The sequence below is a fragment of the Piliocolobus tephrosceles genome, chromosome 3, assembly GCF_002776525.5.
Source record: "Piliocolobus tephrosceles isolate RC106 chromosome 3, ASM277652v3, whole genome shotgun sequence".
Lineage (NCBI taxonomy): Eukaryota > Metazoa > Chordata > Mammalia > Primates > Cercopithecidae > Piliocolobus > Piliocolobus tephrosceles.
Genome location: NC_045436.1, coordinates 119374199 through 119435146, shown reverse-complemented (window position 1 = coordinate 119435146; position 60948 = coordinate 119374199). Strand labels below are relative to the sequence as shown.

Here is a 60948-nt window from a genome sequence, read left to right as displayed (position 1 = left end):
ATACTCTTTTTTCAAGCTTTATGAGTGATGACTCTACATCCTTCTCTGCATTTCATTAAAAAGGATTGACCCAAAGGTGACCCTGCTGTCATCAAATCTTTCCTTTCTGTCATCATCTTATTGGGTAAAAAGTAGGAGGGAAACAGAATAGTGTGACTCAAGGTACTAATATCCTTTAATTGGTCTGGTCTTCAGTGATTTATCTTGGGTCTTCTCTGCAGCTGACAAGCCAACTCAACCTACTACCAACCAAGACCTGACTGGCACGAGGAAAGGTAATGCTGCTGAAACACCTGAGAAAAGAAAGTGATTCTTTTCACAGTAGTTAGTTGGGACATCACCATAGTTATTTCAGAATCACATTTTCTTCCTTTTAGTTATTGTTAAGCTTGAATATGACCTAGCATCACTTTAAAATTAATTTCTAACCTAAACCTAAGTTCTGGATGGTGTTATGATCAAATTTATTTTTAACTTTAATCTGGGTTCCAGTCGAATTCTGACACCAGCTAAATCATAGTAGACATTGTGAACTCCGAACAAAAAAGGCATTAAACATATTCTTACAGACAAATGTTAAGAGCTAATTCCTCAGGAAGTTGGACTCATGATAATAATCGCAATTGATCCCTTAATAACTTTCAAATTTTGTTTCTATAAAAGTCATAATTTTATCTGTTATGGAATAATTATTTTTTTAAAACATGTCTTTCAAATACTCATGAAAGCTGTATAACTCTACCATTTCATAAACTATTTCTTCTTACCAAGTGATGAGGGCAAATGCAAATGTAGCTGATATGCAAAGTATGGTCTTATCTCTGTAATTTTTGTTTGTGCCAAAAACAAATTACTATCATTTTATAGAATATTTTCTTTTGTTTACATATCATTTTACGGTGTGAATTGATAAGGGGTCTTGATTCATCATGAAAATATTTTCAGTCTATAATCCTAAAAGATCACTAGCAAGTGAAGCATTAATAAGGAGCTTCATCCCACTTAAAGAAATACGAGTTTTCTTAGATTGTTCAAATTGATTCCAAATGAGTTCCATCGAATGGAAATCGGATGACATCGTATGGGCAGTTTTGAAGTCACTTCAGTAGACAGCCTTCCTAATCATTATTGCCTGAGAATCAGACGGTAATGGAGTACAATGTGCTTTCCATCCCCTACCTGAGACTTTAATTCTGTGAATCTTTATTGTAAAGTTCAAGTTTGTAATGATTCAAGTTTATATGAGTATATCAATAACAATAGCTGCAACAAGATGAAGTTAGTAATTACTTCCTAAACATAATATATACTTAATATAAAAAGTTTGGGGTATCATATATTATTATTGTCTAAAAAGATGATTTATTAAAAATCAAATAAGCCCGTATGACACTGTATATACTCTTTTAGAAAAATAAGGTTAATTTATTTCTTTAAATATTTTAGTCAAAGCCACTGTATCATCTCTATATTTCTTATTAAAACAATCGAGTTAATCATATCAGTTATGATTACTGGAGAAGCATGTTATAAAGAAAACAGTTTCATAACCCTCCACTTCCCATTCCATCCTACATATTTCTGTTGGATTGATGGAATTATAGAATTTTAGAAATCTCTAAGTTCAAACCCTAGTTTTACACATAAGAAAATGTAAAGCCCAGGAAAGGAAAATCACTTGATCAAAGTTACAGAGGTAGAGATAAGGCCTGGTCTAGAACTCAGTCCTCCAAGAAATGTATAGTCATACACTTTCTAGTCCGAAAATAATCCATTGTTTTCTGTTGTTTATAAAGCCATGCCTAGCTTTTTCACCCACCATTAACTTAAAGGTGTTTACTTTTTCTGCTCTAAACTTTCCTTCCAATCTTGTATTTCCCTTCTCATACAAGATTCCAATCAAATGTTCATGGTGATTCTCAAGACTTTCTCCTCTACTTGAAATACTTCTCTCCCTATTAAACCCTGCATAGGTAAGCCTCACCTGTATGTCATTTTCCCACACAAAGACTGCTGCTTCTCTTAACTGAAACTTTTATTAGTAGAAAACCACTTTTGTGGCATTTTCTACTTTTTTCCCTCTTACAGTTACTCGTGTATGTTTCAACACTCGTCCTAAAATTGATGCTACTCATTGGCAAGGCCTGCATCATATTTACCTTGATAATCTCAACATTTGACATAGTAATGATAATTTTATAATTCCATTAATGTTGTCAAAAATTAAATTCAGAAACGTTTTACTCCAAGTTTGAGTTTTTACATTCTTTTGTTAAAATAAATTTTTCACATTGGCTAAATCTACCTGTAAATCTGGCTTTTTTTCTTAATCAAAGCAAGCATTGTATTCAAGTCACTCCTAAATTTCTAGTAACAAATTCTTCTAAATTAATTTTTTAAATGTATCATTAGGTGCAATAATGAAGAGTTTTCTTCTAGTCGTGAATGTGCTGGCATTAACCCTGCCTTTTTTGGTAAGTTAATTTCATCTAACCAGTTTGTACTGACTTTAAGAAATTTTCATTTAAGGGCTCTAACTATTCAAATTTCTAAATACAGTTATACTTCATAGACAAAGATATCTACAAACTTGTTATATTTTAAGGTTAATTTTTTAAATATTATTTCTATTATAAAATCAAAGTCATGTTCTTTTGGATATCCATTTAGTTCTGTGAATCAAGAAATCACAGTTAATCATATATAGGAAACTTAAAATTCTCATACTATAGAAAAAATACATTCTGTGGGGAAAACAATACTGAAAACATTTTAAAATTATAAATGCATTAAAGATAATTCAGAAAGAATAACTACAGAAATCATAGTCCGGGAATCAGAAATTATTTTAATTAAGTTCATATCTCACCCAGACTCCAATGTCTTTATGGAAACAAAATCCTTCAAAGGTCAACTTTGGTTAAGCTTTTTCACAAGTTTCAAAGACCTTGATACTTCTGCCTTTAATATTCGAATCATTATCTTTCGTTATATTCTTCTCCATTACGTCAATTGACTGACCCCTTTCCAAGGATCCATGGCCATAAACAGCTTGAAGGTTTGCAGGCATCATCTTGAATTATATGCAATGTTTTAAGGCTACTGGACCTAGAAAAAGTTCTTTTTTTGTCTTTTAATTTTTTGATTTGTTTTTATTGTTGTTTTGGCTATTGCCTCTTTTTATTTTCATGTTTATCTGGGGATTCTAGGCACTCACAAAGGAGGCAAGCATAATAATGGTATATGTCCACCTCCTGGATTGTAAAATTTTGGGGAGCACTAGTTCTTGTTCTGTAAATCTCTGTAATATTTATTTATTATTAAGTTTAGACTTGCTTTTAAGTTAACATCTATTAATTAATTCTATTATCTGCATGTTGTGCCTATGTATAACATGTCTATTAATTCTATTAGGTCAATTCTTGGAGTCAAAATTACCTGTTAAAACTTTGAGTTGTACAACTCAGATACTTTGTGGCCACCTGAACATTTGGAACTTCGGTTTTCTCTTTGAGTAATAGAGCTTAAAGTTTAAATCATACAAGGACCCACAAATCCTTGCTGCATAGCAACCTGTTCCTGAGCTACCTGAGCTGGATTCGTCTTTCAAACATTCCTTCCCATTTTCACAAAGGCTTCAGGCCTCAGGGACATGAACAAATATACAGAAAAAAATAATTTAAGTTTACTGATTTTACCATTCAATCTTATGAGTAGTCAAATTTATACAAATTAAAATATCAATGTGATACCATGTTTTATGTACTATTTTATCCTTTCCTCCAAAATAAAAATAGTTAGATAATATTTTACTAGCAATTATGTACTAAACTGCATAAACACATAGCCTATTGGTGACATTATAATTTGGCACAAATTTTCTGTACCACAATTTGATAATTTCTATCAAAGAATCGCTGAAAACAAATGTCATTTGTGAAAAATCTTTTTAACGTATTAATGAAAATTATTTAAAAGGCCACTGGTATACAGATGTTAATCATCTGTTTATAATTAAAATTTTATCTTAATAGATAACAATAAGAAATAAACATTTCATGACATAATCATTGACAACTTAGTTATCAACTATAAAAATGTAGGTATGAAACCTATGATATAAATTTAAAAAATATGAGACACCACATTTCTTATAAAAATGCCAGATACTTTTTAGACAAGCATATATCAGGAATACATAGCATAGGTTGATATTGCCTTAAGGTATCCAGGTTGTCAGAATTTTTTAAAGTATACTTTCTATAATATTCATATTACTTTTTTTTTTTTTTTTTTTTTTTGAGACAGAGTCTCTCTCTGTCACCCAGGCTGGAGTGCAGTGGTGCAATCTTGGCTTACTGCAACCTCTGCCTCCCAGGAGCAAGCAATTCTCCTGCCTCAGCCTCCCGAATAGCTGGGACTACAAGCTCCCGCCACCATGCCCATTTTATTTTTGTATTTTTAGTAGAGTCAGGGTTTCACCATGTTGGCCAGGCTGGTCTTGAACTCCTGACCTCAGATGATCCACCTACCTCTGCCTCCCAAAGTGCTGGGATTACAGGGTGAGACACCATGCCCAGACTCATATTACTTCTTTACATTTTAAACTAATGATTTAATATATTTAAAGAAAAGCAAGTCTTTGTCTTAAAGCAAGGAAACTTTATTACCTTCTCAAATTTCTGATTTTCTACACTCACACCTTCCAAAAGGTTTCTAGAGTCATTTTATACCCAACGAACACATGTGTAATGTCCTAAACCAGAACTGTTCATTTAAAACGATTTAATATTATACCTCCTTTCAAAAGTTTCTAAAAGCTTTGGAGTTTTCAGTTTTATAAATACATGTCCATAAAATTGTGTTCTCATTCCTGATTCTCTAAATATGTCACAATACAAAACTAAGAAAAGCACTATAAAAACAAATGAAAGATGGTATTAAAAACATTATTATTTATATGTTAAGGTTATGCAAGAGGCAATATTTTAAATCTTCTGAGTAAACCTTATGAATCATCTTAGTATGAGAGCAGAGAAAGGAAAAAAGGCTCAATACTCCTCTAATTTTTAACAATGTATATTTAATAAAAACTGAACAGAAATTATTCATACTTTTCATTTAAGTGTATTGTGTATTTGCTGGCATGGCGGTCAGATGACTAGATTTTTCCCACAGTGACTTTTTCATTTTAGGTGGTTATATGTAAAGACAATATAAACATGAAGTTTATTATTATTAATCAGTTACACTACTGTTGCTTCTTAAGTAGTCCAACAGGTCTCATAGATCAATCATGAAAAATGTTTTAAAAAACAAAAAGAAAGCATATTTTGTCTTTAACACAAAATTTTTTTAACTGATTTAAGTCTTCCTTTTTTTTTTTTTTTTTTTTTATTCTTACTTCTTCTGGAACTCCCCAGGCTGCAGAGGTTGAAAACCAGAAACAACCAGCAGTAAGTCTATTTCAATTATTTCTATTAGAGGCATGAACTGCAAAATATATTCTGTAAAGGTCAGTCATACTACAGATGCCTTCTGTCTAAAACTTAAATATTTCATCTCATTAAATAATCTAATAATATTTCCAAAATTCATTTCAGCAAAAGGTGATATGAATCAACATTGACGTTCTATCTGAAAGTTTTGTTTTCTTATATAACCTGTCATGTATCTTTGGTTTTCATGTATATTTCACAATATAAGAAAACTCTTTCAGCATTTCATATTGGAAAAAAATGAAAACATAAGTAAAGCTTAATATTTCCCCTTTCCACTTTTTAAGACAAGGAAAGGTCCTTCTCTGACCCCTCCTAGAATACTTCTCATACATATTTACTTTCCCTTTTGTTTCCCACACATGTTTGAATACATTTAAGTATATCTCATTTTAGGAGAAATGTTTGCTTTGTAGTATAATTTTGTTGATTTATTTCTATTCGTATGGAAAGTTCTACCAATGAATTTTTATGACAAATTTTTAAACAGAAGCACGTAGATATAGACAATTCTTTTTTTTAAACATACTTTAAGTTCTAGGGTACATGTGCACAGCATGCAGATTTGTTACATATGTATACATATGCCATGTTGGTGTGCTGCACCCATCAACTCGTCATTTACATTAGGTATATCTCCTAATGCTGTCCCTCCTCCCTCCCCCCACCCCACGACAGGCCGCCAGTGTGTGATGTTCCCCTTCCTGTGTCCAAGTGATCTCATTGTTCAATTCCCACCTATGAGTGAGAACATGCGGCGTTTGGTTTTTTGTCCTTGTGATAGTTTGCTGAGAATGATGGTTTCCAGCTTCATCCATGTCCCTACAAAGGATATGAACTCATCCTTTTTATGGCTGCATAGTATTTCATGGTATATATGTGCCACATTTTCTTAATTCAGTCTATCATTGATGGATATTTGGGTTGGTTCCAACTCTTTGCTATTGTGAATAGTGCCGCAATAAACATACGTGTGCATGTGTCTTTATAGCAGCATGATTTATAATCCTTCGGGCATATACCCAGTAGTGGGATGGCTGGGTCATATGGTACATCTAGTTCTAGATCCTTGAGGAATCGCCACACTGTCTTCCACAATGGTTGAACTAGTTTACAGTCCCACCAACAGTGTAAAAGTGTTCTTATTTCTCCACATCCTCTCCAGCACCTGTTGTTTCCTGACTTTTTAATGATTGCCATTCTAACTGGTGTGAGATGGTATCTCATTGTGGTTTTGATTTGCATTTCTCTGATAGCCAGTGATGATGAGCATTTTTTTATGTGTCTGTTGGCTGCATGAATGTCTTCTTTTGAGAAGTTCATATCCTTCGCCCACTTTTTGATGGGGTTGTTTTTTTCTTGTAAATTTGAGTTCTTTGTAGATTCTGGATATTAGCCCTTTGTCAGATGAGTAGATTGCAAAAATTTTCTCCCATTCTGTAGGTTGCCTGTTCACTCTGATGGTAGTTCCTTTTGCTGTGCAGAAGCTCTTTAGTTTAATTAGATCCCATTGGTCAATTTTGGTTTTTGTTGCCATTGCTTTTTGTGTTTTAGACATGAAGTCCTCGCCCACGCCTATGTTCTGAATGGTATTGCCTAGATTTTCTTCTAGGGTTTTCATGGTTTTAGGTCTAACATTTAAGTCTTTAATCCATCTTGAATTAATTTTTGTACAAGGTGTAAGGAAGGGATCCAGTTTCAGCTTTCTACATATCGTTAGCCAATTTTCCCAGCATCATTTATTAAATAGGGAGTCCTTTCCTCATTTCTTGTTTTTGTCAGGTTTGTCAAAAATCAGATAGTTGTAGATGTGTTGTGTTATTTCTGAGGGCTCTGTTCTGTTCCGCTGGTCTATATCTCTGTTTTGGTACCAGTACTGTGCTGTTTTGGTTACTGTAGCCTTGTAGTATAGTTTGAAGTCAGGTAGCATGATGCCTCCAGCTTTGTTCTTTTGACTTAGGATTGTCTTCGCAATGCAGGGTCTTTTTCAAGTCCATATCAACTTTAAAGTAGTGTTTTCCAATTCTGTGAAGAAAGTCATTGGTAGCTTGATGGGGATGGCAGTGAATCTGTAAATTACTTTGGGCAGTATGGCCATTTTCACAATATTGATTCTTCCTATCCATGAGCATGGAATGTTCTTCCATTTGTTTGTGTCCTCTTTTATTTCGTTGAGCAGTGGATTTTAGTTCTCCTTGAAGAGGTCCTTCACATCCCTTGTAAGCTGGATTCCTAGGTATTTTATTCTCTTTGAAGCAATTGTGAATGGGAGTTCATTCATGATTTGGCTCTCTGTTTGTCTGTTATTGGTGTATAAGAATGCTTGCGATTTTTGCACATTGATTGTGTATCCTGAGACTTTGCTGAAGGTGCTTATCAGCTTAAAAAGATTTGGGGCTGTGATAATGGGGTTTTCTAAATATACAATCATGTCATCTGCAAATAGGGACAATTTGACTTCCTCTTCTCCTAACTGAATACCCTTTATTTCTTTCACCTGCCTCATTGCCCTGGCCCGAACTTCCAACACTATTTTGAACAGGAGTGGTGAGAGAGGACATCCCTTTCTTGCGCCAGTTTTCAAAGGGAATGCTTCCAGATTTTGACCATTCAGTGTGATATTGGCTGTGGGTTTGTCATAAATAGCTCTTATTATTGTGAGATACGTCCCATGAATACCTAATTAATATTGAGAGTTTTTAGCATGAAGAGCTGTTGAATTTTGTCAAAGGCCCTTTCTGCATCTATTGAGAAGAGCAGCTCCAAGACACATAATTGTCAGATTCACCAAAGTTTAAATGAAGGAAAAAATGTTAAGGGCAGCCAGAGTGAAATGTCGGGTTACCCACAAAGGGAAGCCCATCAGACTAACAGTGAATCTCTCGGCAGAAACTCTACAAGCCAGAATAGAGTAGGGGCCAATATTCGACATTCTTAAAGAAAAGAATTTTCAATCTAGAATTTCATATCCAGCCAAACTAAGCTTCATAAGTGAAAGAGAAATAAAATCATTTACAGACAAGCAAATGCTGAGAGATTTCGTCACCACCAGGCCTGCCCTACAAGAGCTCCTGAAGGAAGCAGTAAAAATGGAAAGGAACTACCAGTACCAGCCACTGCAAAAACATGCTAAATTGTAAAGACCATCCATGCTAAGATATAGACAATTCTTTATCTAATCTTTTGTGAAGAAAATTAAACAACAACAACAAAAAAAAAATCCAAAATTCAAATCCAGGAATCGCTCCACATCGTATTATATTACTATTCTGCTATAATTAGTTTAGGAAAAATAAATGTGCTCTTGGGCTAATTTTTAAATGAATAAAATTTGAGATCAATTACAAATATGTGGTGAGAATACATATGTGTGTGTGTGCCATTTAGTGTGTGTCTGTCTGCATGTTGTGCTTGCATATAACATGTCAAAGTTCTGACTGAGATTTTTCTCTGTGTTGTACCTATAATAGCTAACATATCAGATCACTTTCTATATATGCCAAACTCTGGGCAATACGGTTTACATTATGAATAAACTCATCTAATTTCTTTGAAGCAAATATTATATTGATATTATCAAAATAATATTTATAATATTAAAAATCATGAAGTGGAAAGGCAATGTACAAATCAACATCTTATTAAATAATATGGTTGCTGGGTTCCCTACTTCTAATATCTTACTCAATGGCACATACTATATTATTTCAAAAAATGCAGATTTAAGGTATTTCCACATTTGGGTCTATAATAATAATATTCTGTATAATTTATTCTTTTTTGTAGTGTCATGAGAACGGTGAAAGACGGTTCTATCAGAAAACAACTCCATATGTCCCAATGTATTATGTGCCAAATAGCTATCCTTATTATGGAACCAATTTGTACCAACACAGACCAGCTATAGCAATTAATAATCCATATGTGCCTCGCACATACTATGCAAACCCAGCTGTAGTTAGGCCACATGCCCAAATTGCTCAGCGGCAATACCTACCAAATAGCCACCTACCCACGGTGGTACGTCGCCCAAACCTACGTCCATCATTTATTGCCATCCCCCCAAAGAAAATTCAGGATAAAATAATCATCCCTACCATCAATACCATCACTACTGTTGAACCTACACCAGCTCCTACCACTGAACCAACGGTGGACAGTGTAGTCACTCCAGAAGTTTTATCAGAGTCCATCATCACGAGCACCCCTGAGACAACCACAGTCTCAGTTACTACACCTACTGCGTGAAAACACCAAGGAAATATCAAAGAAGACAACACAGGTAAATGAACAATGTACAAAATGAATAATTCTGACAAGAAGCATGGATTTATGAATAAAACCATAAATTCTAAAATAGTAGAAATAGATAAACTAAGTGTGTTACAGAAGCAGAAAAAAACAGGGTACTTACAATTTTACCTTGGTAAACCCATAGCATTGATATACCAGATTCTGTTCCAACCGGAAATTTAAAATAATTTTATTTGACAAAGTGAAAATAATTGGCAACTTTATTATCAAACTTTTTTATGACAATTGGGACACTCTTAGAATGTAATAGTTTTATTTTATCCTTATTCACACACAAACTATGACAGTAGAGTAAAACAGCAAGTAACACTTTCATGATTTTTATTTCAAAAATAATTTTAGACAAAGTTATATAGAATATGGGTTTAAGTAAATTTTAATTATGTAACAATTCTCTTGCACTCTCATTGTAGTATGAAGAGTGAAAGGAAATGATATGTTTCCATGCATTTATTTCAGCCATCATTTCCAAAATGATTCATGAAGTTAAGCCTCTCATATTTCTCCTATTCTAAGATAAACCCATGGAAGAATTATAATGCTTAACTTGAAAAGCACATAAATACTAAAAGGATACTTTCAGAACACTGAATGTGATGCAAAATGTTACTATTTATTACTTGGACCAATGGATAATAGTAGACTCTAAAATAATCTGAAACTTATGAGAAGAATTTAAACAAAGAGAATGATTAACAAAGTGAAAAATATCCAAAGAGTGTAAAATACTTTGGGAAGGCTGGGCGCGGTGGCTCATGCCTGTAATTATAGCACTTTGGGAGGCCGAGGCGGGTGGATCACAAGATCAGGAGATCGAGACCATCCTGGCTAACATGGTGAAACCCCTTCTCTACTAAAAATACAAAAAATTAGCCGGGATTGGTGGCGAGCGCCTATAGTTCCAGCTACTCAGGAGGTGGAGGCGGGAGAATGGCATGAACTCAGGAGGCGGAGCTTGCAGTGAGCCGAGATCACTGCACTCAGCGAGACTCCGACTGAAAAAAAATAAAAAACACACTTTGGGGAGAAAATTGCAAAATTTTGAGTTTCTTTGCAACAAATATTTTCAGTCCATCAGATATTTACATGTTTTATGATCTAAAATACCAGACAATGGTCTGTGATATCATGGGACTAGCATTAGCCCAGAAAAGTTTGCTTCTTTCATCTTCTTGCCTAATGACCATAGGCTGGTCATTACTTTCTCTGAATTTTTATTTTCTCATTTCTGGTTGCTATGAGACTCAAGTGAGAATGCACATGTGAAAGGATTTTAAAAACTGATCGATCTGTAAAATGTCATGGATTGGAAAAGATAAAGTAAAATTAATAAATATTAACATTTATTTTTAACCAATATCCTAAGTCTCCACTAAACGATAAAAACTGTACGTAATTATGTCTGTTGATTCCCATAGTAACTATACGAAACAGATACTATTCCTATCTTAAATTTAGGGATAAAAACTAGTAGGACTGAGGACATTAAGTAAATTATCACAGCTAAAACATGCAAATGGGAGGCAAACCAAACCTGTGTAATATCAGATAGTGGGGCTTAATTACTATGTCATTTATTTTTATATGGGCTGTCTAACTTGCCAAAAAACAGAGAAAATACACTGTGATTTCCTTAGACTAGCGTATGGGTAAACTGTGTTGTTTAGTTGCTGTTCAACAGGGTATCGGTTAAGAAAAAGAGAATAAGAGCTGGTTAGACAGCTGGCTTATCCTATTTTTGAGAACCAAATAAGAAAATTTTATTAAAGACAACATGAAAGCAAGTTATTTAATAAGTAGTTACATATTTTACTGATACAAAATGTAAAGAAACATGTAAAAGACAGTTTTTCTGTAAATATTACATAATGTCTATTATGTTCAGTTTACTATATGCCTATTTTAAATATTTAAATTTAAGTATTTAATCTGATTAACTTATGGGATACGACAAAAAAGAAAAATTATGGAAGCTAAATAAATATATATCATGAGAACTATTAACACACTATAAATAAATTTCTAAACTATCTTTATTTTTTATAGGACTTGCTGAAACCAAATGACTACTTCACACTCTCCTTCAGTCATTTGTCCGCCTTCAGTCAACTGAAAATGTGATTTTCACAGATTCAGCTCTTCTCTCCTTACATTTTACATTCATGCAACATTCAATATTTTGATTCTTGCACAATAAAGCCAACTGATTGCAACTGATTCTTTGAGAGGAGTTTGCAAAGGGACCTCAGGGATCTCTGAAACTTTGAAATGCTGACAAATTTAGTGTGAGTTAGAGTACACAAATTTACCTAAAAGCAGAGTTCATAGTTTCATCAGGTTCTCAAAAGTGGTTCATGGTCTGACACTAACAATTTCTCCTCTAGGATGACACTGGGACCAGAGAAGAGCCAAGCCATAGTGTCCCAATCCAGGGGACCACAGAATGACTCTTGAGAGCCATGGGAACTCTAGAGTTAGCATTAAATTTAAGTGCCCAAACGTATTGCTAATGTTAGTCTAGATTATTCCTAAGAGCAAATTCTGGGCACAGGCAAATTACAAATGTCCACAACTACAAACACAGATACATTGCAAAATTATAAATGTTGACAGAGACTCTAGACATGCATGACCAGATTTCCCCACACTGGAAGCCACAGTCTCACATCTGTTCAAACACTCACACACACACATCACACATCAGAAAGCTTTTGGAACTCAGGTATTCCAGTTTGGAAAAACATGTGAATATTCAAGGTCCAAGGATATGACATAGCTGTTTTCTTAAACAAATATTGCAAGGAAAATCAGGTCACCTTTGTGCTTGGTCATATTTAACATGCCAGAAAAAATAAAACTCACTCAGCCCTTATAAAATGTTTGCTGGTCATTTATCTAATCTTCTGCTGTGACTCCCAATAGATGTGCTATTATTAGGATTGATTTACAGTCTTTTACCTGCTCTCTCACTCAAATGGAGAGTCTGGAACAGAGGCATGGAAGGAATATGACATGGCTAGACCTTATTTGCGATGACCATTGATGATATTATTAATTTCTTGAAAAACAAAGTAAATATGTGGAAAAGGCAAAATTTATATCATTAAATATCTTATCACCTATTATATACAAGGTATTTCAAGAACACCAACAATAATAATGGCTGATAACAATAAGCAACGAGCAGTTCTAAAGTACATAATATTTGCCAATCTTCTTTTTTATATGTATTTACTCATGTAATATGTAGTCATGAACTACATATATTTGTTCTTGTTGTTATTATAAGTGAAAGAGAAATGAAGTAAATTTCCCCATGTGAGGCTGAGATTTGAACTCAAAGTCTTGCTTTAAAGTCCATGCTCTTTAAAAACCTACACATGGAACAGCATAAAGAACCCATACGTAAACCTGAACGTATGCAGTCAACTAATTTTCAGCAAGGATACAAAGAAGACACAATAGCAAAATTATAGTCTTTTTAATAAATGGTGCTGGAAAAACTAGATATCACATGCAAAATAATGATATTGGACCCATATCTTACACCGTACACAAAAATCTGCTCAAAATGGATAAAAGGTCAATGTAAGACTCGAAACTTTAAAATTGCTAGAAGAATACATAGGGAGAAAGCTCCTTGACATTGGCCGTGGCAAAAATTGTTTTGGATATCACACTAAAAGCTCTGGCTACAAAATCAAAAATAAGTAAATAAACTACATCAAACTAAAAAGCTTCTGCACAGCAAAGAAAATAATCAACAAAATAAAAAGACAGCCCATATGTTGGGAGAAAACATTTGCAAACTATTTGTCTAATAAGGGGTTAATATCCAAAATATATAAAGAACTCACAAAACTCAATAGCAGTAAAACAAATAATCTGATTTTTTAAATGAGCAAAAGATTGGCCAGGTGTGGTGGCTCACGCCTGTAATCCCAGCACTTTGGGAGGCCAAGGTGGGCAGATCATGAGGTCAGGAGATCGAGAACATCCTGGCTAATATGGTGAAACTTTGCCTCTACTAAAAATACAAAAATTAGCCAGGCGTGGTAACGTGTGCCTGTAGTCCCAGCTACTCGGGAAGCTGAGGCAGAAGAATCGCTTGTACCCAGGAGGTGGAGGTTGCAGTGAGCCACGATCAGGCCATTGCCCTCCAGCCTGGGTGACAGAGCAAGACTCTGTCTAAAAAAATTTAAAAAATTAAAAAATAAATAACAAAAATAAAAATAAATGAGCAAAAGACATAAATAGACATTTCTCCAAAGAAAACAAAAAAAAAAATTGTCAACAAGTATATGAAAGAATGATCAGCATCACTATCAAGAAAATGCAAATCAAAACCACAATAAAATATCACATCACACCTGTTAAGATGACTATTTCAAAAAGTCAAGGGATAACAAGTGTTGACAAGGATGTGGACAAAAGGGAGTCTTTGTGCATTGTTGGTGGGAATGTAGATAGGTGTAGCCACTGTGAAAAGCAGTATGGAGGTGCCTATAGAAGATAAAAATAGAATTAGTGTATGACCCAAAAGACACTTTTCTGGGTTCTACTCAAAGGAAATGAAATCACCCTTCGAAACGATATTTGCACTCTCTTGTTCATTGCAGCATTAGTCATAATAGCCAGAGTGGAAAAACCTAAGTGTACATCAAGAGACATGGATAAAATATGTTGAAACACACACACACACACACACACACACACACACACAAACACACAGGGATATTATTCAGCCTTAAAAAAAAGAAAGAGATTCTGCTATTTGCCACAACATGGATGAACTTTGAAGTTGTAGGACAGAAAGCTAATTTCACTTACATGAGGAATTAAAAAAAAAAAAAATCAGTCAAATACATAAAAACAGAGAACAAAACGGTAGCTACCAGGGATGGGCCACACTGGAAAGATGTAGGTCAAAGAATACAGAGTTGAATGTAGGATGAATAAGTCTAGAGATCTAATGTACAACATGAGAACTACAGTTAATAATATTGTATTTTATTTGAGGTTTTTGTTAACAGATTTTTGGTGTTCTTGACACACATAAAAATGATAACATTGTGAAATGATGAAAGTGTTAATTTGCTTGATTGTAGTAACCATAGCACTATGTATATCAAAAATTATGTTGTATACCTTAAATACATAAAATAAAAAATAAAAAGTCTATGCTCTTAATCATGTAAAAACTACTATAAAATCATTTTTAATGTAGCAAGTGAAATAAAATGTGAAGCAAAATACTTTGAAACAAGAAAAACATTCTTAATATTGGCTCATATTAATATGATTATGTCTCATTAAATAACATTAATAATGAGTTGCCAAAAGTAATATTTAAGTTAAACACTTACTTCCCAGATATGATGTTACTCCATATTTGCATCTATTGGATTAACTAACTGGAATATGTACTTAATCCCTCAGCTACTATTTTTACATGTTCACAAAATACATTGTTGAGCTGCTTATCTTTGACTTGGATAAATTACTTTGGATGCAAGGATTCATCCAGGTAGAAGTGGTTTGTTACACATGAGAAATTGGGTTGTTGGCACAGAAGTGATCTGATCTGGAGATGATCACCCGTAGTCATTTACTTCTGTCGATTACTAGTTGATTGCTCACTGTAAATACAGCATGTTTCCCTCCCACCTCTAAGACGTCATAGTCAAATGAGATGCAGAAAAACATTTTATTTCTCAATCCTGCAAAATAGCTATATTTGAAAGTTCCCAGGTACTCAGAATCCAGTGCTACATTATATAACAAGTGTTTATATGGCACTTTAAAATGTATAAAGCACTTATGCACATGCCGATTTTAATCTTCACCAATAAACTCTTGAACTCTTGAAGTAATTTGTTATTGATCCTCATTTTACATATGTGGAAACAACTCCACATGGACAAACATATGGTAGTGAAAATGTATAGGGTTCATATTTGTATAGAATCTGATCAAAGTTTCAGCTCAGTATTACTTAGCTGTGTAACTTTGGGCAATAAATATAACAGAAAGTACTATTTACTGGTTTATTGATATACTGTCAGACTCTATAACAAGGGTTTTATAGGTATTTATTTTATATTGCATTCTCTTAGGGAAGTACTATTATTATACTTATGTAGATATGAGGAAACTGAGGCTCAGAGGGATTAAGTAATTTGGCTAAGATAAGAAAATACTGACTAGTAGAACTTAGCTTTGAACTCTAGCAATTCAATCCACCAACCCTCATTATCATAACACTAGCACATATAGCCTTTCATCTGATTAGAGTATTCAAGGTATTAGAGTACATTATTATCATTGTCATACCCATTATCATATCACTAGAACATATAACCTTTTATCTGATTAAAGTAATTAAGGTATTAGAGTACTTTATATTAGTTGGTCATTCAATAAATGTTCATTCATTTATCCCTTAACTCCCTAAGTGATATTGCCAAGGATATCTGTTGTTCTTAAGATAAAGTCAATTTTCATAGTCCTGTTGTTTACAGTTCATTTCTCCTCATTAGATCATCATGCCATTCACCCCAGTGACTCAAAGACTTCTGTCACTGCTTTAGCTATACCATTACCATCCTCCAGCACTTTTCTGAAGCTGCTCAGATCACCATGATAATTCATAGCATCTAATCAAAATTTGAATCCCTGACTTATATCCTTGAGGAAATAGTTCCTGAACTTCCAAAATCAAATGATCCACTAATGTGCCACCCAGCATCCTGCCCCTCCCAGCTCCTCTGTCCCTTAATACTCCTTAAACTCGATGATACTGGCCTCTCCACCTCTCCCACTGGGGCTATAAACCCTAGGGACTGTGTTCTGCTCACCACTGTCTCTCCAAGGTGAGGTCTAATACAGCGTAGCAGCAGCTAAATAAATATTTGTTAAGCAAATAAACAAAGAAAGGAAAAATGGATTGTTGGTGACTAAAGTAGGAATACCGACTTAATTGGATTAAATAGCCTGGGCTTTTCTTACCAAAATCCAGAAAGAAAAAGCAGTGTTGACCTTAATAGTTCACTAGTGATTATGAATCAAAGCTGTCAAAGGCAATGATACACTGTTAGGCCAATTTTAAATACAAAAGAAAATAACTCAAATTATATTATCAATCACAGAAATCTGAAAGTATAAAGAGAGAATGTTTTTATAATTTAATCTCAGTTTTCAAGGAAAGAAAATTGAATGTCAATAGAATGATAAACAAATTGCTATATCAATATTATATATTATCTTAACTCTAGTTCGATATTTGGAAGAAGATGGTAGCATCTCTTCTTCCTAATCTTCCTAATGTGATGTGCTATCATAGTTGCCAGATGTCCATGATATTGGGATAAAGATTATAAAGCTAATAGTCAAGGCTAATGAGCAAAATTATACTTAAAAGATCAAGTGTATTATGTCTCTATTTTATTGGCATATACTAAGAAATCCCAGAAACTTTGAAAGGTAAGATTAAACTCTTAAATGTTCTCCATAAAATAAACATTTTGTATTAATACAGTTATTTTCCATATTAAAAAAAATAATTCTTTTGAATCATTCATTACAAAATATCTACAACTATTGTTGGAATGGCTAAGACAAGGACCTTAAATAACAAAATCTTGACATACTTCATGCTATGGAAGCAATAAATTTTAAACTTAACATTTGAAGTAATCATACAAATAATAAAAACGTAGCCAACAAAAAGAATCAGAAATTTATGTCCACACAAAAACCACACAGATGTTTATAGCAACTCTAATTCCTATTGCCAAAACTCAGAAGCCACCAAGCTGTCCTATAGTACGTGAATGAATAAATAAACTGTGGTACATCCAGACAATGGAATATTATTCATCATTAAAAAGAAATGAGTTATCTGTCCATGAAACGAAATAGAAGATCCATAAGTCAATATTACCAAATGAAAGAAGCCATTCTAATACAGCTACATACTGTGTGATTCTACTGTATGACATTCTGATGAAGGCAAAACGATGGAGACAGTAAAAGGATCAGTCATTGCCATGGAGTCAATGAGAGGAAGGAATAAATAGGTGGAACACAGAAGATTTTACAGCAGTGAAAACTATTCTGTAAGGTATTATCATGGATATAGGTCATTATACATTTGCAAAAACCCACAGAATGTAAAACACCACAAATGAACCTTAATATAAGTTATAAACTTTGGGTGATCATGATGTGTCAATTTAAGTTAATCCACTGTAATGAATGTGCCACTCTAGTACAGGGTATTGATAATAAAGGAGGCTGGGATAGGGGTCTGAGATAAGGGGTATATGGGAACTCTATGTACTTCCCACTCAACTTTTCTGTGAACCTAAAACTGCTTTTGAAAAGTAGTTTTTAAGAAAAAGAAAGAAATGAAAATCAAAATGTGAATAACATCAAAATGGCTATTTCCTATTTTTATCAATTAATATTTTTAAATACACTCAATGTAGCTTGATGCCACATGTATTTAGTCTTTACTTATACAAGTATTTTTAATTTAGACAAGTGAGAGCCTTAAAACTCATGATCTATCGAGACAAATGCCATCAAGGTTAAATTCATCTTTCAAAACCAGAAGAACAAAGTCCTCGCATAGCCAGGCTGCACTAAGACAAGCCCACATTCAGACATCAAAGCAATCATCAAGCCAGGCTTCACTTACTGTTACTCAACCAAAATCACCTGTATCAGTTTTACCAAACCAATCTCTAATAACCAATTCTTTTAAATCTTCAACATCCAAGTCTACATCCAAACATTCATTATCCTCTCAAAATCCAGCAAAGGAGTCTAACTCTGCCAAAAAGCAATTTCTAGCTAAAAAGATTGTAAAAAATCAGCCTCAACCAAAACAACTTCAAAAAACAAGAGAAATTAATCCACAGGTTTACATACAAAGTGACCTTACCTGACAAGTCTATACCCAATCAGGCATCTGTCACCAAAACTGCTATAAAAAGACAGCTGCTAAGCCTAAACGGAAACAGTCAAAAGTTACCAAATCTATAACCAAGAGGACATCATCTTCTCACAAAACAAACAAAAGGTCATCAGTTGTCGATGCTACACAGAAATCACTTGTAAAGGGAGCAAAAAGAAAGACTACAGCTGCCAAAGCTGCACTTTGGCAGACATCATTTTTCCAGGGTGCAGTGAGGAGCCATCTAGTTCCTACAACTAAAGTTTCCACAGGTAAAACAAGGAGAGTTTCTTCTAAGAGGCGTCCACCAGGCAATTTCCCAGGCTCCAGATCTACTTAAAAACAGTGGCAAAGTTCACAGCCAAAAAGTCTCAAAGATGCAATTCTGCTGGAAGCCAGTGTCCAGCTTCCAAAAACAAACCAGAGAAGATGGGTCCTTTATGTCCTGGTCTCCAACTTACTTGACTTTACTAAATGTTCCCAAGCACCATGTGCACAAACTTCATCCACCATCCTCATGTTCAATAAAAATGCATCCATCCCAATTTCAAACTCACAAATCTAAACCTCATAAGCCCATACCTTGTCCACATCAACCAAAAAAGGATCCATCTCAGAATTCTGGAGAAGCAGCTACTTCATCACACACAACACCAACTCCTATCCTTGCAGTGATCACCATGGTAGCCGTTGGAGATAATAATGATATCACTACTAGCATGTCTTAAATTACACCTACCTAGTGTTAGTACGTACATCATAATCTAGCATTTTAAAAGAAGAAAATACTCATTATCAAGACTATTCCACAGATTTTAAAATCAATGTACCCATGATAGTCAATTAATATGTATCATGAGTACATATTATATTTTCATAATCTGGATTCATATTATAAGCCTAAACCAAATTAGTAGACAAGGTTTCTCTTCTTTGTATAGCCTTTGAAGATATTTTAACTGCAGATGAGAAATAAGATAACAATCTGTTAAGCACAGGCATAAATTGTCATCTGCTCTCTAGTGTCACACATTAATGTCTAATAATTTTCTGCTAACTGTTCTGCTTTTTCTTATACATTTAAACAATTATACACCTAAAATATTGACCAAGGCTCTTATTTTGTTAAAAAAAAAAAGTAATTTCAGATAAGGGGGTATATTCATTTAATATGTTCACTTAAAAATACATTTTGAACATCTATTAACAGCAAGTTCCTCTGCTAAGTGCTATGAGACGGTACAAAAAGACCCAGACAATTATTCTGGACTAATGAAGTTCACAGTAAAAGAGGAAACATACCATATGTATATAACTAATGATAGTACAATTCAAAATAGAAAAGGAGGTGTCTTACAGACTGAGAGATCATGGCAGTGATCAGGAAAAAGAAGTGTCATGATGGTGTGCACTTGTAGTCCTAGCTACTTGGGATATTTGAGTGGCAGGATTGCTTCAGCCCAGGTATTCAAGGCTGCAGTAAGTTATGATTGTGCCACTGCACTCCAAAGTGAGATTCTGTGTCTTAAAGAAAAAGTGTTACGGAAAAGATGGCACTTGGGTGGATGTGTGCTGCAAGCTGGCTGCTGGACCATAAACTGTTTACCGGTCAGTTATGAGTGAAGGACAGAAATCACTTTTTATCATTATGCACATGTACTATTTATTTCAGTTTCCTTTTAACTATTGATTCATTCATCTACTCTTTCACTCATTCAGTAGCAAGACTTTCTTGCTGACAAAGGCAATGTGTTCTGGTGCAAGCTCCTTATCTCATTTCTGACCAAAAATTTGAGTTTACCTGAACTAGAACTAAGTAGCGGCTACTCCCTGCTCTTATAACTGGGGCATGCTCTCCTCATTTCACCTGTTTCCACCCATTCACTGATGAGTAGCTTCTCATAAATTTAGGCATTTAAACTTGTAATTCTTGCTATAAACAATGAAATAACTTAAGATTTGTGTAAAAGAAGGTAAATTCTTTTAGCTAATGTAAGATGAAAGTGAGAGTTAGTAAAGGCCTAATGGTGAAATTGAGGGGACAATTTTGAGATATATTAGGGAATAAATATCAGTAAAAATTGAGAATTTGTATATTGGATAAGATAGCATTAAAGAAGAAGCTATTTTCTGAATTGGATAACTGGTTACAAGATAATATCTCCACAAGAAAACTATTAGAACTGATAACCAAATTCAGCAAAGTTGCAGGATACAAAATCAACATACAAAAATAAGTAGCATTTCTATATGCCTACAGTGAACAATCTGGAAAAGAAAAAAGGTAATTCCATTTACTATAGCCACACATAAAATTAAACACCTGGGAATTAACTGAAGAAGTGAAATATCTCTATAATGAAAACTATGGAAGACTTATAAAAGAAATTGAAGAGATATCAAAAATGGAAAAATATTTCATATTCATGGGCTGGAAAAATCAGTATTGTTAAAATGTCCATACATCCCAAAGCAATCTACAGATTCAATGCAATCACTATCAAAATACCAATGACATTCTTCACATAAATAGAAAAAAAAAAATCTAAAATTTACACGGAACCACAGAAGACCCATAAGAGCCAAAGCTAGCCTAAGCCAAAAGAACAAAACTAGAGGAACCACACTACCTGACTTCTAATTATACTACAGAGCTATATAACTAAAACAGCATGGTACTAGCATAAAAACAGATATACAAACCAATGGAACAAAATAGATAATCCAGAAACAAATCCACACATCTACAGTGAACTCATTTTTAACAAAGGTGCCAAGGACATACACTGCAGAAAAGACAGTCTCTTCAATAAATGGTGATGGAAAAACTGGATATACATATGCAGAGGAGTGAAACGAGGCTCCTTTCTCTCAGCATATACAAAAAGCAAACCAAAATGTCTTAAAGACTTAAATTGAAGACCCAAAACTATGAAACCACTACAAGAAAACACTGGAAAAGTCTCCAGGACATTGGTCTGGGCAATAATTTCTTGAGCAATACCCAGAAGCACTGTCAGCCAAAGCAAAAATGGACAAATAGGAACATATCAAGTTAAAAAGCTTCTGCACAACAGAGGATAGAATCAACAAACTGAAGAGATACCTAGAATGGGAGAAAATATCTGCAAACTACTGGTCTGACAAGGGATTAATAACTAAAATATATAAGGAGCTCAAATAACTCTACAGAAAAAAATCAATGCTCTGGGTTTTAAAATGGGTAAAATGCAAGGTATGGTATATGCCTGTGGTCCCAGCTACTCAGGATGCTGAAGTGGGAGAATCACCTGGGGGTGGGAGGCAGAGGTTTCAATGAGCCAAGATCGCACCACTGCACTGCAGCCTGGGTGATGAAGCGAGACCCTGTTTCAAAAAAAAAAAAAAAGGCAAAAGATTTGAATAGATATTTCTCAAGAGAAGACACACAAATGGCAGAATGGCAGATGAGTATATGAAAAGATGCTCAAATGCAAATCAAAACTACAATGATGTATCACTTCAGGCCAGTTAAAATGGCTTGTATCCTAAAGGCAATAACAGATGCTGGTGAGGATGTGGAAAAAAGGAACTTGTACACTGTTCATGGGAATGTAAATTAGTACAACCACTATGGAAAACAGTTTGGAGTTTCCTCAAAAAAACTAAAAATTGAGTACCATATAATCCAGCCATCCCACTGATGGGTATACACCCAAAAGATAGGAAATCAGTATATCAAAAAGATAGCTGCACTCCTATGTTTGTTGCAGCACTTTTCACAATACCTAAGATTTGAAAGCAAACTAAGTGTCCATGAACAGATGAATGGATAAAGAAAATGTGGCACATATACACAATGGAGTACTGTTCAGTCATAAAAAGAATGAGATCCAGCCATTTGCTACAACATGGCTGGAAGTGGAGATCATTATGTTAATTGAAATAAGCCAGGCACAGAAAGACACATCACATGTTCTCACTTATGTGTGGAATCTAAAAATCAAAGCAACTGAACTCACGAACATACAGAGTAGAAAGATGGTTACTAGAGACTGGGAAGGGTAGTGGGGGGATGGGAGGGGATGTGGGGATGGTTAAGGGGTACAAAAATGTAGAATAAGACCTACTGTTAGATAATACATTAGGGTGACTATAGTCAATAATAACTAATTATACACTTTAAAATAACTTAAAGAGGGTAATTAGATTGTTTGTAACTCAAAGGAAAAATACTTTAGGGGATGAATGGATACCCCACTCTCTATAATGTGCTTATTTCATTTTGCAGCCTGTATCAAAACATCTCATGGAACCCATAAATATATACACCTTCTATATGCTCACAAAATTTTTTACAAAAGATATTACAAAACAAGGTTTATAAGTCAGTCTGTAGGCAAAACGAAGAATTTACTTTGAGATGGGCTGCATCTATTCCAACCTGTGTTAAAAACTGAGAGCACATCATTATTTTAAACACCCATGGTACATTACAAAACTGGATCACAGATTAGACCAAGAAGATAATGTCCCTAAATGTTAAAAACTCAGAAATTATATTACCAGAGGCCTCTCTTGGTAGACTGCAACAAATCTAAAAACTATGAAATATTAAAAAGCTTACTTTTTCAAAGGAACAAAACTGTTGTAAAATAGGCACTAGTATGATTTTAAAAATAAGACTATGCAAACTCATGGGGCACAAAGTCATAGGAAGAGGTAAAGTGCTGTATTAATTTATAGTATCATGGGGAAATTAGAGTAGATTTATCAAAAAGTTATACTTCTATTTATGCATCTCAGAAATTAATAAAATAGATTCTCAAAATAGTAGGGGAACTATACAAATATATTAATTTAATTACAACAGGTATTTTTCCCTAATAATGTGAAGAAAAGGAGAATACCTATAATTACAGTATATAATTGAGAAAGAAGAATTTTTGCAGTACTCTCAACTTTACCTTTGAAACAACATATTACCGATTCTTAGGAAATCTCGGATTCATACAGGTAAAACATGTAAACAGTTACACTTTTTTTTTTTTTTTTTTGTATTTTTAGTAGAGACGGGGTTTCACCGTTGTAGACCAGGATGGTCTCGATCTCCTGACCTCGTGATCCACCCGTCTCGGCCTCCCAAGTAAACAGTTACACTTAAGGAAAGGGATTAAAGTATCATTACCAAGTAAAAGATACCTTGAAAAAACCTTTGTGGTTATAAAAATATACATAAAAAATAAGATGGACTGTCACAATAATAACATACAAATATATAACATAATAATTATTCATTGATCTCCACTTACTGTCTCTTTTTTGTTTGTTTGTTTGTTTTGTTTTGTTTTTTTGAGACAGAGTCTCGCTCTGTTGCCCAGGCTGGAGTGCAGTGGCGCGATCTCGGCTCACTGCAAGCTCCGTCTCCCGGGTTCACGCCATTCTCCTGCCTCAGCTTCCCGAGTAGCTGGGACTACAGGCCCCGCCACCACGCCTGGCTAATTTTTTGTATTTTTAGTAGAGATGGGGTTTCACCATGTTCGCCAGGATGGTCTAGATCTCCTGACCTCGTGATCTGCCCGCCTCGGCCCACTTATTATCTCTTTTATGCAATAGGATTATTCTGAAAAGTCACATCATGCTTGTATATGAACACTGGGCAATAGTCAGCACGCATTTTGAATACAGATTTTCAAAACCAGAGCACATATATAGAGTCTCTGTAGAGACTAAAGATTTCTCCTTCTAAAAAAAAAAACATACAAAAAAATGTAGAAAGTATCTTTGAAATAAACTTTATTAAAAATCCATTATATAGGCCGGGCGCGGTGGCTCAAGCTTGTAATCCCAGCACTTTGGGAGGCCGAGACGGGCGGATCACGAGGTCAGGAGATCGAGACCATCCTGGTTAACACGGTGAAACCCCGTCTCTACTAAAAATACAAAAACTAGCCGGGCGAGGTGGCGGGCGCCTGTAGTCCCAGCTACTCCGGAGGCTGAGGTAGGAGAATGGCATAAACCCGGGAGGCAGAGCTTGCAGTGAGCTGAGATCCGGCCACTGCACTCCAGTCCGGGCGACAGAGTGAGACTCCGCCTCAAAAAAAAAAAAAAAAAAAATCCATTATATAGACTTAAAATACATCTCAATTATTCATACTAAATCTCAGTTTATTCTAGACAAAAGTTAATGAACTTCTAAGAGAGAGCTAGATGATTGAAACAAGAGAAATGAAATTTCTAACAGAATAAAAGGAATTAATTTTTTAAAGTTAAGATGGCATTATTAAGAGAATCACATATGAAGAACCAATGCTTATCAAAGATCTGTCACTTTATTTTTCCAAGAAGTATTTACAATTAAAACACAAGTAATCACATAATGTTCATTTTTCCCCTCTTTTCTAAGAGAATAAAAGTAGGAAGAATAGAATGTGTTCTTGATTGTCTCATTAAATTAAGATTCAGCTAAAAATTCTCATAGTGGCTCACACCTGTAATCTCAGCAATTGGAAGACCAAGGCTGGCAGATAGCCTGAGCTTGGGAATTCAAGCCCAGCCTGGGTAACATAGTGAAACCCCATCTCTACAAAAAATAAACAAATTAGCCAAGCCTGGTGGCACACCAGGCATCTCAGCTACTTGGGAGGCTGAGGTGGGAGGATCCCTTAAGCCTGGGGGTTTGAGGCTGCAGTGAGTTATGATCACGCCACTGCAATCCACCCTGTTTCTAAATAAATAAATAAATGTAATTATCAGTAAAATCAAGAACCATTGATTCATTCCTAGGAATTTGAAGATTCCAAACACTTGATCTGTGTAGGTAACGCCAGAGTCTTTGGAAATGTCTTCTTTTAGAAGGTTCATGATTTTTTTTCTCTTTCAGGCATGCATTAAAATATCTTGATACGTATTTGATATAAAGTTCAGTCATTTCGGTTGCATAAACTAGGTAAGTGAAGAAAAGTTAAGAAATAATATTCAATTTGGTTCAAGAATAAAATAATCATGATCTCTTAAATTAAGCATTCTCTTTAATTAAGGATATTTTCCCTCATTTGAACAGCACCTTCAATGAAATTGTACTTCTATCAGCAAAATCGTTATAAAAAATAAAACTTGTCTTGATGAAAATTAAGCTTTGATTATCATCAGAATAGTTATTTAAAATTAAGTACTATTTGCTTCTAAAAAAACAAGAATTTAACTGAGGGGTCACTCAGGATCATCTTGATGTTTATTTAGTATTTCTCAACATAAGTTATGTTCTCAACTATGTGTGTATTAGTAAGTTCAGTATTTTTCCCCTTATTGTTTTTATATCAAATCATGATTCTGTAGAAATGCTTTCAGAGTAGAATCAGCAGTGGCTATTGAAATATCTAAATATGTATATGTATACGTATTTTCACACACAGAGAAATACACACATATATATGCAAACATTTATGGACACGCTTGATATATAAAAACAAACAAGTAACTTCATAAAATCTCTTTCACTTGAATTATTATAAAAAGTCAATAGTTTTCATAGAATTTAAGACTGCTGAATGTTTTGTCACTATTTCCTGCAATGCCTGATTCTATGGGCTAAGGTGCTTATATCACTTTTGTTTTGCTTTTGGCTTCTGATACTTCTTGTTCCATTATATGTTTGTTAGATTTATCCTTTTGGGTTCTAGACTTTCCTCTGGAGATATGTGGTATGAATTGTTTTGCAAATAAATATAGCCTAGAGTTGTTCTATGAATTTTTGCTGATTCACAGGAAAAATGTCTTCTAATTCTTTTTGGACCAATTGTGAACATTTGAAATAGAGATGATCTGATAGTATAATATCACTAGCTTATACATAGCCTTGTTTAGCTGTCTTTGAGAAGACAAATGCAGAACAGAAAGAAAGCATTAAACCTTAAATATCTTTTTATCCCACACTTTAAACTTCTCTGTTTGCTATATTTTAAGTATATATATCTTATATAATACATGTGTGTGGGGAAAAGAAAGAGATCAGCCTGTTACTGTGTCTATATAGAAGGAAGTAGACATAAGAGACTCCATTTAGTTCTGTATTTGAGATGCTGTTAATCTGTGACCCTATCCCCAACTTTGTCCTTGCAAGAGACATGTGCGAAGGTGATTTAAGGTTAAAAGGATTTTGGGCTGTGCAGGATGTGTCTTTGTTAAACAAGTACCTGAAAGAAGCTTGATGGTTAAAAATCCTGCCCGTCCCCGGGCAATGGAACATCTCGGCGTAAGACCCATTGTGTGCCTTGTTTACTGAGTAAGGAGAAACCGCCTTTAGGAATAAGGTGGGGCTTGCTGGAGCAATACTGCTAAAAGGTTTATGGAGATGTTTGCATATGCATCTCAAGGCACAGCATTTTCCTTTAAACTTATTCATGTTACAAGGATTTTTGTTCTTATGTCTTACTGCTGATTTCCTCCCTACAATGATCCTATTTTCTAGCTACTCCCTTATTTTTTAGATGGTAAAGATAATTATCAATAAATACTAAGGGAACTCAGAGGCCGGTGCCAGTGTGGGTCCTCTGAAAACACAGCACTGGTCCCCTGGGTCCCGCTTTTCTTTCTCTATACTTTGTCTCTGTGTCTTTATTCCTTTTCTCAAGTCTCTCGTCCCACCTAACGAGAAGCACCCACAGGTTTGGAGGGGCAGGCCACCCCTTCACATGTGCATAATTTATATATAAATTTATTTTTTTAGTTTATTTTTTAATCAGCAGGGATGAATAATAAGAAACATTTAGAGCACGAGTTTATCCAACTTAGTGATCCTTGTCTTCAAATTTAACAGGTGGAATCATCATTTGCTCTTTCCTGCCCTGTCAGAAATCATATATCCGCAGTGTCATAGGTAAGAAAAGTTAGATTTCAAATTCTCATTTTAAAATATTAAATATACTTTGCTTCTCTTTCACTAGACATAAGAAAAATCATCAAACCAAGAGCTCCCCCTTTAGGTGATTATAAATGTAAACAAGATGGCTGCTTGTTTCTGAAGCTCTCAGATTACCTCAAAAGTTTAAAATTTTGGGGTGGTGGAAATTCACTTTATGCTTATACACAGTTACTTCAGCACAGTTTAGTCAGCAAAGAAACATAATCATAAATAAGAATAAAAATAGCAATAAAATTACTTATAAGTAAATTAAAATATACTTATTTAGCACTCAAAAATAAAGGAAGTAAGGAAAATAAGAGAAAACTTTATGAATAACATATTCATCATAAATTATTTATAGTAATGATAAACCGAAAACAACCTATCAATTAAAGAATGGATTAGAACCTGTCCTGTAGAATATCCACATGGGATGACCATAAGTCATTAAATTTATATTTACAAAAAGTTTACAATAGAATTCTATGCTTATATAATATTTGGGGTATAAAAAAAACTTAATGTATAATATATAATACATAATTTTAATACATATTAATATGATACATAATAAAAATATAATACATAACTTTTACATAATCACAACTATTAAAAGTCAAATATAATTAGCTAAACTACAGATTTTTTAAGAAAATTATCAAGGTAATGAGATTAGAAGTAATTATTTTTATTTTTATTATAGTTTTTGAGTTTTCTAATTCTATCATGAGTCTTAATTACTTTGAAAACCAAAGAATCAACCTTTCAGATATTTAATATTTCCTGAAATTTATTAACTAATTAAATTATTAATTTAAAACAACTAGAAATAGGTTTTCAAATGTGTAAAAATCTACACTTAAAACACTTGTATTTTTTAAATTATGTTTCGCCAATTACAATAAATACATTAACTGGGAGCTTCTTAGAAGGTCTTGTTCTAATGAGTAAGAAATTATTTTATAAATCTGGTAAACTAAAAAAGCCATTTAAACCATATTGAGCTTATAAATTATTTTTAACTGTAAGTCACAGCATATCTTGCAACCATGTTATGAAGCTAGTGATTACATTATAAAGGAAAAATCATGTGAATTAATATTTTCAACAAGCAACTCAGCACCAGTGAATTTATATGACGAAAAATAAAAAGAGAATAAATATAGCTCAAAAGTTACACAAAGATGGTCAAAGGATAACTTTGAGACATGCAGTGATTTGCATGCAAATAAAGGCTAGTGCTGTCAATGAGCAAAGGGAAAACATGAGATATGTGATGAGGAAGAGATAAGAGAAAAACATGGAAGTAGCCTGGAAACAATAAACCATGTTTTGCATTTTGGGGGTAAAACAGCAACTAGCAAAGGGGTCAACCTGGATGGGCTCCACTTGAGCAGACTGGCAAAAATCATAAAAAATAATTAAATTGTTATTATTTGTGGGTTAACCAAAAACCATGAGAAGTTGACTATGAAGTTAAACATGACAATTGTATTATGTAAAATCTTCCAGCATCTTTCTGTCTACACCTCCAGGTTACTTAGGGAGGTCTGTACCTTACCATTTATAAGAATATCTCAAGACTGCAATTTTTAATAAAACATTTTAAAAATAAAAATAAGATTGTTAAACACATTGATTATGCAAAGATCACAGTTGTGGCATAGACATTTATAAAGTACATAAAATATAACATTATTGAATCAATATTTGATACAAAATTATTCATTATAAACATTAAAAATTATGTAATTAATAATTTGGTTGGCTTTATTCAAATTTAAAAGGGATGCTTTAAGACAAATTTGAAGCTCCAGGTTCTGTGAAAAAGAAACTACTGCCCAATTAGTTATGATCTACCAAACTGATTTTCTAGAAAAAAAAAAAAATTAATCATTTAAAATCATTCCAGGAACCTTATTGTGGTTAGTTATTACAAGTTCAAAACCACTATTTTCAAAAATACAAATCACAGCATCTAAATAGGTAACTCCACAAAGAATTCAAATTGGGAAGGTTTTAAGGAAAGGCTCACAAATTTGATCTCATTTATTTTCATAATCCCAATACAATTATTAGCAACTAGAGTTGGAGAAGACAGTCTATCACACTCCTTTTCATTCTTGAAGTTCAGACAATAAGTGAAGAAAAATAAACTAAGAGAATATTTCTCATGTTCAGAATGAGCCTCATGACATTTTAAGAGTTACTGGAAAAGCCACTGTCAGTCATGGGCTATTCAGTGACCACACGGAGCCTAATTTCAAATGATTTAAAAACATAACTTTAAGAGTGCAAATAACTGATAGTGTAAAGGAGATGCTACAGAAAATTATTCCACATGTGTGAATGCTTTCATAGTTCTTGAAAACCGTTTTCTTACAAAGGTAAAACAATTGAGTTTTCTTTGCAATTTTGTTTCAATGATTTATTTAGATCTTTATTATTCACACTTAACATGAATGTAAAGTAGCCTATCCCTTGTGAAAATTCCCACATTCTATATATGAGTCTAAACTTTTATATATATTATAAAATTTTAAATTCTAAGTTGGATAGATTTTTACATTTCAATACTTCTGAAACTTAAATGTTCTATAATTAATGAAGATTTATTTTATGTTAGTAGTTGTTTCTTTACACTCGTAATCTGTTATTTAGTCATTGGTTCCTTAGACAATGTTTGACATTTTAGAATTTTTAAAAAATTGTATTTTTCTGATCATCACAATAACTCATTATTTTTACCATTACAGAAGTGGAAAAATGCAAAGATAGTAAGAAACTTTTCAAGGTTGCAAGGCTGAGAGGTGCTTGATCTGGATTTGAACTCAGATCTCTCTGATTCCAAAGCCCGCACACTTTCTACTATGTCAATTTGCCTCTGTCATGTAACATAGGGTAATTTTTCTTGCTATACTCTTATTAATAACACTAATGATAGTAATAAATAAAACTGAGTTTATTATATACTTTGCAATGTTATAAATGCTTTACATATATTTTTAATCATCAAAATGACCTTATGAAGAGAATACCATTATAATGTTCTTTTGCATATAGGTAATCTGAATGAAGCACAAGATTATTTTTATATGTTGCTTTGTTTTTATAATGGCAGCATAATTCCTTATTTATCTTCATTTATTTTTTATTTTTTACATTTTAGTTTATTTTTATATTTTTTAGTTATAGTAGGGAATAGGAAAATCTCTGTAAATGTTGATTTGCTGTTATCACTAAGGTAAGCTTATTACCTTTGTTTGATTTTAATGAACTTCAAGTGATTTTAATAAATTTTTTCCTTTAATTTGCCAAGTATCAAGAACTATCTGTCAACCAAACTGAGCCCCTCATTATGGACTGGACTTTCATGGGTTGTACCCTATTGGCCTTCATCTCATCCACATGCATCTACTCATTTGTACCACAATCATTTAACAAGATCTATGACTACCTTTTCAAACTACAGAAAACACTTTATTTCCGTCTCTGTTTACATCAATTCAAACTCCACCACACCCATTACAAACTCTAAACTCTTCAAATCCACTAGGCAAAGCTCATCATTGCTCAACTCCATTTAAGGAAAACCAGCAAACTCAATTTCAAGCAAGAATAGCCCTAGCACATCTACTGATACAACTAAATATTAGAATGACTGGTTTCCACCAACTATGTATCTTACAAACCTACCATATTGGAATCCTTTCTCACAACATATTCTTAAAGCAATGTCAACAACTCCTTCTCTGTTAACCCCAATTGTTACCATGTCTATCCAAAATTCAACTCCTTATACCATTACTAAATATCATATTGCTATTGTCTTCACAACCACTCAAACCAACCCTACTACCACACCACCACAGAACCTACTCTAATTGATGCTCTCTCCAATACCAGCAAGAATGCTGCAATTCCTATTCAATACATATGTATAATTGTTGCTTATGCCTGGGGCCATATGGCTATATTGCATTATGTGTGTGTGTGTCTGTGTGTGTTTGTGTGTGTGTGTGTGTGTATGTGTTGAGAGAGCAGGATTAAAAATTACAAAGCATGCTCCCGCCCATCACAAAATTAAAACTCTATTAAGAAAATATAAAACCAACGTTTACAAATTTTGTAAAGGCTTGCAGGAAATGTCATGGGACTAGGATATAGTAATGAGACGTAGTAAGAAATGCCATATTCACAATACCTGCTTTGTGTAGCCATTCAAGAGAGAAATAAGCCACTATGTTTAAATAGTGCTAATGTGTGATTTTTGAAATAATCCATGACTTTACATAAATATATTGCATACATTCAAGTTTCTAAGATTAGAATTCTCATAACTGATTAAATTGTGGTACTTTTTGTACATAAAGTGCCACCTGAAAGTCTTATACACTAGATTAGGAAATCATCATCCTATTGGGATAATGCTTCACAGCATGGTAATGCTTCTCTTGAATATCATTTAATCGTTGTTACTCTGAATAGACCTTTAATATATTCCTCAATCCATTATACTAAAAGCCCTAATCTAATTATCATCATTAAACAGTTAGCATTTATTTAGTACTTTCCTATGTTCCAGGCAGTGTGAATGTAAGCATTTCACATTGATTTATTCATGTAATACTTAAAACAACTCAACAATCATGAAGAAAATGAAGCAACAAAAAAATGAAACACAGGTAGGTATGAAATCCAGGCAGTCTCTCTTCAAATACTCCATACTTAACTACCGCAATGTTTCTAAATATGCCTTTCTACATTAAAATTGTATATATGTTTATCAATGCCCAATAAAAGGAATTTGAATTAAATAATTTGTATGTTTCTTTAGATTAAAGAATAGAATAAGTTCTTACCATATTCTTATTCTTAGTGTCACCTAATATAAGGTACATTACTATAAAATTTCTCATGGATTCATTTCAGTAAAAGTATATTGGAAATTACTTGTAACGTCCGACTCGTACTAAAATGATACTAGAAGAAAACAAAGCAGATATGGACCTCAACTACAAGGAACTTAGGAATTCATTCTTGAATATTAGCTACAGAAGTTTTATGCCAAAATAAAAGTGGCAAATCTCATAAAAAGTGTATAAAGAATCATTGGGTTTCAGATGAGGGAAAAAAATAATTTGAGTTGGGCACATAAGAAGGCTCCCAAAAGTGAGAATATTTTATTTGGGCCTGAAGGAACATGCAGGTCATTGAGACCCCTAGTTTAGAAGTCTAGGAGCATTCCAGAAAGAGTGAAGAGCATCAGAAAAGCAACAAACCTTTAAGGAAAATAGGATGTGGTTTAGATAATCCAGAGCAAATGGTTCGTGAAGAGGGTAGTGGAGGGGAAAAAAAGATTTACAAAAGTGAAAGCAGGGTTTAAATTACCTAGACTTTTAAATGAACTCTTTTCTACAGGTATAACCAGTACCTGTCCTTCTGTTACTCACACCCTAACTTTCTTCATTTCTCTAGGCACAATCTTATTGTCACCCTTGTTTCCAAGAATTTACCACATACCACCACTTCCTCAGGGTCCTCTGTTTTTACCACTCCCCAAACAACCCCCAAACCTACTATTTCCACGAGGATCACATTAGCAAGAGTAGTCATCAACATACTCCCAAATGCACTCACTACATCTCCTTCTTCAGAAACATGGGCGCCTATAACAACATCAGCATTAACCAACAAAATGTAAGCTAAGTTTAGCAACAACTGATATAGAGGTAAATTGGGGACTGAGCAAAAAGTTGCATCTGGAACTTCTTTGACTAATGCGAGCCTTAGCAAATTCAGGACTACTCTGAAACTTTGTAAGTCAACACTAAGGGTGATGACAATCATGTGGATTATGACATCGACCTTGAAGCTGACACCACCTTTGAAAAACGAACAATTGTTATTTCTCCAAATGATGTCAATCCCAAAGATGCTTATGTTTCAATATAATCTATGCAGTAGGTAGTGCTCCAATCACAATTTGAATAAAAGCATGCAAGAGAATGTGTTAAAGACCAAGCTAGAGAAACAAGTGTGCAGCACCCTAGCAATTAATTAGGAAATAAACTTTCATTTTAAATTCTCTATTGATTACTGTGATTTTCTATTGCCATACAGTGTAATTTTCTATTGCCTACAGTGTAATACTTTCAAAACTAAAAGTGACGCTTTATAGATGAATCACTTGAAGAAATACTATAAAGAACTTCAGGTGGCAGCTGGGCGCAGTGGCTCACACCTGTAATCCTGGCACTTTGGGAGGCTGAAGGGGGCGAATCATGAGGTCAGGGGTTCAAGACCAGCCTGGCCAACATAATGAAACCCTGTCTCTACTAAAAATACAAAAAATTAGCCGGGTGTGGTAGCGGGCACTTGTAATCCCAGCTACTAGGGAGGCTGAGGCAGGAGAATTACTTGAACCCAGGAGGTGAAGGTTGCAGTGAGCCGAGATTGTGCCATTGCACTCTGACCTTGTTGACCGTGTGAGACTGCATCAAGAAAGAAGAAAAGAAAAGAAAAGAAAAGAAAGAAGGAAAGAAGGAAGGAAGGAAGGAAGGAAGGAAGGAAGGAGGAAAGGAGGGAGGAGAACTCCAGGTGTATACTAATTTACAGTAGCTGACAAAATCCACATTAATCTTCAACTTCATTTGTCAATAAACTTTTCTTTATTTTTGGCCATTATTTCAAGGTTCTGTTGTATCCCAAATTCCTAATACTAGAATATATGAATATACTGCTGCTGCTGCTGCTGCTACTATTACTACTAACAACAACAATAATAATGGCTCTGTAGTGCTTACTATGGGTTAGGTGCTTTTGTAAATATTTCACTTATACTAATTCATTCAATCTTTATAACATCCCTATGAAATAAAGAGAATCATTATCCTCATTTTACAGAGAAAATTGAGGCATGAAGAAAGTAAGTCATTTGTCCAAGGTCACACTGCTAGTAAGCAGAGAAACTAATGATCGAACTCAAATATGTCTGGCTCTGTAGTCTTTGTATCTGACCACTGCCCTGCATTGCAGCTCAACATCAGTGTCCAACTACAAACATTCGTATTTTAGTATCAGCTGATGTTTTCAATAATCTTTCCATTTTTTATAAGGACATAATCAGCAAATAAGGTTTATTTAAAATTTAGTGCAATATTATCAGGAAACATCTTACTGGGGAAACAATGCAAATAATTCATTCAGATTCTCAGGTTCATTTAATAAAGCTCAAAGAATGCTTTCACAATAAAGATATTGCATAATAAAAATAGTAGCTAATATTGGATAAATAATGAGATGCGAGTCTGCAACTTAATAGTTGCTGGTATCTGAGGACAAGAATCCCCTCACTCAAAAACCCTCTTGGTTATGTCTCAATATCTAGCCAATAGAACTATAATTGTAAACTTCACAAAGGGGTATCTACCGGTTATTGTTCTGAAGCAAATGGAAAACTTACATGTGAAAGAAAGCAAACTGCATTATGAGTCAAATCAGTGGAACAGTCTTAAATGTATGTGGCCTTTCTGGTTTGAAACTGATGATCTCAAATCTCATGAAAAGACAGCATTATACATTGTTCTGTTATTGGCACATTTACCACATTGTTGATTATTCAGCAGGCATCCAACTTAAGAGCCTCTTGGAATCAAAGGTGGATGCAAAGAAATATTGTAGTAAAGGAACTGTTCACTTGAGATGTGTTGGATCTACTAAAAGATGTCCATGGAAAAAGAAGGCCCTTCTTTTTCATTTGACCTTTTTATTAGCACCATTATTACTATTAACTGATGCATCCTCAGTACTGAATGTAGAGCCCCACAAATAGTACTTATTTAATATTTTTGAATGAATTAGTACATGGAATTTATTAAAATAATTGTTTTCAATGTGAGACTTAAGTTATAACCAATATTTTTATATACAAATCAGTTAAGGTAAACAGTTGTTCATTTAATTGAATATATGGATGACTTAGGTTTTACTTTATTAACCAGACTTGCCAGTGAATGTACAATATATTTCATGCATTACTAATGTTCTCATATAAATTTAACAATATCTTGCATTGTGAATTGGGAAGATATTATCCATTTTATAAAGATGAGGTTAAATAATCTCTCTAAAGTCAGATAGCTACTAAATGACAGCTAGGATTTAAACATAGTTCTAATTTTAAGGACAACTACATTTACCATGTAAGAACAACCTTATCATAATCACTGCAATGAATTTTCAAATATACTGATGAATTCTCACACTTACATTTCTTCAGATCACAGAATGTTTACCATATGTCCTGACCGGTGATTTAACATATATATTATATATTTACATATTAAAAATAGTAAATGATAAAATAAAAACCAGGCAAAGTAAGCTTCAAATAATTCAGAATACACTCAGAAAGCTCTAAAATGGGCCAAGTCCGGTGGCTCACAATGGTAATCCCAGCACTTCAGGAGGTCGAGGTGGGTGGATCACCTGTGGTCAGGAGTTCAAGACCAGCCTGACCAACATGGCAAAACGCTGTCTCTACTAAAAATACAAAATTAGCCAGGTGTGGTCGCACATGCCTGTAATCCCAGCTACTCAGGAGATTTAGGCAGAAGAATCGCTTGAACTGGGGAGGTAGGGGTTGCAATGAGCCAATGTCGTGCCATTGCACTCCAACCGGGGAAACAAGAGCGAAATTCCATCTCAAAAAAAAAAAAAGAAAAGAAAGCTTGAAAATGGTGCAAATAAAATAATTCTGATAGTTAATTTCAAACTGGACAAGAAAGATGTAGCTACATTTTTTCCAGATAAAGCTACTTTAAAAAATATTTTAATATAGATTAAGCAACTAGAATAATCTTGGTTTCAGCTTTCTCCTTAAATATTTTCATACACTGATTATTTCGATTCTACTCAAATAACAAGGAAGTAAATTATGCAAAAATAGAGTTGATTAAAGTCCTAAAACTGTAAGAATGCATGACAATATATTAATTGCTCTATAATTAATAGTTACTAAATAATGCTTTTCTTTGATAAGTTGCTCAAAAAAGAATGATAGCTCAGAAATAACAGATGATAATTAAAAAATAACCACTAATTTTCACTTATAATGGTCTTGGGAGAATATGCAAAGGACAAATTTTCTTTTCAGGAAATATGTATATTAATTTCATTGCTGCTGTTTCAAGATTAACCTGTAACAATCCTATCTACACAAAACGTTTTCTTCTACTCTCATCACCAACACCCTCCTCCCCACCAAAGTAGGAAAGACACAGAGAAACCAAGTTACATTATCAAGTGAAAGAATGACTTTGTTAGTTCTCTCTCTATATTTAAGACCTGAGGCATATGGATACTCGGGGATACTGTCTAGGTTCAAAAAAGAACAACTCTTGTCTAGAATTCAAGATACCCCTACAAAGGTATCTAGATGTATAACCCTATCTCATGGTCATTTCTGCTTCAGATCTCTATTAATTTCTCTATCACTTTCTCAAAGGAGGAAAAGAGTCTAGGAATAGTTTTCAGATCAAAAGGGGATACAGTGAGCCTAAGAAGGTGGGATTAAAAAAGAAGACAGAAAGAAACAGTTCATTAAGCAGTTGAATCCTTTAGAAAAAGACCTGGAAGTCATCCATTTATGCAGCCAACAGACACATGAAAAAATGCTCGTCATTACTAGCCATCAGAGAAATGCAAATCAAAACCACAATGAGATACCATCTCACACCAGTTAGAATGGCAGTCATTAAAAAGTCAGGAAATAACAGGTGCTAGAGAAGATGTGGAGAAACAGGAACACTTTTACACTGTTGGTGGGACTGTAAACTAGTTCAAGCATTGTGGAAGATAGTGTGGCGATTCCTCAAGGATCTAGAGCTAGAAATACCATTTGACCCAGCCATCCCATTACTGGGTATATACCCAAAGAATTATAAATCATACTGCTCTAAAGACACATGCACACGTACATTTATTGTGGCACTATTCACAATAGCAAAGACTTGGAACCAATCCAAATGCACAACAAAGATAGACTGGATTAAGAAAATGGGGCACATAGACACCATGGAATACTATGCCACCATAAAAAAGGATGAGTTCATGTCCTTTGTAGGTACATGGATGAACCTGGAAACCGTAATTCTCAGCAAACTATCGAAAGGAGAGAAAACCAAACACCACATGTTCCCACTCATAGGTGGGAATTGAACAATGAGAACACTTGAACACAGGGTGGGGAACACCTGTTGTGGGGTGGGAGGAGGGAGGAGGGATAGCATTAGGAGATGTACCCAATGTAAATGACGAGTGAATGGGTGCAGCACACCAACATGGCACATGTATACATATGTAACAAACCTGCACGTTGTGCACATGTACCCTAGAACTTAAAGTATAATAATAAAAAAAGAAAAAGTCATCAGGTATAGAAGGTGTAGAAGGTGCTGGTATGAAGGAGATGTATGGCTATGTGCAGGAATTCTACAGAAGGAGATTGTAGAAGAAATGAGGTGAAATCCTATCTAAGCCCAACCTATAAGGGATAGAGCAAAGAAGGTGGCTAAGAACTAGAAGAAAAGCCAGGGAGAGGTAATTTAGCAGAGGACAAGGGTTAAGAGAAGTTGTGTAATAAAAATCAAGCACTGCAGAATGAGTAAGTAAAATATAAACTAAAAATATATCCATTAGTGTTGGCAACAAAGACGGTGCTAACAAGCTTGATAGATTTCAGGGAAGTGGTGAGGTGAGATGCTGGATTGCAGTGGGTTAAGGGGGAAGAGGTATAAAATTTAGATTATTTTCTAATACCTTCTAAGCAGATTGACTATGAAGTTAAGGAGTTACAAGAGAGTAAATGGAGGTAGAATCTATGTTGTAGACCAGGGATGTCCAATCTTTTGCCTTCCTTGGGCCATATTGGAAGAAAAATTGTCTTGGGCCACACATAAAATACACTAACACTAATGATAGCTGATGAGTTGTTTCTTTTTATCACAAAAAAGTCTCATAATGTTTTAAGAAAGTTTACAAATTCAAAGTTATGCTGGGCCACATGCAGCTCACAGGCTGCAGATTGATCATGCTTACAAGCTTGTGGTAGACCGAGAAGGTTTTTAACATGTTTAAATGCTAATGAAAAGCTATGGAAAAAGGAGAGATTGGTAAATTTAAAAGATCATCCATGATAAATTTAATTATTCATCATGCGGAATAAAAGTTGAATAAAAAAATTGGTTTATGTATCATTCCTGCAGTGATATACATAGCTAAAGTCATTTAATAAATCCTTCCATATGACTTTCTATGTGCTATGCTTAAAATATATGAGATACATGTATAATCAAATAAATAAAAAACACCACCACTGCCCTCATAGAATATAAAATCTGGCATAGAAATCAGCTATTACACATATAATTACATAAACACAACTATGAATTTGGTAATTACTTTTTTTAAAAATCATTATAAGTGCTATGAGAATAAATAATAAGAGACAATGAAGAGTTCCTTGAAAAAGTAATTCCAAGTTGCTATCAAAACACTAGTGTAAAATTCTATTGTTTAGAAACTTGCAAGAGTTAACATGACAAGATAAAGGTTTTAACATTGATTGGGTTCATCCTGGCCATTGTCACTTGTTTCCCACTGAAGACTTCATTCAGTGGAAGCCTAGAACTCCCCAATATTGAGAAATACAAACATAAATATAGACTTCAGAGTGAGAATATGGCACTGGGGTTTTACAAACTGGACAGAACCAGGTGGAAGTAAAGAAAAATCTTTCTTAATCACAAGAATATGTCTATTTATAATCTCCTCAGATTAGAAGATAAAAATAAAAAGGATTGAAAGCAAAAATCAAGGACAAAAAGAGAGCTCAAAGGAAAATCAGGACCAAAATTATTGAGAAGATTTGAGATATTTTCTAAGCACGTTGGGAGGACTGGAATTAAACTTGTGGATGCTATTAACAAAGCCTGTGCTGCCTTTCCATCCCCACATCCTCCCATCTCAAATGCATGTGTGGGTGGTGTCCTCTGAAGTCTACATAAGGAGGGATTCACATCTCAAACTGGTTTCCTTTCAGCTAATTGAGCCTATGATTCTGTCTTAAAAAGCAAGAGCAATAAGCAGGTTTTCTACTCAAACATCAAATATACAGTTGATTCACAGACTGGACTGTTCAGAAATACATATTATATAACCAGATTATTACTAGATTTGCTAAGACTGGATCCCTTAAGTTTAGACACTATATTGAGGGTTTCCTAAATATCTCTTGAAAGACTCATTAAATAATTTTCTTATGCTTTTCCAGCTTAATTATACATGATTTAGAAGCATCACATAATTTTTTGTAAAATAGCATCATTTTCATAATGTTCTGTAGTTTCAATTGCTTTTCGATAATCTGCACAAATTCATTTAGACACCCTCAGTTTTTTCAAGTTTCATTATATTCTTCTTGCACTTCATAGAGAATTATTACCACATTCTAGGGCTTACATGAGACTTCGACTCACAATAAAATCATAAGACATATTTTCTATAGTTTGCTAAAATTGAGTATCTTGAATTGACTTCTAAACAAATTACTTCTGATTACATTAGAGTTTAGTCACAACATTATCTCTGAGTTTCGTAGACTTAGGTACCTTATTGTAAAAACCTTTTTACTACTTTCTTTACTCTATCATATATAAATATCTTATATTCAATTCACAATGCAAAGCCAAAAATTAATTACAAAATTCCATAGTCACAGTGGTAAAATGTCACCAATTAAAATTGACTTCTCTAAATTAGATTTTAATATTGCCCAGAATTTTTTAGCAAATTCTATAAGATTGACCCACATTCTTTTTATAAACCATCAGCTTATTTCCACAAGACAGTATCATTTCTTTAATGATTATTTGTGTTTTATTTCTGATTAATTTACTAAGTCTTATCACTCCCAAGATGAAAATATCCACAGCAATAAGGTCACGTTATGTGAATAAGGGCCTTGAGTGAACATAGGTGGTAATGAAGTAGCAGTTACAGTGGATCTTCAGCAAGAACAAGTGCTATGCTGGCTTCAGGTCTGATCCAGCAAAGTCCCAGTAGTAACTTTGGTCAGTGGTGGCCCCAGGGGAGCTTGCACCAACACACCCCAGTTCCAGATGACTCCAAGCAAAGAGAGAGACTCTGTCTCTTTGAGACAAAGTAAGAGAAAAGAACAAGAGTCTCTGCCTGGTAACCCAGAGAATTCTTCTGGATCTTATGCAAGACTACCAAGGTGGTAATACCTCTACGAATCTGCAAAAACGACAACATGATTGGATGTGGGGCCCAAGTCCCTTCAAAAACCTGGAAAGCTTTCCTAAGAAAGACAGATACAAACAAGCCCAGATTGCAAAGATTACAATAAATACCTAAATCTTCAATGGCCAGAAACAGATACACATCTACAAATGTCAAGACCATTCAGGAAAACATGACCTCATCAAATGAACTAAATAAAGCACCCGGGACAAATCCTGGTGAAAGGGATATGTGATATTTCAGAGGGATAATTCCAAATAGGCATTTTGAGGAAACTCAAAGGAATTCAAGATAACACAGAGAAGGTATTCAGAATTCTATCAAATTTTTTAAAAATTGAAATAATTAAAAAGATTCTAGCAAAAATTCTAGGGTTGAAAAATGCAACTGACATACTGAAGAATGCACCAAAGTCTCTTAATAGCAACAAATCAGTGTGATATCAAGAGAATGAAAGATAAAGATCATATGATCATTTCAATTGATGCTGAAAAGCATTTGATAAAATTTAACATTTCTTCATGATAAAATCCATCAAAAACCTGGAAATAGAAGTAACATATGTCAACATAATAAAAGCCATATATCACAGACCCATAACTAGTATCATACTGAATGGGGATAAACTGAAAGCCTTTCTTCTAATATCTGGAACAGAACGAGGATGCCCACTTTCACCAGTATTATTCAAGATAGTACTGGTAGTCCTAGCTAGAACAATCAGACAGAAGAAGGATATAAAGGGCATCCAAATTGGAATGGAAGAAGTCAAACTATCTTTGTTTGCAGATGATATCATCTTATAATTGGGAAAACCTAAAGACTTTACCAAAATACTATTAGAACTGATTAAAAAAAAAATTCTTAAATTTGCATGATACAAAATCAACATACAAAATCAGTAGCATCTCTATATGCCAACATTGAAAAAGTGGGAAAAAGAAATTTAAACCTAATCCTATTTACAATAACCACACATAACGTTAAATACCTAGAAATTAACCAAAGAAGTAAATGATCTTTATAATGAAAACTATAGAACACTATTGAAAGAACTTGAGGAGGACACCAAAAAACATAAAGATATTTCGTGTTCATGGATTAGAAGAATCTATGTTATGAAAATGCCCATACTACCCAAAACAATCTACAGATTCAATGCAATCCCTATCAAAATACCAATGATATTATTCACAGAAATAGAAAAAAAGAAACCTAAAATTTATATGTAACCACAAAAAAATGTAGAATGGCCAAAGCTATCCTAAGCAAAAAGAACAAAACTGGAGAAATCACATTACTTGACTTCAAGTTATAGTACAGAGTTATAGTAACCAAAACAGCATGATACTGGCATAAAACCAGTCCCATAGATGAATGAAATAGAATAAAGAATGCAGAAACAAATCCACACACCTAGAGTGAGCTCATTTTTGACAAAGGTGCCAAGAATTCATACCGTGGAAAAGACAGTCTCTTCAATAAATGGTGCTGGGAAAACTGGATATTCATATGCAGAAGAAAGAAAGTAGACCCCTGGCTGGGTGTGGTGGCTCATGCCTGTAATCCCAGCACTTTGGGAGGCCAGGGAGAGTGGATCACTAGGTCAAGAGATACAGACCATCTGGCAAACATGGTGAAACCCTGTCTCTACGAAAAAAAAAAAAAAAAAAAAAATTAGCTGGGCGTGGTGGTGTGCACCTGTAGTCCCAGCTACTCAGGAGGCTGAGGCAGGAGAATCACTTAAACCTGGGAGGTGGAGTTTGCAGTGAACAAAGATTGCACCGCTGTACTTCAGCCTGGTGACAGAGCTATACTGCATCTCAGAAAAAAATTTAAAAATAAAGAAAGAAAAGAAAAGAGAGTAGACCCCTATTTCTCACCATATACAAAAATCAAATCAAAATGAATTAAAAACTTAAATCTAAGACCTCAAACCACAAAAGTACTACAAGAAAACATTGGGGAAAATCTCCAGGACATTGGTCTCGGCAATAATTTCTTGAGCAATACACCACAAGCACAGGCAACCAAAGCAAAACTGGGCAAATAGGATCACATTAAGTTAAAAAACCTCTCCTCTACACAGCAATGGAAACAACCAATAAAGTGAAGAGACAACCCATAGAATGGGAGAAAATATCTGCAAGTTATCCATCTGACAACAGATTAATAATCAGAATATTAAGGAGCTCAAACAACTCTATAGGAAAAAATCTAATCATTCGATTAAAGAATGTGCAAAAGATTTTAATAGACATTTCTCAAAAGGAGATATAAATGGCAAACAGGTATATGAAAAGGGGATTAACATTATGGATCATCAAAGAAATGCAAATCAAAACTACAGTGAGATATCAACTCACACCAGTTAAAATGGCTTTTATCCAAAAGGCAGGGAATAAAAAATGCTAGAGAGGATGTGGTGAAAAGAAAATCATCATACATTGTTATATGGAATGTAAATTAGTATAACCACTATAGAGAACAGATTGGAGGGTCCTCAAAATATAAAAATTGAGCTGTCATATGATCCAGCAATACCACTGCTGGGTATATATCCCCTAAAAAAGAAATCAGTATATCGAAAATATATCTGCATTCCCATGTTTGTTGCAGCACTCTTCACAATGGCCAAGATTTAGAAGCAACCTAAGAATCCATCAACGTAAAAATGGATAAGGAAAATGTGGTACTTATACACAGTGGAGTACTGTATTAGTCCGTTCTCACACTGCTATGAAGAAATAACTGAGACTGAGTACTTTATAAAGGAAAGAGGTTTAATTGGCTCAGAGTTCCACATTGCCAGGAGGCCTCAGGAAACTTACAATCATGGCAGAAGGCAAAGGAGAAGCAGGCACCTTCTTCACTGGATGGCAGGACAGAGTGCAAGCTAGGGAAATGCCAGTCGCTTATAAAACCATCAGATTTCATGAGACTTATTCACCATCACTAGAATAGCATGGGGGAAACCATCCCCGTGATCCAATTACCTCCACCTGGTCCCGCCTTTGACACATGAGGATTATGGGAATTATAATTCAAGATGAGATTTTGGGTGGGGACACAGCCAAACCATATCAAGTACCATTTAGCCATAAAAAAGAATGAGATCCTATCATTTGCAACAGCATGGATGGAACTGGAGACCATTATGTTAAGTGAAGCCAAGTACAGAAAGACAAACATCACATTTTCACTTATTTGTGGATCTGAAAATCAAAACAATTGAACTCATGGATGTAGAGAGTAGAAGGATGGTTACCAGAGGCTGGGAATGGTAGTGGCAGGGTGGAAGGGAGATAGGGATGGTTATTGGTTACAAAAAAAAAAAAGAATAAATAAGACCTAATATTTGATAACCCATTAGGGTAACTATAATCAATAATAATTTAATTGTACATTTTAAAATAACTAAATGAGTGTAATTGAAATGTTTGCTTGAGGAGATGGATATCCCATTTTTCATTATGCGATTGTTATGTGTTGCACGCTTGCATTGAAATATCTCATGTTAATACCTAGGTGATGAGTGCAGCAAACCACAATGGCACGCATTTACCTATGTAACAAACCTGCACATTCTGCACATGTACCACAGAACTTAAAATAAAAAATAAAATTAATTTAAAAATAAGGCCACTTTACAGAGCAGTAATGAAAATATCACATGATAATTAATCAAGAGTTTCACTCAGTAATATCATTTCCTAGAGTGCAGAGAAAGTCAGCAATCATAACACCAGACAACAGGGAAGAAAATCAGCAGTTGACCAGTCCACGACTCCACTGCCTGGACATTACAAAAGATTTCCATCCACCCACCTCAATAGGAAGTTACACGGGTTCATATGCTTTTGTATCACCACTCAGTAAATGTACACAAAGAGCTCCATCTCACCTTTGAGTTCCCAAAATCAAAGTCTGTACCTGTCAAATCTGTATCCTCCTTCATTGTAACAAAGAAGACATCTAATTATCTTCAATTGATAAGTGAGTAATTAAAGAAAAAAATCTGTTCAACGTTGATAAGTCAGGCCCTAAGTAAAACACTAGCATCTTTTGCACCAAACTCATCCACTCCAGCTTGGCAAATTTATATCTCGTAAACATGCATGACCCTGCAAAACACACTATCATAAACCAAAATTTATGACAAGGTCATCAGGCATTGAAGACATTGCAACTGGTGCCCCAACCAGTGTAATCCCCACTGTCCTTGGAGCTACTACTAATTTAGCCATAATCGCTTGTACTATATCCAAAAGCAAAACCTCTGTGTCATTAGCTAAAACTAGTTCAACTGCCACTGCAATTCAGGGAACAGATGCAACCACCAGCACATCTGAAACTCTATTCTCAATCACTGCTACCACAACCCTAATGACATTGATTACTAACTCAGCAACGGGTGCTACATCCACAGTGCCTACTTCCACTGCAACTGCCCCAGCATCTATCTGTACAGCCTCAGAGGCTGCTTCAGTGGAATCCACACTCCAAGGGTCTGCCTCTCCCAGCGCCACAAACTCCAAAAACCCAAGGGCTGGATCCAATACCTTTTTAGCCTCTTCTTTCACCATTGCCTCTGATTTTACCACAGAGGACATAGAAACTGAAACAAACACAGAGAATGATGCCACCCTCCCAGCCATAGATGGTTCCACCACTCAAGCCACCTCTACAGCTTCAGCAAACACAGGTTCCAGATTCCTTCCCATTGCTGCCACGACTGCTGCTGCCATAGTCTCCACACCTGTTGGAGACACAACTGCAATAAGTGCCACAACCCTAGGGATTGATGCCACCACCAGTGAATGTATCATGTCCACATCCTTGGGTGTGACAACTCCCACTTCTGCTGTCGCCACAGGTCTGTCATGTGCTACAACCTCATCCTCGGAATCTTTAGCTTCCAACTCTACCACTAAGGATAATATCAACACCCAGGCCTCCAAATTGATGACTCAAGGGGATAAAGCCATCATTTGATGACACATCCCTATAGATGTCAATTGCACCTTATTTACTATTAGATTTGTATTAGATATATAATATATTCAAATTAAATTTTTCGTAAATCATGTGAGATGGGGTCAAGATTCCTTTTGTTTTTTCCACAGAGATATGTAAATAATCATGATTAATTTATTGAAAGGGCAACTTGTTTCTGTTTCTTCCTCCTTTGTCATAAATCAGAAAAGTACGTGTACGTTTCTCTATTCCACTGATCTAATTGACTATTCTTGCACGAATAGCATACTGACCTAATTACCATATATGAACAAAAAGTTTGTCAACTGGTAGTATAAATTTTTGAGCTATTGCCTCTGCATTTTTATGTAAACTTAAGACTTGACCTACCAGTTACAAAATGGTCTGCAGTTCAATTTGGGAAGAATTCACATTTTTAAAATATTGTCTTCCAATTTATGAATATGGTAGATCTCTACGCTTTATTAGGTCATTTTAAATCTGCTTAATCATTGTGATAGACAGAAGAGTACCCATCCCCAGAAGATATTTATGCCCTGATTCTTGCAACCTGTGAATATTTTATCCTTCATGGTAAAAGGAACTTTGCAAATGTGATTGAAGTTTAGAACCTTAAAATAGAGGGATTATCATAGACTACCCAGGTGACTCCTAATCACATTAGTCCCTAAAACTGGAAAAGAAAGGCAGAAGAGTGAGTCAGAGAGATGTGACATGAGAAGGACCATCCAGCTTTGATGGTGGAGGAAAGGGATAAGTCAAGAAATGCACAGCCTCCAAAAACTAAAATTCCCCAGTTTACAGCTAAAACAAAACATAATGAACCTCTTACTTGAACAACCACAAGGAACTGTTCTGTCAACAACTTGAATGAGCAAGAAACATTCTCCTCCAGGGCCTTTAGAAAGGAATGCGGTCCGCTGAGACCTTTGTTTTAGTCTGTTAATAGCATTAGGAGATATACCTAATGTAAATGACGAGTTGTTGGGTGCAGCACACCAACATGGCACATGTATACATATGTAACAAACCTGCACGTTGTGCACATGTACCCTAGAACTTAAAGTATAATAATAATAATAAAAAAAAACCTCACACTAGACTTGTGACTTTAAGAACTATAATGTGATAAATTTCTGTTTGTGGTCATTTGTTATGGCAGAACAGAAAACTAATACAGTAAAGTTTCATATTTTTCAGTGTAGAGCTTTAACATATTTCATTAGATTTAGTGGGCATTTGATGTTTATATTAGAAATGTTAATTATTGTAAAATTTTATATTTTCATTGCTGATATATAGAAATATCACTGATTTCATACGTTGACCATGTAATATAGTGATGCTTAGTAGTGCTGATAATTTTCTTGTACATTTGTCTAAATCTTTTACAGACACAAAACCTACTGTCTGCAAATTATGAGAATTTTAGTTTTGTTCACTCTTTTTTTCTTAATTCCTTACTGCTCTAGCTAGGACCTCCACTACAATATTTTGCAGATGTGGCCATCAAGCATCTACTGTCATGCAGCAATAGATAAATAATACAAAATTTGGTACTTAGAAATACAAAAATGCTCAAAAATGTGGAAGTGGCTGTGAAACCAGGTAGTGAATAAAGGCTGGAAGTATGTTAAGAAGCATGTTAGAGAAATCCTAAATTGCCTCGAGCAGACTTTCAGTTGAAATGTATGGACTTTAAGGCCGCTGCTGGTGATAGGTCAGAAGGAAGTGAGGTACATGTTATTGGAAACTGGAGAGGTATCTTTGTTTCCTGAAGCTACTGGGAAAGTTGAAAATGTACCTAGTGGATTGCAAGATCTAGATAAGATTTCCAAAGCATTAAAAGTATGTCTGGCTTCTTCTTGCTGCTGATAATAAAATGCAAAAAGACAGAAGTAAATTATAAACTGAGGGACAAACTCTTAAAAGGAGTTGGATTTAATTGTTTTGAAAATTATCAGCCTCTCTTGACAGCAAGATATGCTGAATTTATGAAATGGCTTCCAAAGTTCAAATTAAAGGCACTGTCAGGAACAAATGACCTAGCTGTAAAGCCAAGGGTATGCCTTTAATATTTGTTAAGACCTCAGGAAGCTCAAAGTTACTACAAAGTACTACTCAGTTACACAAAGAATGCTTTGTGTATGTGTATATATATACACATTTGTTTTCCTTTCAAATTTTCTACTATCAAATCATGTTACACTGCCCTGTTTTCCTAAACTTGACATCTTAAGACAGATGAGTAAGCTGAACTCAAACTCCCTTCTCTCATTATTGGATATAAATCACATGTCAGAAATTATCCTACTTTTTAAAAATCAACCTAACAGAAATACATCTAGGGTCATGTTAAAATATGCAATAATTTGATAAGAATGCTTCCAGGTATTCAACATTTTATTTAAACTTGATTGGTGTTTAAATATGAAATAGTTAATAATCTCTTTTCTCCATATAAATAGCATGTTAATAAACAATGCATTTTATTTTTGATAACAAGAAGTTTGGTCTACTTTCCTAAAACTTCCTAAATATACTTGAGTTCACATTGGAGAAGACATGAATAATTTTTATATAAACATTTAGCTTATAATGTTATATGATTAAAAGTCCATATAAGGACCTTTCTTACACAATTGTTAAATTTAAACTCAAATGTGGGGAATATGCACACAAAAGTCCTTAGCTTCTGACATTCTTTCTACTACATTCCAATATTCAATCAAAATAAAAACGTAAGTTGGAACTCCTAGGATAATATTGACTTCATAAAGAAGAGTATGTGTTTAGTGTAAAAGAGAAAGGAGGCAAATTTTATTATAAGTCATAACAGTGTAATAGTATAAGTATACATAATTTTGTTAACTTTAAAGTGATTATCTCAATTCTCAGAAAAAACAACACTGCATATTGTTGTTGCACAACACTTATTATGATATTGATTATCACACAGGCACCCAGTGATATAAGTGCAGCCAAGCTCTGACTTCTGATCTTTGTGAAGTTCTTGGGGAAAAAAGGTGAATGAAGAAAGTTTGTCCAAAAGAAATGGCTGAGTGGAAGCATACTTGTTCTGTTAATCAGAGATCAATTGATCACAGTCACTCTTTTTTGTTAGTTATACCTCTTCCCAATAAATTATTATACTCTCATGGCAGGAACTGGGCCTGTCTTGTTTCCTATTGAATCCACAATGCCTGCTAAAAAAATGGATACTCAATAAATATCTATTGAATGAATAAATAAAAGTTGTCATTCCAAATTCAGGAATTATGAGTTTTAAAATTACATTAAATATACCTATAAACAAAAAATTATTGGGAAAATTCAATGCGCAAGTAAGTTAAAGCTTAATATTTTTATGTAGTGCTATAGAGTTTGCAAAGCATTTCTGTGAGTATTCTAATTCAATTTGACATCAACTTATTCCAGTAAATAGTACATGAACTAGTCTCTTTTTATAGGTGAGAAACACAGCATTTATATGTAAGTTAACCAAGCTCACATGGTAATAAAACAACAGAGCTGAGAGTCAAACCTGGGCATTCTGATCCCAAGTTCAGTGCTCCTTTTTACTATTCTAGGAATGCCTTACAAAAGTTTTTGCTTTTTTTGTTCTTAAGTACACTGGTGATTTCTCACAGCTATAGTTATTCAGAACCAGCACATGAACCATTGTTCTGCTGTGTAGTATAACATAGATGAATATGTGAAAATAATAAATAAATCACTATGGAATTAGGAAAACTATTATGCCAAATGGAAATTACCTGCATTTCTCATATGCATGGTCACAGCAATTGAAAAAGTATTCAGAAAGTGGATTAGTAGATAATGTAATGCACGCTCTCCAAAATTTGGGAGATTCTAAGTCCACTGGGTTGTGAGGAGTTGGAATGGGGATGCAGTTGGGTAGACACATTTCACAAATTCTCCTAACATAGAAACATTGAGCTTAAGTGCTTAAATGTGTTTAACCTGATGGAGAAAAGATTATTGATATCCTCTTATTAAGTTATTGCAAATATTGGTTTATTCTTCAATTCTATTAAACTTCAGAATATTGAGGAAAACTATAAAATGTACTTGATCAATTTCCAAAAATTCTGAGACATTTCACAATATATATGTCACTCTATAACTGCAAATAAGAAATTGAACCATTGTTTTCTTAAGATGAGTAATAAACATAGAAGCCATAGTGTTAATTTACGAAGTTTCTTAATTATCAGATTTAATTATTACTCTTTCCAAGTAAAAGATGAGATATGTTAACTTGGATAGGATGCTGCTAATGAAGATGATCAGAGGTGAACTGATTCAAAACACTATCTAGGAAGTAAAATGCAGAGAGGCTCTAGTGACTGATGGACATGGGAGGATAAGAAGAAAAGTCAAGACTGACTCAGGATTCCAAATTATACTACTAGGTAAATAATATACCATCTACTGAAAGGGGGAACACAGGAAGACATTCTATTTTGTGGGGAAATATCATGATGTAAACTGATTCAGTTCAGACTCAGAGAAAAACACCAAGTGATTTCAAAATTTTCTGATTACGGTTCTAAAATGGATCTGTTGGCACCAAGGCCACTGAAACTGATGACCCTACCATCACTGTCACAAGCTACATGCGATTAGAGATTTTGTGAAACTTATTTATATTGAGTTTCCCTAAGGTCATCCCTAAGTTAACTACAGGCCGCCTTTACTTTCCCTTTTTGTTTCACAAAATTCTGGTACCAGAAGCCCTTTGTTCTGTATACTTGTCTTAATAATCCGGCACCATGGAAACAGTGTCCATTTTCCACCAATACTACCGTCATATTAGGAAATCAACATTGGGTTCCTCAGAATTAGACTAGCACAGGTCAGAAATAGGTTTGATTATTCAATATATTTATTGTCATTTGTAAGTCATCTAACAATGATGACTCATCAATAAGAAAAGTATGAGTCAGACATGGTGGCTCACACCTGTAATCCCAGCACTTTGGGAGGCCAAGGCGAGCTGATCACTTGAGGTCAGGAATTGGAGAAGAGCCTGGCCAACGTGGCGAAACCCTATCTCTACTAAAACTACAAAAATTAGCCAGGTGTGGTGGCGGGTGCCTGTAATCCCAGCTATTGAGGAGGCTGAGGCATGAGAATCACTTGAATCCGGGAGGCAGAGGTTGCAGTGATCCGAGATCATGCCACTGCACTGCAGCCTGGGTGACAGAGCAAAACTCCATCTCCCAAAATAAATAAATAAATAAATAAATAAATAAATAAATAAATAAATAAATAAAGTTTTATAAAATGTTTTCAGAAGAACATGTACAGCATCCCATAGACTAAAATTTATAAACTAGATGGAAGAAGAAAGGAAAACACAAATGACATCATAGAATCTTAGAATTTCATGAAACCTGTTCTTGGAACATAATAATATATAGTACACCTTGTTATGCATCATACATATAGGAGTTGAGTTCTATAAAGCTGACCCCTGAATTTAATAGCACACCATGTACCTTCCTAGAACTCTCTTTATCCCACAACCACTGGGATTATCCTAAATGATGGGAGTTGGGAGGGGATAGCAAGTGGGATGTGTGTAGCACTGAGTGGGTGCTAGGTGGGTGAAGAACTCCTTAGTTATGTACAATTCCTGACCAAAGATGAAATGCTTTCTTCAGGTGAGAATTTAAATAAAAATATTAATCTCATTAGCAAACTGAATGGGAAAACCTAATTTTTTAGTAGTTGCAAAGAATGATGATATTTTTTAAAAAGTATCTGTATGTTTTAATTTCATATCCACATTTTAAGTTTAATTTCAGAAAAACATTTTTTCTTTATTCTTAAAATACTGAAATTTGTATTTGGTATCACTTAGTAGTTTGGTTAAAGTCATTCTCTCATTTTCAAGCAGGTAATGTTTTTTCTTCCTGTTTCTTTTTTTACAGGGGGTAAAAGGACAGGATGAAGGCCTTAATCCTGAGTGGACTCACCATGGCCTTTGCCATTGGTTTCCAGGTAAGATTTCATACACTTGAAAACTGGAAGAACTACTTAAAATTAAGAGCTACATAACACTGAGATAAGGTTCAAAGTGAGATTATTACACTGTATTTTTTAAAACAGCATAGAGACACATGGGATGATAAGAAACAGGAACAATTACCTTTTGCTTCCAACATCCATGGAAATAAGTCTATTTAAAATCACCCGGAATTTGAGGAGAAAGGTCAAAGCAAAGGGAGATATGGAAGAGAGGGGAAAAAGAAAAAGAAACGTAGATGAAAGAATGACTGTGTGTTGAGGAGGGTAAGGTATAAGGAAATCTCCAAATGGATACAGAGGAATAGAACTAAACTTGCAAACAGAATTCTGAGACTTCCACTTTGTAATGTCCATGTTAACCCAGTACCTCCATTTGATGTTAACCCAGCACCTCCATTTGAAGATCGTCCCAAATGGAGGTGTCAGGTTAACATGGACCTTGAGAAGTAGAAGTCTCAAAGGTGTAAAGTCAGGGTAAGCTTACCCATCTCTAAAACTTGTTTTTGAATCATTCTCTGGTTCTATTCTAACATCTTCATGACCAAAAGCTGTAATATATAATCTCACTTAAGTCATAAAAGCAGCGACAAGAAGGATGGTCTCTTCTATTGACATCTGAAGTAAACACTTATTATATTTCACATTTTTACTCATCTGAAACATGACTTATGACAATCTAATAAGTCTGAAACATGACTTATTAGATTTTGATGTACTTTTCGGAGTAAGCCTGGGTCTCAGATTTTATGCTCCTTTCCCTTTCCCTTTTGTATCTCTTGCAGAATTCAAAACAACAACAACACTCTCTTCTGTTCCTCCTTATTAATTATAAATTAATCACTAGGATTTTGTATTTCTCTTTGATCAAAAGGCATAGTATCCACTATTTTTAGAATTACAGTCTATAATTGTCATTAGATTTTTATAGTTTAAAAAACTATATATTTTTATTTTTATAGATTAAAAAAATAGATCTTACATGTCTTTAAATGTATTTAAATGTCTGTTATTTCTATTTAACCAACCAACCTTCATTCCAAGGATACTTTCCTCCTCTGACATCACTATAATTTCCCTATACAAGTCTTTACACAGCAATCAGTGCTCCAGAAAAAGCAGAAGAAATTTAGTCTTGTCAAATGTTTTTATATCCAATGTTCTGAATTCAACACCAAATACTTCTCTTTTATATAATTTCTAAACTGGACTTACCTGTAATGCTTTAAGGTTTATATAACTTGCTTGCCTTACTATTGGTTACTTTTGCTAATTCACAGAACAAGGACAATAATTTTTCACTCTGAAATCTTTAAGGAAAGAACAGGTGTTCAGAGACTTAATCATAATATTTTACCAAACCAATTAATTTGATTTCTTCAAACCACAATTCTGTATTTCCTTGAAGTTTCTTAGTAAATGCTCTAAGCATTTAAAGTAACGCCCCAGTCCTTTCTCTATCACATTTTTGCCCTATTATTTCCATTTTTTAAAAATTATTATAAATTGACTATAATTTTATACACATATGGAGTGCAAAGTGTTTTTATGATTTATGAATATAATGTGGAATAATTACATCAACCTAATGAACATATTTATAACTTCAAATACCAATCTTTTTGTGGTGAAACATTTGAAATTTAATCTCTTAGCCATTTCAAGACATACAATACACTATTATTAACTATATTCACCATGCTGTGCAATGCATCACAAAGAAAAACATTTCTCCTCTTTAAGGCTCATGCCCTTTGACCATCATCTTTTCCACCATCCAGCCTCTGTAACCACCAGTCCACTCTCTGCTTCTATGAGTTTGTTTTAGATTCTTTCCATTAGTGAGAACATACAGTATTTGTCTCTCTGTGATTGGCTTATTTCACTTAGCTTTAATATTCTCCAAGTCAGTCATTGTCACAAATTACAAAATTTCTTTCTTTGTTAAGACTGAATGGTATTTCATTGTGTATATTTACAACATTTTTATCCATTTATCTGTTGATGGACCCGTAAGTTGATTCCATAGCTTGACTGTTGTAAATAGTGCTGCAATAAATGCGAGAGTACAAACTTCTCTTCAACATACATGATTTTAAATCTTTTTGATTTGGAATTCCAGAAATTGAATTAATTACTGGATCATATATTAATTCCATAGGAGGATGGTCCATACAGTTTTCCAAAATAACTGTACTAATTTTTATTTCCACCACAGTGTTCCTTTTTTTCCACATCCTCGGCAACTTTTTTGTCTTTTCTTATAATAACCATTCTGACATATGTGAGGTGATAGCTCCTTGTGATGTTAATTTGGATTTCCCTAATGATTAGAAATGTTAATCATTTTTTTCATATAGCCCTTGACCATTTGCATGCCTTCTTTTGAGAAATATCTATTTAGGTCCCTTGCTTTTTTTTTTTTTTTTTTTTTTTTTTTTTTTTGAGACAGAGTCTCGCTCTGTTGCCCAGGCTGGAGTGCAGTGGTGTGATCTGGCTCACTGCAGCTTCTGCCTCCCAGGTTCAAGCAATTCACATGCCTCAGCCTCTCAAGTATCTGGGATTACAGGCACGCACCACTACACCTGGTTAGTTTTTGTATTTTTAGTAGAGATGGGGTTTCACCTTGTTGGTGTAGTCCTGGTCTCGAACTCCTGACCACATGTGATCTGCCCGCCTCAGCCTCCCAAAGTGCTGGATTAGCGGCGTGAGCCACCACGTCTGGCCCCATTTTTTAATAAGATTGTTTGAGTTCTTTTTATATTTCAGATATTAACCCCTAATCATATATATAGCTTGGAAATATTTTCTCCTAGTTGTAGGTACCCTCTTTTTTCTGTTAATTGTTTTATTTGCTGTACAGAAGCTCCTTAGTTTGATGTAATCCTATTTGCCTATTTTCACTTTTGTTGCTTGTGCTTTGGGGGTCAAAACCAAAAAAATCATAGTCCAGATCAATGTCATGTAGTTCTTTCCGTATATTTTCTTCTGTTTGTTTTACAGTTTCAGAGCTTACATTTAAGTATAATTCATTTTGAGTTGATTTTTACTATGGTGTGAAATAAGAGTCAAATTTCATTCTTCTACATGTGGATATCCACTTTTCCCAACACAATTTATTGAAGAGACTGTCATTTTCCCATTGTGTATTTTTGGCATCTTTGTTGAAAACAAATTCAATGTACATGCATGGGTCCATTTCTGGGTTCTGCATTCTATTCTGTAAGTTGCTGTGTCTATTTTTACACCAGTAATGCTGTTTTCATTACTATCACTTTGTAGTAAAGTTTGAAATCAGATAGCATGACACCTCTAACGTTGTTCTTATTGCTCATAATTGCCTTGATTATTCAGAGTTTTTTGGAGTTCCACATGAATTTTAAGATTATTCTATTTCTATGAAACATGACATTGGTATTTTGATAGTGATTGTATTATATGTGTTGATCTTTTTGCATAGTATGGAAATTTTAACAATTCTTCCAATCAATTAATATGAGAGATCTTCATTTATTTGTGTCTTCTTCAATTTATTTCACATTTTATAGCTTTCAGTGTACAGATCTGCCAACTCTTTGATTAAATTTATTCTTAAATATTTTTTCAGTTATCATAAGTAAGATTATTTTCTTGATTTCTTTTTCAGATAGTTTTTAGTGTATAGAAATGCTACTGATTTTTGTGTTAATTTTGTATTCTGCAACTTTATTTATTAATTCTAAGAGATTTTTGCAGGATTCTTTAGGTTTTTCAATATATATGGTCACTGTGACAGTTTTATTTCTTTATTGTATTTTTAGTAGAGACGAGGTTTCACCTTGTTGGTGAAGTCCTGGTCTCAAACTCCTGACGACATGTGATCTGCCTGCCTCAGCCTCCCAAAGTGCTGGATTAGAGGCATGAGCCACTGCATCGGGCAAATAGTGACAGTTTTATTTCTTCCCTTCCTATTTATATGCCCTTTATTTCTTTCTCTTACCTAATTGCTCTGGCAGATTTCTCATGCATGTTGGATAGAAGTGGTAGAATGGGCTCTTATCTTTTTCCAGATCTTAGAGGAAAAGCTTTCAAAATTTCACTGTTGAGTATAATGTTAGCTGTGGGCTTATATATCACCTTTATGGTGTTGAGGTACATTCTTTCTACCAAATTTGATGAGAATTTTTATCATAAAATGATGCATTTTGCCAAATGCATTTTTCTACATCAAATGAGATGATCATGTGGTTTTTGTCCTTCATTCTGTTAGGATACTGTGCCAAATTTATTGATTTGCCCATGTGGAACCCTCTTTCAATCCCAGAGATATATTCCACTTGATCATAGTGAATGATCCTTTCCATGTATCGTTGAATTCAGTTTGTTAGTATTTTGTTAAGGATTTTTGCATCTATGTTTACTAAAAATATTGATCTGCAATTTTCTTTTATTGTAATATCCTTGCCTGACTTTGGTATCAGGTTAATGCTGGCTTCCTAAAAAGAGTTGAGAAGTATGTTCTCCTCTTCGATTTTTTGGAAGATATTGAGAAGGAATTGTATTAGTTCTTCTTTCAATATTTGGTATAATCAGCAGTGAAGTCATCAGTTACTGTCATTTTCTTTAATGAGGAACTTGATTACTCATTCAGTGTCCTTACTCATTATTGATCTGTTTGGATTTTCTAATTCATCATGATTTATTCTTGGTAGAGTGTATGTCTAGGAATTCATTGATTTCTACTAGTTATTCAATTTTGGCATAATTTGTTCATAGTAATCTCTTATGATCTTTTTATTTCTATAGTATTAGTTGTAATGTCTCATCTTTTATTTCTAACTTTATGTATATGAGTCTTATCTTTTTTTTTTTCTGTTAGTCTAGATAAAGGTTTTTCTATTTTATCTTACTGAAAAACCAACTCAATTTCGTTGCTCTTTTGCAATAGAGATCTTTTGGATTCTCTAGTTCATTTATTTCTGCTCTGATCTTTATTATTTTTCCTTATTCTAATTTTGGGCTTAGTTTTTTTCTTTTTCTAGTTCCTTGAGGAGTAATATTAAGTTTTTTACTTGAAATCCTCTTTTTTATTGATATAGGCATTTATTGCTATAAATGTTACTCTTAAAACTTTTTCTACAACCCATAAGTTTTGGTACGTTGTGTTTTTATTTTTGATTGTCTCAAGATTTTTTTTAATTTCTTGATTGTTTCATTGGTTGTCCCATAGCATGATGTTTCATTTTCATGCATTTGTGAATTTTCCAAAATTCCTCCTGTTATTGATTTCTCATTTAATTTCATACCATTGTGGCTGGGAAAGATACTTGATATAATTTCAGTCTTCTTAAATTTTCTAAGACTTGTTTTATGGCATATGATCTATCCTGGAGAATGCTCTATGCATGCTTGGGAAGAATTGTGTTCTGTTGCTATTGGATGAAATGTTCTGTATATGCCTGTTAGATTGATTTGGTCTAAAATGTTGTTCAAGTCCAAAAAGTGCTTATTTATTTGATCTAGACAATCTGTCCATTGTTGAAAGTGGGGTATTAAGGTCAGAATTTATATCATTTTATAATGCGTATCCCTTGACAATTTATTTTAGCTATAGTTGTTATTAATAATTTTGTCTTTTAACACACTGGTGAAATAATTGCTTTATAGACTACCATTACAGTCTCACAGTATTCTGAATGTGGCTCTACATTATTTATACCATTGAGTTTTGTGTTCTTGTATGTTTTATGTTATTAACTAGCGGCCTTTTGTTTCAGCTTAAAGAATTCCCTTTGACAGTTTCTGTTAGGCTGACCTGGAGGTGATGAACTCCCTTAGTTATTGTTTGTCTGAGAAAGTTATTATTTCTTCTTCATTTCTGAAGAAAACTTTTCTGGGTAAATTTTTCTTAATTGGCAGTTTTGGTTTTTTTCCTCCAGCACTTTGAAAGTATCATTCCACTCTCTCCTGACTTAAAGGATTTCTGCCAGTAAGTCTGCTAGTAGTTGTATTGTGACTCCTTTATATATGATGTCTTTTTTATTTCTTGCTGCCATCAGATTATTTTTATTGTCTTAGACAATTTGATTACTAGTGTCTTGGTGAACTCTTTTTTGGGTTAAATTTAATTGGTGACTCTGCTTCTTTTAAATGGATGTTGGCATCTATCCCCAGATTAAGAAAGTTTTCAGTCATTGTTTCTTTAAATCTGCTTTCTGGCCCTTTTTTTTCTTTTTTTTTTTTTTTTTTTTGAGACGGAGTCTCGCTCTGTCGCCCCGGCTGGAGTGCAGTGGCCGGATCTCAGCTCACTGCAAGCTCCGCCTCCCGGGTTTATGCCATTCTCCTGCCTCAGCCTCCCGAGTAGCTGGGACTACAGGCGCCCGCCACCTCACCCGGCTAGTTTTTTGTATTTTTTAGTAGAGACGGGGTTTCACTGTGTTAGCCAGGATGGTCTCGATCTCCTGACCTTGTGATCCGCCCGTCTCGGCCTCCCAAAGTGCTGGGATTACAGGCTTGAGCCACCGCGCCCGGCCTGGCCCTTTTTTTTCTTTATTCTCCATCCTGTTATGCCAAACTTGGGTCTCCTTATGGTATCCCATAATTACCATAGACTTTATTCATTCTTTTTTCTTTTGACTTTTTGCTACTTTGATTGGATAATTTCAAATATGCTATCTTGAAGTTCACTGAATCTTTCTTCTGCTTAATTGAGTCTTCTATTGGAGCTTTTTGTTGAATTTTTCCATTTAGTCTTCATTTATAGGATTTCTATTTGGCCTTTTTATTGCTTATTTTTTTTATCAAACTTCTCACTTTGTGTATTGTTTTTCAAATTTTATTTAATTTTCTATGATATATTCTTGCAGTTCATTGAACTTCTTTAAGAGGATTAGGCTTAATTCATCATCAGTTATTTAATAGATCTCTTTTTCTAGGGTCCATTATTTGAGTTTTATTAGTTTTTTTGGGGAAGGGGGACTTACTATAATTCCCGAATTTTCATAATTCTTGTGTCCTTGCATTGTTGTGTATGCAAATGAGGAGACAACCACCTCTTCTGGCTTTTAGGAGTGTTCCTTGGCAGGGATAGACCTTCCCTATTTAGTTTAACCTGTGACTCTGAAGGGCCAGCTGGTGACAATGCCAGGAAGGGAGTTTGTTGTGAATTATCTATTTGGCAGAACTGCTGTCTTTGCTCTGATGTTAGATTGGGCTGCTGGCTGTGCCCCCCCCCCCCCCCCCCCCCGAGCCCCACTCTCTCAGAAGACCAAGGGCTGGGTTCTACTATCAAGCAAAGTTGATGGCTAGGTACTGTGATGGCATTTGGTCAAACTGATAATGGGATGTATTCCCTGGCTGGGTGATTTGCTAGTTAAGACCTGTAGTTGGACAGAGATATATAGGCTGGGGTCCAAGGTTAGGCAAAGTGTTTTCAACATATGGGGCCAGAGGCTAATCTCCATAGAAATGTATGATTGATCCTGTAATCCCAGCACTTTGGGAGGCCGAGGTGGACGGATCACCTGAGGTCAGGAGTTCGAGACCAGCCTGGCCAACATAGTGAAACCCCATCTCTACTAAAAACACAAACATTAGCCAGGTGTGGTGGCAGGCTCCTGTAATACAAGCTACCTGGGAGACTGAGGCAGGAGAATCACTTGAACCCAGGAGGCGGAGGTTGCCGTGAGCCGAGATTGCACCACTGCTCTCTAGACTGGGTGACAGAGCAAGACTCCATTAAAAAAAAAAAAAAAAAGAAGGAAAGAAAGAAAGAAATTTTAAAAAGAAATGCATGATAGACTATTGCTTCCCTGCCTTGCTGGCACATGGAGGTGGGCTTTGTGGCTGAACTGAGCCTCTCTTTGGCCTTGTGGGTCAATCAGGTCTAACCCCTACAACTGGCTAAAGTGCATGGAAGCAGACATTCCTTACTTCAGCAGAGCTGTGGAGTGAACTTTGTGGCAGGGGTGAGCCACTCTTTGGCTTTGCAACTCAAGCAAGCCTAATAATTCCTACACTCCAAAATGTGCAGAGGTGGGCAGCTCTCTGCTTGGGCAGAGATATGGGGTGGGCTTTTGGCTGAATCAAGCTGGTATCTGACCTTAATGATTGAGAGAATTTAGCCCCATGTTTCTCCAATAGGCACAGAGGTAGGCATCTCCCTGCCAAGGCAAGGTCACTGGGTGGGTATCTGGACTCAGTAGAGCTGCTGCTTGGCCTCCCAATTCAAGCAAACCTAGCCCCTATGCTTCTCTGGAATGCATGGAGGTTGATGGACAGACTTTTGGCTAAGCTGATCCACTCTTAAAATTCTTTAAACTCTCTGCACACTTCTCTGAAATGTACAGAGGCACTTGTCTCCCTGCCTGGGCAAGGCGAGGCATGCAGACTAGCTGTTTAGGGATTCAAGCCAGTTGAACTTCCCACCATGCCTCTGAAAGTAAACAGCTCAGCTTTGCAGGTAGTCTGTGTAGTTAGCTGATAACTCTGATAGGGTACCACAACTGGTAGCAAAACAGAGGTGTCATCAAGATCCTCAAGTTGGTCTCTGTGAGCCCTGCTTCCTTTATTTTTTTCTACCTGAGTCTAGGAGGTCTAGCCAAGCCATTACACCCAGTATTTCCCATTCTCTTTTTCCCCTGCAGAAACCGTGGACCCAGGGAAGTCCTGTCTGTGTAGCATTGTACTAACTTGGGGGTGGGGAAGGGCAACACACTTCAAGGGAGACCATCCTTCTTACCCTTCTAATTTAGTTTAATTTAATTTATTTTCATCCAGTTCGATGGTTTCCCAGGCCTGTTTCCAAGTATTGAGGGTTTTTTTTTTCTTTTTTTTTTTTTTTTTTATTATACTTTAAGTTCTAGGGTACATGTGCATAACGTGCAGGTTTGTTACATATGTATACCTGTGCCATGTTGGTGTGCTGCACCCATCAACTC

The 60948-nt window shown here is 34.7% G+C and overlaps 1 protein-coding gene across 1 annotated transcript; it reads left to right on the top strand.

Annotated features, from left to right (window-relative positions):
• The first annotated feature begins 202 nt into the window (after positions 1 to 202).
• Positions 203 to 12029, top strand: CSN3 (casein kappa). Its single transcript, XM_023190216.1, has 5 exons — positions 203 to 275; positions 2413 to 2474; positions 5424 to 5456; positions 9285 to 9780; positions 11859 to 12029. Exons 2-4 carry the CDS (start codon positions 2421 to 2423, stop codon positions 9744 to 9746), a joined length of 549 nt encoding a protein of 182 aa, XP_023045984.1. The 5' UTR covers positions 203 to 275; positions 2413 to 2420; the 3' UTR covers positions 9747 to 9780; positions 11859 to 12029.
• The last annotated feature ends 48919 nt before the right edge of the window (positions 12030 to 60948 follow it).

Bases quoted from the DNA above. Each gene is read 5' to 3' on its own strand.
- CSN3 (XM_023190216.1), top strand. From the start codon at position 2,421: ATGAAGAGTTTTCTTCTAGTCGTGAATGTGCTGGCATTAACCCTGCCT. The intron at 2,475-5,423 runs GTAAGTTAATTT...GGAACTCCCCAG, and splicing joins CATTAACCCTGCCTTTTTTG to GCTGCAGAGGTTGAAAACCA. The intron at 5,457-9,284 runs GTAAGTCTATTT...TCTTTTTTGTAG, and splicing joins AAAACCAGAAACAACCAGCA to TGTCATGAGAACGGTGAAAG.